Source organism: Rhopalosiphum maidis, chromosome 2 (assembly GCF_003676215.2).
Source record: "Rhopalosiphum maidis isolate BTI-1 chromosome 2, ASM367621v3, whole genome shotgun sequence".
Taxonomy (NCBI): domain Eukaryota; kingdom Metazoa; phylum Arthropoda; class Insecta; order Hemiptera; family Aphididae; genus Rhopalosiphum; species Rhopalosiphum maidis.
Window position 1 is genome coordinate 73,667,457 of NC_040878.1, and position 72,089 is coordinate 73,739,545.

The 72,089-nt window shown below is 27.1% G+C and overlaps 4 protein-coding genes and 3 pseudogenes across 5 annotated transcripts; 6 read left to right on the forward strand and 1 right to left on the reverse strand.

The window, feature by feature from the left end:
- Positions 1–1,788, reverse strand: part of LOC113552590 — a 6,385-nt pseudogene extending 4,597 nt beyond the window's left edge.
- A 9,517-nt stretch (positions 1,789–11,305) lies between these two features.
- Positions 11,306–27,440, forward strand: LOC113553011 (organic cation transporter protein-like). Of its 2 annotated transcripts, none has more exons than XM_026956108.1 (12): positions 11,306–11,617; positions 22,969–23,243; positions 23,827–23,994; positions 24,058–24,161; positions 24,929–25,083; positions 25,149–25,317; positions 25,374–25,503; positions 26,065–26,254; positions 26,468–26,596; positions 26,668–26,852; positions 26,918–27,051; positions 27,150–27,440. In XM_026956108.1, the coding sequence occupies exons 1-12, from the start codon at positions 11,536–11,538 to the stop codon at positions 27,226–27,228; spliced, it is 1,800 nt and encodes a 599-aa protein (XP_026811909.1). In that variant the 5' UTR covers positions 11,306–11,535; the 3' UTR covers positions 27,229–27,440. The 2 variants fall into 2 exon arrangements, with proteins under 2 accessions (XP_026811909.1, XP_026811910.1); XM_026956109.1 differs by lacking the exon at positions 11,306–11,617 and adding an exon at positions 18,894–18,915.
- A 20,933-nt stretch (positions 27,441–48,373) lies between these two features.
- LOC113553151 lies at positions 48,374–52,151 on the forward strand. Its single transcript, XM_026956326.1, is given in 4 exon segments — positions 48,374–48,486; positions 50,006–50,760; positions 51,244–51,411; positions 51,413–52,151. Coding segments are annotated over 3 exon segments (1,251 nt in total). The 5' UTR covers positions 48,374–48,486; positions 50,006–50,251; the 3' UTR covers positions 51,987–52,151.
- Positions 52,152–57,760: 5,609 nt separating this feature from the next.
- Positions 57,761–60,007, forward strand: LOC113551173. Its single transcript, XM_026953257.1, is given in 3 exon segments — positions 57,761–58,240; positions 58,243–58,345; positions 58,827–60,007. Coding segments are annotated over 3 exon segments (1,293 nt in total). The 5' UTR covers positions 57,761–57,792; the 3' UTR covers positions 59,569–60,007.
- A 1,303-nt stretch (positions 60,008–61,310) lies between these two features.
- On the forward strand, positions 61,311–62,599 carry LOC113551175 (annotated as a pseudogene).
- Positions 62,600–64,999: 2,400 nt separating this feature from the next.
- LOC113551174 lies at positions 65,000–67,443 on the forward strand. Its single transcript, XM_026953258.1, has 2 exons — positions 65,000–65,530; positions 66,489–67,443. The coding sequence occupies exons 1-2, from the start codon at positions 65,049–65,051 to the stop codon at positions 67,249–67,251; spliced, it is 1,245 nt and encodes a 414-aa protein (XP_026809059.1). The 5' UTR covers positions 65,000–65,048; the 3' UTR covers positions 67,252–67,443.
- Positions 67,444–70,447: 3,004 nt separating this feature from the next.
- Positions 70,448–72,089, forward strand: part of LOC113551176 — a 2,971-nt pseudogene continuing 1,329 nt past the window's right edge.

A 72,089-nucleotide genomic window follows, 5' to 3' on the forward strand; every position in this document is an offset into this window, starting at 1 on the left:
AAAAATGTTTGTCAACTACTCTGTTTATCTAAACTTAAAATAGTAACAACATATTAAGTATTTGTTTGAAATCTACAGAAAAATATTCTGCTTTGGAATGTAAAATTGAAATTTCATGTAGTCATTAACCAAAGTGAAAATGTTTAAAATGATAACGATAAAAAAAGTAAATAATTTAACTTTTTACATAAATATTGTTTTGTAATCACTTCAATTACGTAAAAATATATTTTTGAAAACTTTAATACATTCCGAGATAATGGTTGTTAACTGTTAATAGAATCACTCAGTAGAAGTTAATCAAGACGAATAAAGACCAAGTGTATGTATTTCAATGTTTTTTTAAACATATAATTTAAAATTGTTTTATGCATAAAACATTTTTTTTTTCAAAATGTATGGGATTTATTTACTTAAATGTATACTGATTTATTTAAATGGCCTGATATTAATATAAAAGAGAAGTTCATATTCTAAATTAGCTTTTTTTCGTCATTAACTAATTGTTTTAAAATATATTATTTTTACTAAATGTCATGTAGAATGTAAAATTATAAGTACAAAATATGCGTATATTTATTTTTGTGATATGCTCGAGAGAACATTGTCTGTAATCGTGTATGAGGAAATAACGTACTTTACAAAAAATGACAACAAAGAATTTAAATAATTATACATCACCAGTTTCCGGCACCAACAATGTGTATGATTTTGCACACGGGAGCATGTTACATAAAAAAGATATAAATTATGTAGGTACTTGCCTAATTTTTTTTATTTGAGGTTTATTAATTTATAATATGTTAGTAGACTTTTAAATTATATTTCTTTATTTCAATATTGGAACTTATATGCATGCAGTAATTATGAAAATTGCACTATTGAATTTTCTAAAGTTTTTGGGGTTTAATAACGAAGAGCCTAGATGTAGCATATACCCTTCGTATTGGACCGTTCGTGCGCATTTCTATAAATGAAAGAGGGTACTTAGGGTAGGGATTGGTATAGTCTACTTGAAAACTCTGCCATTAAGTCTAAGGGAGGTTCAGCCACAATATTCCTACCCATCAAAGCCAAGGATCATAGACATTGTTTGGAGGTTTAGATTCTTAGAACTAACTTAACTGGGCCCATTTCCATCTATATTAACGTCGCGGAAGTGTAGTGAAGGATATTAATTATGCTTTAGAATATTTTGTCGCCTCTGGTCTTAGTAATAATTAAAAGACAAGCAACTTTTTAGTGCTTGTTGTATATACTATAACGTCGAATAAACTCGTGGAACCTATTTCAATTGTTATTGACTTTAAGTACATACATATAATAATATGATTAATTTATGAATACACCATAATAGATAATGTCTTTCTCTGGAACATGCATCACGGTTATTGAGTAAAAAAAAAAAATTATGTACTTTCGGTGTAAATAATGTCCTTCGTAACGATTATTAGATTGTTCATAAAAACAACACGACATGTCCATTTATTATTACTTGTGTTGTTATAATGTTATTTTTAATACATATACAATAATAATATGGGCAAGTATAGGAATATGTAGCCTATAAAAAAAAAGATCGGTTATATCTTCGCCCAGAGGTTCGCACTGTCACTTTCAACTTCCGTATCGACGAATTCTTGTGTCTAGAATACATTTGTTATGCATCCTCATCGGACAATACGGTACATTGTACGTATGCAGCGTAATTGGATTAAGAATGTAATGTCCTCGAACGTTCATTTTACTATATTGTGACGACGGCATGAAAATACCCGAAGCGGCCATCTGGTTTTTAAATCTGGCACAGCCGATGGACAAACCGCGTATATTACCCGCTGATAATATTGTTAGATTTTTTTCGTTACCTATATATAATATTTCGATCACATTTATTACCGTGGGTACTAGAATACAGTATTATGTTATTATTATATTATGATTGATCGTGCGCGGGCGGCGAACATATTTGCTCGGAGAATCCATTAATGGATACAGCCGGTGAAAGGTTCCGACTGTTATAACCGTGAACGAATGAGCGTCGATGTACATTGAAGTGTCACTAGGCCTTCGATCCGTGTTTTCGCAGTATTCCGTTACGATTTGTCAATTACACAGAAAGAAAAAAAAACGATTGAAAGGGGAAAAGTGTCCAAAAATAAATAAATTATGTTCAAAACATCTGTGGTTCATTTCCTTTTTAGATATTATCATATATTTTTATTCGATCATGAAAATAATATATAGTTAGGCAATACAAGTGCATTAAACACAGTTTTATTCTCTATAGTGAGTACGAAAATGTTAAATACATTTAATCAATTAACAAATTCAAACATTGTTGTATTAAAATTTGGTTAACTATCAAACTAGAAAGATTTACTGGTGTGTCTTTTATTTTGTTTTTGAATATGTTTTTGTAAAAACATATTAAAAAAAAACTAAAATTGAAAATCAGAATATCAAGTCTGATGAATCGTGGAGGTGAATAATAGTGATTTATAATAATTATGATATAACTATTTATCTTTATCTGGAATAAAACGGAAAACGTCAAGAATGATTGAAAGGTTATTCGGTCACAACAAGAATAAACAGATATTCATGTGCATTAGGCTTGTTGGTCATTGTAAAAGACACACGCATCAAAATGGGAAACTACGAGTATATGTAATTAGCTAATTTGTTTCCAGATTTGACTGGATTTAATTTAATTAATTTATTATCATTCGCGGCTTATACCCACGCGGGCACTACACATATAAATGCGTTTATTTATTGTAATGGTTCCATTTGTTAAACAACCCAGGACCGGATAATAAATCTCCACTTTCTATCACTGACACTGCACTATAGGTACATCATTTCCAATAACGCCATATGAGTATATGACTATGGAAAAACTAAGTCACTATACAGAAATATTAGGTTGACAATATGATATTATGTCAAAACACTATACGATAGTCTATATCAATCGCACTATTTTTTTTTTATCAATCACAAAACATTTTATGGTTTATTATCTACAGTAGGTGGTATAATAATAGGTCTCACCACGAAATAACCAATATACTTTTTTTTTATATATAAATTATATAGTAGATATTTTATAGCTATTTATCTAGATAGTTTGTGAATTAAATTAAACTAGATCTCTGCTTGATGGTCAATATAATATTTATCATAGCATATTATTATAATTTATAAACAAAAGTACGTCTAAAATAGTTTAAAAAATATATTCTATTATTAATTTATCGAAACAAAGAAGTTATTTCTTTTATAAAATTGCCACTAAACGAATATCAATATATTATTTCTCATTATCATTATTTATAGGTTTATTTAACATTAATAAATTGCCCCGGTAATAAAGAATATGTTTATTAATATTTAAATATATATATATAACTATATGAGTAAAAAAAATATACAAATTACTGACAGTTAATGGTTTTGATACATTTAAATATTAGCATGGATAAATCATTTTGTTTAAAAATAAATACTAATTTATCATATTTTATTTTTATACAATGTACAGTTTCACTGGTTTCAAGGTCACTAATCCCAAAATTATAAATTAATTTGTGTATATACGCCTCGGTATAATATCACAACGTAAATTACATTGTCTCTCGGCAATCGGTGAGATATACATATATTATATAACGTACATAATTTAATTAGTATTAAATCGTTTGATAAATGAAATAATTGAATATTTAAAAGATTCAATCGTGTAATAATATTCAATTTTTATGCTCCCAGAAATGTATGTTTTTTTTCTTTTATACGCAGTAATCATAATACCAAATTAATTTGTACTAAAAATATTTTTTATGATGCAATATGATATATTTTATAACAGTAGGTAAAACTACTTTATATTTTTTATTAGGTAATTTAAATGTATGTTGTGTATGTGTGTGTATCTATAGGTGTATAGCATTTATGTGTATACAAGAGAAAATAGTGATGCTAAAATAATGAAAATTGTGTTCGGCTGTTTAACTGAGAGAAAGTTTAACAAAATAATTGTGGGTTAAGGGATTTTTTCAATGATTTTATCACTACAGGTGTCCTGTTTGGAAACACCACTTCACCGGAACTTTTGAATGGCTTATTTTTTTCCAACATTTTTGGCATTGTAACCATAGGGGGTTAACTTTTAGTACGCCGGAAATGTTGTCGATTAGCCCCCCTGCGATTCGTCTGTAGTTCATATAAGCTCTAATGACATATTTATATTCAATACAAACGTATTAAAATTGATTATTTGTATTTTTATAAAACCATAATATAAGTAAATAATTTTGGGGATAGGATTTATTTTCTTATTTTTAATTTACTTTAAAATTTGAATAACTGTTATATTGAAAAATAGTTCAGTGATAAAAATATATTTTGAAAAATATGATAATTTATAGTTTTATGTATTTGCATTCAAGTACATACAATTATTAAGCCATGTAGATAGAAATGTAGTTTGTAATTTAGAGATGTTCCGGGTAGATAGTTTGTTATAAACCGGGTACCGAGTACTGGCCGAGTAAAATTTTTACTTTGTATATTATAACTTGCATTGTTTATGATCGGAAAGTATTTGAATAAAAACTAAAATAAGAGTTATGTACATTCAATTTTTTTTTGTATACAATTAATTACTATGAAAATATACGTTTTATATCAATTATGAGTATTAAATTTATTATTTTGATTACAATATAATGTAAATAGGTATATGAAAATAATCAAATGTACAGCAATTAGAGTGAATTTCTAAAAACTAATGACAAGATAAAAAAAAACGCGGGATTAAAAATATTGAATATGCATTTATTGGATTTCATTACAAATGTATTAATATAGATTTTAATAATGATATTCAATTGATAGTTTTTTATGTTCTATAAAAACAACTATTATAAAAAACAAAAAACAAAAAGTATATAAAATACATGTATTCCATATTGATATTAATTTCAGATAAATTCTATCAAATATATACATACACATACACAACCTATACAAATATTGTTTGATAATTTAAATAATGGTGTGTTTAATGATTAAACTAATAATAAGATCCTTGTGTCGATGCTTAAAAATGCATTGAAACGTTATTGATTAGCCACAGGCGTTTGTTTAGTGATTTAAAACCTTGGTTTCATCAAGTAGATATACTTCTAACACCTGAGTACTTAGGTGAGAAAAATCGAGGTGTCTAACACCATTTTCAGACTGAGTCTGGGACACATTTATCCGTGACCTGCTGGCAATCAAGCGCAGACACAACTGATCATATAAAAGAATAGAAAACCATAAATTATAAAACAGCCTGTCAATCCATATAAACCCAAAAGCGCTTAGGTTCTGTAATAGGGTATAGGATCGAAAAGTCCTTAACATATTATTATAATTGCTGTGTCAAAACAATGACCGATCTTTGGCCCTGATGGTCAGTATTTGTTTACGGTGGGCGACAAAAAGATAGACAAGCTGTAATACATATTTATAAAAAGTATAGGTATTTACTCGTACAATATAAGTACTAAATATTTATGTGAATAAGTTCACTTCAAAAAATGAATATTCAACATTTTGAATTTTAGGCATCTTATATTTTTTATTTCGTGTAAGCTTTTTCGACTTAAATATTGTTATCATTACCCGTAAAAATCTAAAAGTTAAAATTATTCATACAAAGTCCCATTACTGGTTATTTTTATTTTAAGTATTTAGTCTTTTTGAAATGTAGCTAATTAATTCAATTTATTTTAACTTATTTTACCATATAAATATAATTTTTGCTTATTATTTATATAAATTTATTTATGTTCACAGACCGTATGCATTTTAAATTATAAAAATTAAAATTAAAGTTATTTTTTTTTATGCGAAATTTACTTTAAAATTTCTAATGATATTATAATACTAATACATTTTAAACGATATAAAAATTTTCTACTATCTATTGTCACGGTGTATATTTATTATTTATTGTTAATTTTTTTTTTTTTGTATAATTAATAATTATATAACTGATTATAGTTTTAGATCAACAAAAATATGCTTTTACTGATAATGTGTCTAACTAACAAAGTAATTTAATTAAGGATGATATTATATAGCTTAAGAGAATGTGGATTATTTTGTAGAAAAAAATCGATCTTAATCAGTTGAAAATACAGTAATTAGATTATTTGTTAAAAGGAAAACTATTGGACAGGGTTTAATTTGAGGGTAATTTGTTTTCGACCTTTCTCGTTAACTTATCTCGTTGGGAGATCTGAGCTATGTTACGCTCCGTGGTTAGCACGTGGTAAGACAAAGCATCTATTACAGCAATCTAAGAAAGACATGTGGGATTAAGGTTTATGGAAAATTGTATGACGTGTTTAATTATAACACTCGAACTGTACAAATATAACACGTCTATTAACTATTGTCCATTAGATTGTAATTATATAATTCTCTTTTATAATTATAAATTTGCAATAAAAAATATTAATTACTAAACTACCTAGTATGTTTAACGCAACTACTCGTGTGTAAAATAATTTTGTATTAATCTTATTAAACACATGCTATTCTATAGTTTATTTCAATTAAGTTTATGTCATATTGTCAATATAATTTCATTAGTAAACGATCATAGTTTTAGTATCTAATATATTATTTATATTGGGATCTTACCTACTGCATACACATTATTCTATAGAGACTCGTTGAGTAGCAATATTTTCATAATCATTCGTTTGTGTGATTTAAAAATTATTCATATTTTGTTGTCAAAAATTACATATTGATTACATAATTAAATAATCGTTTAAATTATTGAGATAATATCAAATAAATATTAATTTGATAAAAAATTATTTCAAAATAAAGACGTTTTACAAGTACAATTGCAAGTACATTTTCGAAATCCAATTTTTTTCTTCAAAATTCATCTCATACGTCAATACAATGTACAAGCGTAACATATTATGTAATTGGTTTTAGTAAATATTATTTTTTCTTCATTTAAAACTGTTAACGAATAGAAGAAATTCAGTACAACTTTCACGCTGCGGGTGTCCAGTGTTCTTCAGTACCCATTTTCACACACTCCACGTGTGACAAAATATTTTATGATTGTCATGATTACGATAGTCTGTAATTATTGGAGAGGCTAAAATCCGGACAGCTGATTTCAAAAAAATATTAGTCAAGGCGTCATCAAGTCAAATGCCCGACAATATAATTCTATCTAAATATTAATAAATTAGAAAAACTAAAACCATTTATGTTTTCTTGGAAGCACTTTACTGATATGGTTAACAGTAAGTATAGGTTAAAGTTAAGCTATATTTTTTTTTATGTTTCGTACAATGAAGTCAAATATCGGTAAAATACTTAAGGTGCACTGCTGACCCAATGTGTTATCCAATGTACCTACCGTCAAGGCTATCATCAAATCGTTTTTTTTTCATTTCCGCATGGCTAGCTCGTTTAATGTTCGTAACAATACGACTGGTTTGGAAATTGGATTAAACTATCAATTTTCAATATGAACGTGTATTTATAATATTTTCTTATTGACCGTAAACATTTTAGTTTGAAATTCAACGAATAATGACAGCTTAAGTGATTTGTATAATTTCGATGAGATAGCGAAATTAATAATACATGTCATGATTTGATAATGCTAATAATATTAATCTATAGTAAAAACAAAATGACCCGACTCAAAAAAAGTTAACACAATGGGGTGAAGTTTAAAAATGTTATACGTATTCATACAAAGTTGTAATTTCATTAGGATTCTGTATGCCATAAAAAAATGAATGAAGTATAATATATATTATAGTTATCATTCGTTCGTACAAATATTTCATATTTTATTTTTATTCTAAGTTAAATATTGTTTTATAGTATTTTTTTGTAAATAAATAAATATCCATTCATATAGAGCTATAATGTACCCATATAGTCGATAAATAACTACATTTACTTTAAAAATACTTTTTAATTCTTAATCTATATTATCTATCGGTATAATGCTATTATAATTACACTTATATGTCAAAAAATATATTTATGTGATTATTATTGATTTTGATACTTATGAATTCGCTTATTTTTTAAAAGAAAATTAGCAAAGTTTCAAAAGTGGAATATATTAAGTATCTGTTTGAATAAACTAGCTCATTCAATTTCAGTGTAATTTAATACTAATGATGGGTCATTAGCATTGAATGTTACGAAAATATATTTCATTTAAAATTTATTAGAAGCTGATTATGTGACAGCTCGGGGAAAAAATAGTTATGGTAGCCTAGTTAACTTTTAATCGAATCATAATAATAATATAATATTATCCATGTTTAATGACTAAAGGAAAAAAACGCCCCATGAATTTAGAGCCCTATAATATCACATACAGTATAGATAGTGCAATGTACATAAATTTAAATTTGAAAGTCATGCCTCGTGGAAACGTTAATCATTCGAGTGTACGTATTGAATATTAGCTTTGTCTATACGGTTTATAATATTCATATGGTTACGGATTCTGTAAGGATATATTAAATGTAACCGGCCAAGGACAGTATTTTATGCTCCAAATGGGTCTGCCGTTTGCAATATTATTTATTTGATATTATAATAACGCGTTTTATAGATACTTGAACGGCGTCGGGCTGACTCGGTGCCAATAAATAGCCGCCTGTGGGTGTTCTGAAATCCGAATCGTTTGCATAGTATGCAGCATTTTCCGATCTTTAGCTGAAGCCAGGCAATGCTCACATTTTGGCCTATATGAAAATATATAGGTACTATACTAAAATCAAAAGAATGTAAATACTTAACCTCATTGACTTCGATTATTTTTGACTTTGTAGAAAGTACAGCTCCATTTTACTTAACGATTAAAAGTTGGGATTAAATATTTTTTTTTACAAATGTTTTATCATGCGGGTATATTGTATATATTTTAAATTGAAGAAATATTTTTATTCTTTCTTTACCGCATAAAATCATAAGCTGCTTCAGCTTACAATAAGTTAGTTTGGATTTTTTCAGTTTGATGCTACAGTGAAATGTTAATATCTTGAGAAAAATCTGATTATTTAAAATCCAAGTGAACAAATTATATCGTTTTAATAATATGGTTATATCTCAATAATAATACATTTGATAAGAAATTTATAAAAAATATAAGTAGTTCTACAACAGTCAAAGTTGTTTCATCATAATTTATGTGGATAATAATTATTTAACCTTAAAATATATGTAGATGAATTATTATTATACTGTGTTAAAATTAACAAAAAAAATTGTTTATATAACTATGAAAAATATTATACATAAAAAAATAGATATCTAATAATTGCAGTATTACACAATCAAACACTCTGAAAATATTATGTTTATATAAAATACTTTATAAAGTTATAGTTTCAAGAATTAATAAAAAATACAAGGAAAATCTATTTAAATGTGTTGGTTATTTTTCTTTGTTTGTAGTGCCATTAAATTAAAAAATTGTAGACTCATTTTTTTAAAATAAAGCTTGTGTTTTATTATTAATTTAATTTTAGTTTAAAAAGAGTTAAATATTTTTAATGTAATTAAAAATAATTGATTTTTAGGTAAAGAGTTAAATAAGAGGAATTTTAATTATTAATAAATAGATAAATAAATTATAATAAACAGTATAGTTGGAAAAAGTCTTTAATTTTCAAACGGTTAAATATAGTAAGTAGGTAATTATATGAAGCCTGATAATTTATAAATTACTTAATTAACATAATATAACTGTGATTTTTAATGTTAACATCATATATTATAATTATTTTAACATTAATTAATAATATTTTGGCGCTCGCTCAAAGTTTCTGATATGAAATAAATGTTAAATTACATATCATGAAACTTAAAAAAAAGTAACTAATGGATATGTATTTTGAAAAATATTGTATACAATGAAAAAATATTAGTATGATGTACATACACATGTTATAGAAAGTACTAATTACTAAATAAAATATTATGTATATTCTATACCTTTTATGATAAAATTTAGATATTTTATGCCACTAAAAAAAGATCACAACAATGACGGTGCGCAATTATACAGTATATATCATTAAAATACAGTTTAAATATGGCTTTATTATTTTATCATTTAAATACAACTTAAATTGTATTATTTATATAAACATTTCCAATTTTATACAATTATTAAACGTCATCGTTCAAAGTTGTACAAATAAATTAATAAAAAATTATTGCATGGGGATATCTACCTTCAAATAAATAACAAGATATATAGTTGTTGTGAGAATACTATTATTAGGCAAATCAATTTATCTAATATACAGGTCTGTTATTTAAAAATAAAAAATTACTAATAACGCTAAAAGTTTTCTTATGTGCCGTCATTGGTTTTTTTTTCAAAAAGATGATATGTAACAGAAATGTCGAATTTCAGTTATTTATAGTTAAACTTATTCTTCGTAAAGTCGTTAAACTCGGATAAAGTTTATAATTTATTTTTGGTTCAGATAAACTATATTGACGTTTCGGACCATTTGACACTTTCGCATACCTACCTATCATAACACAATAAGTCACGGGTATTTGATGATGTAAACATTTTTTATTTAAATCATGATTTTTATCCGTTTGTTATAGTCTGATATTCTTATTTCTTCATTACACAACATAATGTTCAGGCATAATGCCGTGTATAAATTAGTTTCGAATACGTGTACCGTACACAGTTAACACGGTTTTCAGTTCTTGACATAATTACATTTTACGGGGACAGAGTCAAAATATTGTCGTACCCGCCGGGATGCACGTATAATAGGTATTGTAATATTAAATTACTATCACGGGGTGGGACGTAACTTTTAAAACCGTTTCTGTTACAAAAAACGGGCCACGCCAGAGCAATACACACCAACGTGATCAGCCATCAAGGACTCGACGAGCCCAGGGATCGAAAGCCCGCAAGCACGGCTGTGTTTTTATTGTAGAACATATTATTATCATTATTATTATTATTATTATTGTTGTTATTATATTATTATTGTTCATATTGTACACGGGAACGTCGGTTATACAACGCGACATACAAAATACACGGTACACGATACTATGTGATAATAATAATAATAATAATATATTATATTTTAAACGTGTTGTTCCCCTCCACGCAGTCGGTAAAAGCACGCGGCATGTCCTCTTCTCGGCCAATAATTGGTGCACTCGCCGGCCGCTTTATTCAGTCACATTCAAACGTGTCTTAGAATATAATCTTAATCCTGCCACTCGTGAACACGCTAAAAAAAAGTTTTAATTTTTAAAAAGTTTATTGTTTTATGGTTGCATACAAATAATTATTATTTATTTTTTATGCACATACGATATACATTATACATAGTCTTATAATATAAGTACAGACATCACCTGAAGTGTATACTTAGTATATATTTCCGTTTCGCATACACCAATCGTTCGTAATATTATCGCGTCAAAATGACGGTAATACCCACGTTTGTTATCGATAAAATATTTTCGAAGATATTCAGACGACAGTCGAAGAACTATACTGTGGAACGTAAGTACATATTATGAATATTGGTAAACTTAAAAAAAATACAAAACATCACGGATTCAATATATGGTTAATATACGATTTTTCATCTTTATATCCAACGCATAAAAGTTCTCAGAATAAGTTATCACATTTTTTGTGTGTATCGCAATTTGTACTTTTATCTTGAATTAAATTTATCGTCTTTTGCTCACCGAACTAACTTGTACTGCAGATTTTAGATAAGTAAAATATACGACTAAACTTATTTATTTTAACGAAATATCATTAGTGTCCATCATATTATCTAAATAACATAGTATCGTTATGATTAATTACTGTAATTAGAAGGAAATTAGAAGTTCATTATGAAGATATTTATAAGTTTTATTGATCAACGTTATATATGTACTCGGCGAGTTGAAGAAAAATAATGAAGTTAATATTATAATATTAAATACGTTTTTGAAATATCTACACGCGAATCACAATTTAGAAAACAATCGATTTAAACATTAAGCCAAAAATATTATTAAAAAGTTATGTTCCTAAAGTTTGCCTCATCTAGTCCTTTATAACCTATGATGGTGCAGTGCTCGAGAGCGACTTAGTTCATACGATTAACATAATAATATGTAATTTGTGTATTAGATAATATGATTATGATTATAAGATACAGTTTAAATACAAACAACTTTCAATGCTTAAAAATATTTATCCCACGTTGTTAAAATATACTGTTGGAGTAAAAATAAAAAAATGAAAAAGCAAATAATAATAATAATAATCTATACAAACTTGCGTAATTAACACATGAAATAAGCATGCAACCGCTAACCCACTTGCCTTCTTTCTTAGTACTTATTATTACGCTAGCAATGAGATTTCACTTTTCCACCACATCCAATTGCAATGGACATCAATAAAAACGATAGTTAAAATTTATTGTGAAACAATAGTAAAGATTTTTTTTACCATACCAAAATTGCATGATTATTTTATGGATTAAAATATAAACTTAAACGAGTTATCTTATTCTCTTATTTTTTTTAAAATATTTTTAAAATTTTAACTGTAATTCCATATTTGGTACTAATAAAGTTAATTTTAGTAACTGTTCTTATATTATTATCTACACATAAATAATTATAATTGAAATTTGGAAATACTTTATATTTTTGAAATAATATTGGTACTAGACTAATTCGGCATGATTTCATAATCAGTATTATTATGTAGGTTGGTGGTGTACATATATTTTGTGTATCATATATATTTTTGAAAAAGTTTTTTTACACTTAGGAGACCAGTACAGATAATAATTTATGGATACGTTTCTGTGAATATTATTTAAGTAATATATGTTTATAAATTATCGAATCTAAGTGTTGGTATACAAATAAAATATCCAATTTGTTTGTGGATATATAAAATAACAAATAAACATAATTTTTAGATTACATATTACAAAAAAAATATATATATAGACTTGGATAAACCGTAGTTGAAAGATGTTAATATTATTAATATTTAAAAATTGTTAAGTTATACTACTTTTTAATCGATTATTTAGTTGACTACCAAACATACTGAGTGCACTTGAACGATTTGAGTTGAACTTGATGCTTGAATGATTTTTAACTCACATGGACAAATATTATCAAACATAATATTATATTGTAAACGTGAATTCAGTAGTACTTATCAACGAATGCCACAAACTATTAAAAATTAATCTTTAACAACAAATTTTATCTAATTTATCAGTATATGGTATTAAATATATACAATATAAATATTTAGACGGCAATAAAATATATATAATACAATTATTATAATAGTCTAACCGGTTTTTATGAAAATGCATATGGTTATATTATTTGTAAGTTAAATAATAATATTGTATGTTAAAAATGATATTAGAACATTTATAGTGATGTATTTTTAATCAAATTTAAAATTAAAATAATATTCAAAACAAACTAATATGTCTATACTTGTCGACCGCAATGAGTATAAAAATACGGAACACGGATGCTTGTCGAAATAATTAAAAACCATTATAATAGTTATTAATTGTTGTCAATTAGACACTATACTGTTTGACAATTAAAAACGTATTAAATGACGTTGACGAATACAATGGAATTGGTAAAAAGGCAATGCGCTGTGCAAATGTTGAAAATAGAAGGAATTGCTTATTCAATTTTTAAATAATAATGTTATTGTAGTTATTAAATAATCCGTAACCAGTTCTCTAGATATTGTGTCGTAAGCAATAATTTCGATGCGAGGAAAGTGAATTTATATCACGGTATAATTATACTGTACTGCGTGTCATCACGTAGTAGATTTATTGTATACGACTATACTTTTTGCTTTCGGAGCAGCTGTAAAATATACGTTAGGCGCCTTTATAACACATAGTATTATACTAGACACACGTTTATCAGACACGATATTTTCCAAATCTGCAATACACCACGTACCATAACTGCCGTCGCGATTTATTATATCGTACACCCTCGACCAACTTTTGTTCCTTATTTTGTTTTTTTTTTTGTCCCTCGAATCCGATGCCGTACACATGACAGTTGTGTCGAAGTCGTGTTCTATATTATGTGTCTCCGTTCATAAGGTGGCAAAAGTCGAAGGACGTGACTAATTTTTTTTCCCTACACACGCACATATGTGCGTACCCGCGCTATCCGGTCGTGTGTTATTTAGCGTGGAATCGTGTTTCAAGTCTGCAGAAAATACATTCAACGCGATTTTGTATAAATTTGATATAATAAATAATAATAATACATCCAATAGTTTTACGCTAAACGTGCATTATATTAATTCATCGGTTGTGACTGGTTCTCAGCGATTTACTCGTATCACGCAATGAGTTCAATATTTTTCTTTATTTTCAAATGTATAATATAATATAGTCCTTAACGATGAACATTGGATGATGTTATTAATGAAACTGGAGGATTTAATTTTTATATTTTAAATAAAAAAAAATGTCTTTATGGAGATTAATAAAATATTGAAATTAATTTAAAAATGTTAATTATTGATAATTTTGGGTAGTATTCACTTTATAACCATTTTATTTATAGCCAAAAATACGAATTGACTTATCTCGAAGTAAACACATTGTTTAATTCGGCTTAGTTTCTTGTGATAATTATTATATATAAATTTATTTTTAGAGATAATTTCTTTTTCACTCAAATAGTTTGTGCTTATTACTGATTTATTAGTAAGCAACTAACAAACATAAATATCTCAGTTAGTTTTTGTGGCTTTGAATTCAAATTTCACTGAAATTATTATTGCCTTGACAATATAATTAAAATATATTCTAATGACGACTATGTTATGATTTAAACGGAATTTTCATTAAAAAGGGGTAGTCATGTTATTGCTAATTGGAAACATTTGTTTACGCATAGTGTGGCCTTACATTACGGACTTCAAATAATTGTTGAAAAAAATGTTAAAACGTGTCCGGTAAAAAACCCAAAATATATGAGTGTACGAAATTTGCGATGCATAGTTACAAAATATATGTGGCTTATAATAGCGATTGCAATTTATAACTCAACAATATCATTTAATAATGCAAAATACCTATAGGCTCTAACGTTTACCAAGTATATGATATTATGATGTACAAGTGTCTTATCATGCGACCCGATCATATTCTACCGCAATAATTGTGTATTGTTACTCTGACTATGAAGGCGTATTGTTGATTTACATCTAGACAACTAGTTATAGATTATCGTTAACGAAATGTCTTTCAGTTTAGTTTCACGCGGATAAAACTATCACTTCGTTAGTTTAAAGGGGAGAATCATAATTTCTACAAATATAATATCTATTGTATTTATTTCTTCTACGAGATTACATCCTATTGCGATTCTATAATGTATTAGGAGGGTATCAGTGTTAAATTCGATATTGTAAACCGACACTAATTATAATTAAGTTTTTGGATTATGAAATCATCAGATATTGTGTTAACAATGGGAAATGCTTAATTTAATGTTTATGTTAAGAGATGTTGTCACTGAGTAGGCAAACTATTTATAACATAAATGATTACTTTTCTCAATACTATAGGTTTATAGATATAATTTTCCCTTTTGCGTATACGATATTCCTTATTTGGATATTTTACAAATTACTATTGTAACGTTACAGGAAATTAATTTAGCGAGATTTCTTGTATATTATTAAAGATGTATAATATATGATTATGATTTTTCAATTACAATTTATTACAATTTTTTTAACTGCATTTATTATAAATTTATATCTATGCAATGCATGTGGATCAATTCTTTAGTGAAGGTAAGGTTGAACTACATGTATTGAAGTATTGAATTTACCATTAAATACCACCATTTTAGAAGTTAATTATTTAAAATATTTGGGAAATAATTTTCAATTAATTCTTTTAAATAATTTATGGGTGAAAATATAATTCATTTAATTATCATACAATTATAAATAACTATGTAATGTTACATATTTGCGAAAGTATTATTTATATTTAACCATAATTATTAAGTCGGATCAAAGTTATCATTATACTATTTAACTCTAAAAAGTTACTTCAATATTAAAATAAAATAATATAAATTAAAATCACTAAGTTCATCAAATTTAATTAAAAAAATAAATAAAACAAATTATTTAGATGAGTTACTATAATCCTAGTATTACAGTTTAAAATGTTCAGTAAATATATGTAGGTATAACGTATAGTGCATTATAGTGAAACCTCTATTAATGGACACTATTATGTACGTGGTTTTGGGTATATATTTTACAGAGGGACAATTAGGTATGGTCAAATATCATTAGTCATTATAAAATTTACATTTACGTGATAATTATTTTTAATGATTTAAAATTCAAATTCGTTAACAGAAAATCTCTAAAATAAGTTTCATCGCTTGATTGTATTATATTAGTTTTTCATTATAATTTAACTTATCTTAACTTCTCATCAACAATTTAATTTATGAACAACTTTATATTACACAATATTTAAAATATTCATCGTTATATATTTGACATAAAAAAACCAAGCATGATATTAGATTTTTTTTTAAATGTAATACAGTTTATTAAATACATTCTCTCATAGTTAGGTAAATACGTAGGTAGGTGTATATAGGTAATCTATACTAGTTGGTTTTAGAGTTTTTGTCAATGACATATTTTTTTAAAATTTCATACTGTTTATTATTGTATGTTTTCTATACCCAGTATACCCACCTACTAAAAAAATATATACATTTACTATTTTTGTAATTATTTACACAGTACGCATCTTCATTGACGTACACATAGGTACGTGCTTAATATGGGTACACTCATGCAGTCATGCTATATTATTGTTCACGAATAATCTAACAGTAACTAAATGTATTATTTCATTGTTAATATTCTAGTCTTATAATTTTAAATTATATAAACAATTTGATATATTCAAAGATTAATTAAAATACTTGATTGAAAAAAAATAAAAATATTTTTTCATGTTTCAGAAATATATGAGTATATAATATGTATTAAAATAAATGTTATTATTTAAGATTAGTTTATAAATTGTATATTATTTTCACAGTTATATTTAAATATACATTTTAATTTCTATAATTTCCCTGACAAATTATAAGTTATATATATATATATTTTGTAAAATATTTATTTTCAATCGTAAGTAGGTATTATTTTATTTATTTTTTTATTTAAAAATTCAAAAACTTAATCTCGCGCATAAAAAATAATTATCTTGGAGCTGCAAGTCACAACTAGTATTACGATGCGACTTAATAATAAATAATTGCGATCGATTTATTTGATAATTTAGCTTTATTGTTTATGTTCACATGTTAGTTTATGAACTTTGGTTAAATTTTATTTAGATATCTTTTTTTCAGCATAACCTTAAATCTAATGATGTATTTTAGCTATTACTCACGCAAGTCACATACGTTAATCTTAGTTTAGTGAATGTAATACATTCAGTAATAAATATGCCGTATAGTTTACCTATTGTTAATCATTTATAATATAAGAATGTTACATTCTAACATTTGTTATTAACATACATTTATTATATTATAATTTATAGCTATTATTTATAAAAAATATTTACGTATATATTTTTTATTGATGAAGATATATATTTACGATATTTAGTACTTTGATTGATTGCAAAATATAATTATATGTTTAGTAAAGATTGATTTACACGTGCCATATATTTATAATTTATAATACACTATTTTTATTCTTTAGTTAATAGACACATCATGAAGTTTAAAATCTGAAACCTCATAAATTAAATTTTCAGGTATTGATTATTGTTTTGTATTATAACACCCATGTTTCATTCTTTAACATCGGGTGACAAGATGCTTAAGTCGATAATAAGTTATTGTTTCCTTTAAAACTAAAAGTAAGAGAAAACATATATTAAAAATTATTCTAATTTTTCTCAGACATAAGTATATTTAGGTATAAAAAGAAATACAATCAAAATTCTATAAATATCACCTTTGTAGTGAAAATTAGTCTCCCAATTTAATTTTTCCCGTTGACATTGAAATATGTTTAAACACAATACTTACTACAATAGAAAGTATTAATTTTGCTTAATGAACGGATCGTGGGTTTTGTTTCAATGGGTTGACAGCCTCGGTGTATTGTTTGCACGACGAAGACGGTCTCTGCTCTGTATTGTCCAAACGTTCGTCCCGCATGGTTTAACGTTTAATATAAATACATAATATATTGTATATTACATTATGAACGCCGTACATATATATATTTATATATATATGTATATATGAATATATTTTAATCTCTACTGCCAATTGAAATTCGGAGTAGTTCATTCAGGTTTCGTCGTTTAACGTCTTTTAAACTACGGATATAACAGTTAACGTCAATATAGGACAATAACGAAACAGTGTCCTCCTGGACTTTTTTTTCACTACTTCCATGTGACAATTTAACAGTTTCGTATTAGCATTAGTAAATCGAAAAACAACCCGTGTTATCGTACATTAAACGTTTACGGACGATACGATAATAGAATCTGTGTATATGGTGTATGCGTGCCAAACTTATAAAACGTCGAAACTATGAACAGTTAGGGTTATACTGCAGTCGAAAACAACTTAAACAGATAATATTATAGCTGCTAGTTGACAACGTACAATTAAGGACGTGCCGGAAAGTTGTGCTGACAATTTGGCATAATACACAGGAAGTGCATTCAAACGGTATCAAAAGCTCTTATATGAGTAGGTATTCTTATGAATTTATTTTTGTGGTAAGCCTTGTTGATAAGATGCATTTTTTTGTCGTTGCACTACAAACGAAAGTAAAACTCTGAACAAATTCAAAAAGACGTCACCGTCGATTCCTAACTTCAATTTTATATTCATTGAAATTTTGTTGAAAATGTCTATTTAATTTGTTTACTTATGTTTAAAATGTTTTTATTTTATACATCGTATTTTAAACTAAACTAAAAGGACGTTTTCAATTATATGTTTTGCAAAAATATTACCAGTTTGTATATTTGTTTTAAAATTATGTTAATTTTACTTTGTATAGATAGCTAGGTAGCTACAAACATAAAAAACATCTTAAACAATTAAAACTTTGGATACATATATCAAAACATTGTAATATTTAGTAAGTATTAAAAAACTTGTTATTTAATTAAACAATTCATTGTCGAATAAGGTATTTTGTTAGGATATAATAAACTTAAACATTAAAATCGTGAAGCATTAATAGATGAACAATAATTGCTCTTTAGGGAATTTATATTAATTTAAAACTAAATTTTAATCTTAAATTTTTTTCTTGTTAAATAAAAGATTTAACGCAGACACAACAAGATACATAGATAACATAATAATTTTCCACTTCAATCTATTCATAACTGTTGGCAAATAACATATTAAGTCACAATTTATGTATTTTAACTGATAATTAAGTTTAATTATATCTTTGAAGAGACATATATTTATCAAATTGTATTAATTATAGTCCGAAAATTATGAATTATATAATAATTACCATAGGTATTTAAATTACATATGAGTAATAATGATATTTAAATTGTTAAAAAAATTGTACAATAAGCACGGCAACGGCAAAGAACAAAGAATATTCTTAATTTAAATATTTTCGAGCGTGATGTGTTTATTTAATAATATTAATTTGCATTTTCTTCTAAAATTATAGGAATTAAATTATATAAATTATATATTCAAAACTGTTGAAAAGAGACGATGGAGGGTCAAGGTTAACTACTGATATAATATGATTATTAATATTTGGTTAAGTTAATATAGGTTGGATTTTTATTTTTATTGAAATTATTTGTTTACACGTAATTTGATTATCGAATATTATGGTAATTTAGAATTTTTGAGTTATGGATAACAAATATCATACTTCCTTATAGATGTCATGGTATATGTATGTACCTATACTAAAATGAACGGCCATGACTCTGAACAGTTTTTACAACGGAATTTTCAATTATTTTTAGGAATACAGTTATGGATGATTGTCCACGCCATAATTAAAGTGACGAAATTGTATGATATGTAATTTGATAAAAATTGTAGGTGCATTTAATATCATGATATACTTATTATATATAATTATATCTTTTTTATTTTTCATGGTATATTTTATTTTAGAATTTATTGTGCTTGGGTAGTTTTAGCAATTATGTGATGTTTTTACAATTTTTAACAGGTATACGCTTCAGCGATAACTTTATAGCTTATATAGGGGGCCCCAAGTGGTAACATTTTTTAATGACTTTAATAGGTTGAAAAATAAACTACATTTAATTGTTTAAAAAATGTACTATTGTACATAGTATTATAAGTAGGTACGTAAAATTATATTTAAAAAAAAAATTACATGATAATTTACTGGGAAATTGTAGAGTTAACTTACCTGATAATATGTTAAATAGATTACTTGGTAGGTACACGTATCTGTTACTATTAGATACTTACTACAATTCTTACTACGCAGTAACACGAAAAATCACCAAGCTGGTGATATGGTTTACGCCGATTATACATTAAAAATTCACTCATTACATTATAGATAAGACGTTATCTGTAGTTTTGCTAAATATAACGTATAAATATACGTTGGCATATTTTTAGTATTACCAAAAATTATTTATAAACTACGTGTCTTTATCTTATATTTGATATTTGTGACACAAAATTTATAGTTGACTTAAGATTGGATTAATTTGTTTTTACATTTTCTCGAAATCGGGGTAGACCTACATGGTATATATAAGCTTGAGCACCCAAATACCATTTGGAGCACGTCCCATATTACAGGTATTACTGTATTACTTACTTCTTAATTTAAACTCACACTGACATATTAAATGTTCCTTCAACGTATAGCTTTAGTGTATAAGTAAAAATAAATAGATAATCGACATTTGGTAATTTATACAATACTATTAAACATTAATGGTATTTGAATTAAATTACAAAATAACTGAAACGACGGATGTTCGAATAAAATATAAACAAAAACAATGGTTACGTTTAGGTACATAATGATCAATGTTAAACATTTTTCTCGTTTTTACATTTTGCAAATAATCCACTACGTCGATATTATAATATATTATTAAGGATACCTACGCGACCACCGCAATGAACACCAAATCAATAGGCCACCACTATTGTGTACGAGAACTCTGTCTGTCGGTATATTATTATCATCAGTATAACATAATAATAATAAATAGTACTAACCGGGACACGTGCATGATAATTTTTTTATTAACATTCGAGTCTGGGTACCACTAGCGCATAAATATTATGTACCTGTATACCTTACCTGTGCGCGGGAACCACAACGCAGACGGATCGTCGTGGCCTGCATCTATTTAGCGATGTACGCGTCGGTAAACGGATTTGTTTGATAGGTTTAGCATTCGAACGCAATACATGGAGGTCGTCAGAGATGTAATCAATTTATAATAATATTACGTATGCAGCATGCGCGATATATACCCGCGTACTTCGATAGATCCGACGTATAGGTATATAACACTCGCTATAGTATACCTATGGATCGTTGGCCAATATCCTTGGCGTGGCGATAATAGTGTGCTGCACAACTATTATAATATGTGTATTATATTGTATAAACATAATACTATTACGATTTACGACGAACAATCGCCGCCGCCGCCGCCGCCGCGTCTATGAGCCTTTCTCCGTTGAATCGTTTATCCGTTCATGACTTTTATAAACAATGACATGCAGAGTGTCCGATAATCGCCGCAGTTCAAGCCTATCACCTCCGTCAACGGGTAGACCGACGAATAATATAATGGGCTTATCATTATTCCACGGTGGACATGATTTATACCGTTCAGTCAAATTATAATATTGTTATGTCATTAGTGGAGACTCCTGCAGCAGTTGTGACGTGTTTTATTTTCATACTTGCGCACCTACGGACGACAGATTTCGATTTTGCATAAAATTTTATGACTACAGTGTTTGGCCAGTGGCCGCTGAGTGCACAACGAGTGCGATGAGTGGAAACGGGACCTAACTATTAACCGAATACCATATTGTCGGCGGAAGTAAATTCTCAATACGTTCCGTATCCTCTGGCTATGCATTCGCAGAAGGCCTCCCCTCCCCCGCTTTTCGATGTATAACAATTTTCCACACACATACACTCGGTAGTAATTCCATACCGTTCAAGGACCATTAATAATGATATAGTTTCCGGTTGTTAATTATTAAATGTGGTTTGAAATGCGATTGAAGCAACGAAAAAAAACATTTATGATATATCTTATTATATTATATTCCGGATCGTTTGTCATTCGACGTGGCAAGTTACACTAATATTATTATTGATTTTTTTTTTTTTTGCTAATAAAACGTAGATACGGTTCTATAGTTTATTATTTGAATGAATAATCACATTCAAAGTCGATTGAAAATGTACTAGTTTTAAGTCAGAAATTATTCAACTATCAACTTTGATATTTTACATCGAATATTATTCATAACATTATATTATTAATTTTAAACTCTAATTAAAAAATAATAAAATTTGAACATTTTTTTCGGACCCCACTTCTTTTATGTCTTAGTATAAGTATATAATTGTACTTGGAATTTGAATATCATATAAGTTACAACCGAGAAAAATGTTGATTGAAAACATTAAAATACAGTTTAAGAAAAATAAAATACAATGTCACTTCATATTATTTCTATCGTGCATTTTTAAATTATCAATCGGTATTTATTTGTTATTTTTAGGTAATGTCGGAGTTTTCAAAGATGATAAACGAACGGAGAAGACACATGAAGATCCAGTTTCTATGGCCATCGGCGAATTCGGCCGATGGCAAGCTATGCTTACATTAATTTTGTCCTTGTTAAATTTGCCTTGTACATGGCACATATTCGTATTAACGTTCCAGGGGGCAGATACGGACTTCTGGTGTACACCGCCGCCGGGCGTACTGAACCGGATATCCGTGGATGAATGGAAAATTTTAAGTGGTGTAATCTCAGAATCACCAACAACCAATGTAAGTTATAAAGAATTCTAAAATCAACAATAAGTTATGATATTGTAAAACAATCAATTATTAAATTTAACTCAATTTTTTATTTATTTGTCCAATAATAACATAATATACCGTGAATAAATAATAAGATGTTAACAAAAAAAATGTATTATTTTAAATTTAAAGCAAGAAATATTTTTTTGATAATATTATACATTTAGTTAGTTTTTGAACAACTAATTTGAGCTTTAGTTGATACTATTTTATTTTAGTGAAAAAGTTAAAACAGTGATGTTTATAGTTTTAAGATCCTTGACTGTGATGTGACTGTGTGTCATGGAAATAAAACCATAAAATACTTAAAGTGATTAAAATATACAATTCCATACAAGGTGTCAATATTATGTCAAATGAATATTTATTATTTTATTTGTCAATATTTTTTTCAGTTATTAGATAATTTAAATTTATATTTTAATTGTAAATTATATACGCTGTCTAAGATAATATTATATCTAAAGGTGAATCTCGATAAAATGTTTTTATTAAATTTATTGTTTTTATTAGTTTATAGATTTTATAAATATTTTTATTTCATACATAGGTATCAGTATACGATCCTTGTCATTATCGTAACATAAACTATGACAGTTTACTTCGTAACTATACTTACGGAGAATTACTTCAAAGAAAAACAGAACAATATGAGTTGAAAACTTGTTCTTCATGGCAATTCAATACTACTGAATTCGGTGATACAATCACTTCTGAAGTAATTTTTTATAATTAAAAAATAAATGATAATTTTTCATTTATTTAATATTCCGATTTACAGTGGAACCTAGTTTGTGACCGAAAAGAATTAAAAAACTTTGCTGAGATGATGTTCTTGATGGGTGTTGCTTTTGGAGGTTTCTTCTCCGGACTCGTGTCTGACAGGTAAGTCAAATTTTGACAGCTTTAAAACATTAACAAGCGAACAAATATTCATAATATGATAATCTTTTTACAAAAAGATATAAACTTTTAAACAGATTACGAAAATTATTTGACGAACAGTAAAATCTTATTATTAAACACTGGTAATGAAATTTGTTAAAATATGTTTATAGTACATACCTATACTGTTTGTATAAAGCTTGAATATGCGAAATCTGAAGTGTCATTATATTTTGTTTTATTTTATTCATTTAAAGTGATATTAGTTTATACTGTTGTAATATTATTATTATTTAATACAGAGTAAAATATAAAGCGCTATTGTAGATATTAACAGTTTACTAGCGTATACCTACCTACATAAATAACGCTAGAAAAAATAGAAATGACCAACATAATAAAGAAAGTTCAAAATGTTATATCATTTTCTCTATTTTTTTTTTAATTTCCTTTTCTTTTCAACCATTATATAATTTAATATCTTTATTATCTGTTCCGGGGTTTGTAAAATTCGTTTAAACATCACGTATACCCGAGTACGTAGGAATTATTGTTAATACTCGTAATTGTTGAAAATATAAATTAGATTTCCGGTAAATGCATTATATATATGTTTATTTCCTTTCTTTAAAGATTTAATGGGGATCATTAATTGGAAGAACATTGTGATACATTGATAAATTGGTTTAAAATACCTAAATTAAATTTAAAAAAAATTGCTTGATTTATTTGGATAATAATTAATTAATATTATTTTATGCTTATAGGTTTGGTAGAAAGAAGACATTGATGGCTTCTTTAGTTATGCAGTTGGCTCTTGGTATTTTAGTAGCTATTTGTCCTTGGTTTGAATTTTATTTGGTATTGAGATTTATTTTGGGATTTGTTTGTGTGAGCATCGTCTTCAGTGGTTTTGTCTTGTGTAAGTATTCCATATATAATATTGTTTAATGGCATTAACTTGATGATAGTTTTTGTTAATTACAGGTATGGAACTGGTTGGTGGCAAATGGTTGACAATTGCTGGAGTTCTTTATTTGCTCCCAGTACCGATGAGCTATATTATAATTTCCGGAATTGCATACATATGTAGAGGATGGAGGTTACTACAGTGGTGTGTTACGTTGCCCGCTGTATTTTTCTTGGTTTTGCATTGGTAAGACATTAGATAGAGATATTTTGAAAACATTTTTTATTCGTATGGATTATTAGGTTTGTTCCCGAATCCCCGAGATGGTTATTAGCTATGGGGAGAGTGGAAGAGACAATGGAAGTTTTGCAAAAGGCCTCTAAAATCAATAAGCATTCTTTACCAGTGAATATGGACAAAATTCTTAAACAAGTAAGTAAAAAATTAAAATTACATTATAACTTCCGTTTCTTTTTTTCGGCATGGAATTTATAAACTACATATTTTAATTTCATGAATATCGTATATCGTATACTGTTTATTATGTTAAGTGCTTATGTAAAATGTATACGCCGTAATTAATGTTAGTTAGGTTATTAGTACTTGTCTTAGTCACAGTAAAATTGTTCAAATTATGAGTAACACTCGTATTTTTGTTATCTTGAAACAAGTCGTCTTAATAGTATAGATTTTATATCTATAACTTCGTAGAATTATAAAAGAATTGGTGTGTAACTTGGAGGCCAAACTCAACTTCTTTTAATCATATCTTAGTATTTATAATTAATTAATTTGAAATAATAATAATATAATATAATAAATATACTGTATATAAAATTTAAAATATATAAGTATATAAATAAATAATAATATATAATATAGGTACAAAAATTACTAATTTTAAATTTTAAAATTGTTCATAAATTATAATCATAGTCAGTTTATACTTATTGAATATATTGTTTTAATAATAAACTGTTCTTTTTGTTTCAGAGTATAAACAAATTTGAAATTAATGGCAAACCCAAAGTACGAGTTTCAGATTTATTTCGTACTAAAAATATTAGAAAAATTTCACTTGTTTTATACATACTTTGGTTCAGTCTTTACTTAGTATACTACGGTCTTGTACTTAATCTGTCCAACATTGGAGGAAATATATACATAAATACTATAATATCAGGTAATTTTTATGTTAAATTAATAATATTTTTTTTTCAATTAGAAAATAATAAATTATTTATCTATATTTATGAATTATAATTAATATAAGCAACTCCGTTAGGAAAGTGTACACTTATTTAAATTTTCGATAACGAATTAAATCGATTCAAGAATAAAATAATTAAGTTTAAAACACTCTAAACATTTTATTCAATGTTGAATTTGAAATTAGGTTTAGTCGAAGTTCCATCAATATTGATTAGTGTGGTAATATTGCTCAAAATGGGTCGAAGAATTCCACTATGTCTTACCATGGTAGCTGGAGGAATTGCGTGTTTGCTAACTACAATTCTACCACCAGGTATTTATATTTATTTTTTTTTAATTTTATTTGATACAAATTTTTTAAAAATATTTTATTATAATAATTAGATACGGATGAGTGGATATCACTATCATTGGTGATGGCTGGCAAATTTTCCGTGTCATCGTCAAACGTTATTATGCCTCTCTACACAGCTGAATTGTTCCCAACTGTTATAAGAAATTTAGGTGTGGGAACTTCAAATATACCAGCAGGAATTGCTCTTATTATGGTGCCATACCTTTGGAATTTAGTGAGTCTAATGAATATTTCTTTTAATGTAAATCGTATACTTATATGACTTACCGTTTATTACAGTCTTCATATAGCAAAGTGTTACCATTGTTGGTATTGGGAACAGTCAGCGTTATTGGTGGATTGTCTGTACTTATGTTACCAGAAACAGGCAGTCATCTTTCTGATACATTAGAAGAAGTAGAGGATTGTATTAGGTAAGTAAAAAAAAAAAATATATATATATTTTTATAAGTAGTATTTTTGAAGTTTTGTGGAATTTTTAACATAATTACGTATTCATGTTTTATTTTAGCACATCAAATAGTTCACAGAAAAAATATATTGATACAATAAGTAGTAATGTACAAAATTCACCATCCGAGAAAGAATAATTCCTTCATAGTACATTAGACGGTTAATTATTGTTTATTCATTTGTCTTCCTAAAGTTTTTATTACGTTTTATAAGTATTTTAAAAACATATTTTTATTCATTCTACATATTTCTGTGATAATTATCTAAAATTATTGTTGATCAATAAGTCAGCGAAAGTACTACATTGATAAATTATATTATGTTAATATACGTAGCTTTTAAAAAAAATAAATTGAATTAAGTGAGTTTTTGTGAATAACTGAACTTACTTTGTCAATTTTTTTTTTTTATAAATTATTACCTATGGATAATATAACATATATTGTTAAACATACATGTTATTTAAATTTAGTATTATCCTTATTTTATTAAATAATATAAAATGTATATATTTAAATGATTAATATTATATATGTATTATGTATAATGTATATGTATATTTTATATTGATAGGAAAAAATATTAACTTTAATCATAATGTTTAAGATAAATAACATATTTGTTATTATGTTTTTGTTAACCTTAAAGTAGTAAAAAGTATTATATTATTAGATTCTATTGATTTATAAAAAATTGTATTATATAAACTTAAAATATGATATTGGAATAATTGACCAAGACTTAATATAAATATATTTAAATACTGCTAATTATATTTTAATTTCTCGTAATTTCCCATACATGAGCTATGTACTGCGTTTTAATTTCAGCGTTAGAACATACGTAGGTATTAGATTTTATTTTTAGATGTTTACACAAAATTTTACCAAGTACTTACTACAACAAACAAACGTAAATATAAAAGACACTACATCATTGTAGAAAACTGGGTCATAATTATTAATTGTATAAATAATAGTTTAATATGTCGATTCTTGATATTTGAGTATATTTAATTTTGACCTTCGAGACTTGAGTATGTATAAATATTATCAGTGAAATAATATTTATTTAAACTCGATAATTTGATGAATACAAAATCAAATCTTATTGAAAGTTGTTCGGATGATTTAAAGAATATAAAACAACGAATCTAAACACGTTTTCAAAATTTTTATTGCGTATTTTGATTGATCAATATGTTGAAATGAAAATAGATCTTTTTAACAAGAAAAATAGTTTGTTTCAAATCCATTTAGGTGTCTCTTTGTGTATTTACAATTTTTATTGTTTGAAAACAAGTAATCTATTAAATTGCTTTCAATTTTATTTAATTAATTTCTAATGTATTATTTTATTTAGGAAAAGCCTCGGTAACAATGGTCATTGATTGTCATAAAAATATATAATTTTTAAAACATTATATTATATAAATTCTATTTTAACACTTTTTGATTAACATTTTAAATTTGTTTTAATTAGTTTATAGATTTGTGTGTTTTGGCCAGTAGGTTTTCTGGTCCGGACATAAAAACTCCAAAAGTATTGGATAAATGTTAAATATGATTCCAGCTTCTTGCTTCCTGAGTCCTAGTATACACTAAAGTTTGCCTATCTGTTGTATTAATTAGTTTTTTAGTGTACCTATGGGTCTATTAAAATACTAACATACACTTAATTATTATACTTTTGTTAATTTATTAAAACAATCTCTCGAATTCAGGTTTTAATAAAATATGATTTTTTCAACGGTGTATTAACAAGAGAAATATAGAGATGTATAGAGAATATATAAACACCTGAGTAGTGCACATAAGAGGTACTCAAAATGCAATTTTGGACTCACTAGTAATAATCACTATTTATCCGTTATTATTTGGCGTGTTCTATAAACATCATTTAATCTTAAAAACAAAAAGTCAAAGTTATTACCCTAGTGTAAACTTAAGTGGCTATTAAGAATACGATATATAGGACATTTTTATTTTGGTTTTATGGCCTTTTATAGTGAAGCTCTTTAAGAGGGTCTGTTGTCAAATTGCCGAGAATACCGTATTATTTACTGCTGCTGGGACAGAAAGGAAAATAAAACCGACTCCCTCCTCCTTCCACGTCACAGTCTGACAAGCCTAAATAAAAAAGTGCTCTCACTGGACTTGCAGAAACGTGTGATTAAAAAAAACATTTCATTCTCATACAAATCAAATTTATATCAACCATAAGCCAAGTTTAAATATCAAAATTATAAAATGAAATTCTGTATGTTATTTTAGGAGTTAAATTCAGTTTAGGTCTTTTATAATTGATTTAGTATTTTATGTGTACACCTGATTAATTAATTAATTATGAAAGTTTATAGATATCTTTTAATCAGTGTTTTACTTTAATAATTTATAATTTATTTCTATAGTAATTATATGTTATGCAATGCATTTAATTTTTTATAGATTTTCATGATATGTATAAAACCAAGTTTTGATATTCTTAGAGTTTTTACAAAATAATATATTTTTAAATATATATCAAACGTATAATTAAAATAATTATTTATATATACTTATAACATTTAAAATTTAGCTATAATCTTGCATTCTAAGCGAGTACAGGCGTACTATGTATAGCCTTTATACGCTTAAATGAATTTTTTATTATCATTGCTAATATTTCTACACATTTTTATATGGACTTATAATTTTAATATCTATTAAATACTCAAAGTTCAACCTCAAATATATTAAGAATAAGTAAATTACATATATTGTCAATATTTAGTTATATTTAAAAATATGATTAAGTAAATTAGTGTATAAATTATTAGGCTCATTAATTGAACTACATTATGTGCTGAGTACAACACACAATCAAAATTCTAACGAAATAAGGGACCGAGCGTCTTTATCTTGTTTCATTTCGCTTAGCATAAGACTGTATAGGGATGTATTTTATTTTATATTTTTATGTTAAACACAGTGATGAATAATCACATCTAAAAGCGTTTTGAATGGAGACTGTTTTACTATAATAGCGTAAGCATATAATAGAATGCTTTCAAACTTAATGTTTCTTATACAATTTAACTTGAAAACATATTGTTATTTCTTTATTACTTTAAATTTATTTCTGTTAAATAAACAATAATTATTTGAACTTTAATACATTAGGATTGTTATATTTTTAATTTCTGAAAATTGATCAGTTTTATTTTATGAGGGTTTCTTGTTCCACTCAAAATAATTTTGTAAATACTTATCGTATACGATTTAAAACAGGTTCATACTAGTCTGTATTCAACACAATCATCTTCTATATTTAATGGCTAATAATTAAATATCTTAATCGATAAATAAAAACACATCTACCACCAGTAGTCCACTTAAATGTATATCACTTTTTTTTAGATCGGATATAATTTAGGTTTTAAAAATAAAAATAAAATGCCCTTATATGATTTAAGCGATTAATAACGATCAGTAGAATAATGTTTACAAGTACATTTAAATTAGCCCAATTGTACATCTATAATTTAACTAAAACATTCACATTTATTAAATTAATTTCAATATCGATTATTATTAATTAAAGTTAGCCAATGGTAAAATTAAAGTGTTGGTATATGTATATTTATTTATTAATAAGTATTCGATAATATAAGACTGTGATTAAATGTTTATTTGGTTGAATTTCTCAAGTAAATATTGTCTAGAAATATGCTTTTTCAGACCTTATCTTGACTAGAAAAATAAATTGCTTCTCGTGTATATAAGCAATGCACTACCTCAATGAACAAGTGGGATACAGTGAAGTGAGTACCCATCTCATGTTGCTAAATTATGCAATGAAACGTGGATTGGAAAATCCGTGGTAAAACACTGTCAAAACTGTTTTGAATATTTTATGCGATTTCTATTTTATTTTTTCACCCTACCGCTTTTCTTTCTAGCAACTGAAAGAGAAGTGTGTCGAGGAGCCGTTCATTTTTGTTATTTCATGAAGGGCGACAACACGTGCTCGAAAACGACGAGTTTACAAAAAAGTACCTACTACTCGGGGGGTGAATGTTTAATGTGGAGAAATGTACCACGTCGCAATGCCAAACCTTCTACCAGAACTACCATTTCTTCTCTTTTACCCTCCCCTTTATCGTTCACACAAAAACGTCCTTGGCTAAACCTACATCAAAACTTCCAACCATACACGTGCGTAAACTCGACAGCCAAAGTTTCTCATGGCGTGATAAAAAAAAATGTTTTCTACTATATTGTCTGCACTAAAAGTCATAGACTTAACTTACGAAGAATTTAAAATTTGATGAGCTCTATTTGAAAATAAACTAAATTTATTGAATTCAGTAGATACATCAATAATTGTATTCTAATAACAGTAATTTATTATTTTTACATAAAATTTATTGATCTTTTAATTGATATTCAAGTGTTAAACATAAAATTGATTATTATTTAAATTTAAAATTAAACAGTAAATTATAGTAGTTAGTAAATTTATAATTTATTCAAAAAAATAATTGCCCAATACTTTTACGAAAAAAGTGAATATACAGTGGTAGAGAAACATTTTATCCTGGTGAAAGTCTTTTTGATTATATTCTACTCTTCAAAATATAAATATAAAGATTATGTAATCAATTATTTTTGAAATATAAGATTATCGGGATGAAGTATCTTTAAAATGTATATATATATATACATATTGTAGTTTTTCAGTTTTATGTTTGAAAATGTTAATGGAGATGAATTGAAAATCAATGATTGCTTTTAAGTACGACGATGAAAAGAATAACTAATTTGTTAGGTTTATTATAAAATAATTAATATTATTTATATCAAAAATTAATGCTTTTAAACATTAGTTCTAAGAAAATAAATTTAAAAGTATGTATTATAGCATAAGACTAACTTACTTGTTTAGTATGTTGTCTTAATTTTACTTACAAAATTAACTGTAATCAATCAAATAGTAATATAACTTTGTAAGTTTCGTTTAATTTGGTTTATCTTCTATAATGTTCAGTTGTAATATAATCAATGGCAGCCTAGTTGGAGGTACAGCGTAAGTTAGTGAATGATCAACTTCCAAGTTTGTGAACTGTTGATAATCCAACTTTTAATTGTTATGATCGAAAAGTCATGTTCGCAAGTTTACAAATCATAATAATCAATTATATTAATGCTCCCTAAAATATTTAATGGTAAAGAGTTAATTAACTTAATGATATTATATTAAAATTTAAACATAACTTACATATGTATACTTATAGCTTAATTTTCTTATCAAAATTATAATATAATGAATATAGATTTTATGTACCATATACTATTTGGTGATATTGTGGGATCACGGAAGGCTTCACAAAGACTTTTTGATGTTTAACGAAACGAGAGAGCTTATAGTTATTTTTTCTTACTTTAGAGATAGAAAATCTTGTTATAAAAAGACTGTTATTTAAGATTATTATTGGTCCCTTGGAAGTCTTTTAAAATAGCGTCATAAGTCGAGAAGTTAATGGAAGAAATGAATCCACAGAAATAATCAAATAAACTAGGTAAACATTTTTTTTTTTTTATAATTCAATTAATTTAATAGTACATTTCAGGTTTACTTATAGACTCCAGTAGTCGTTAGAAAAATATAATACATAATAATTGATAATGTTCATTATTATTACTTCTCCATAGATAAAAAATATAATTTTATGTAAATACGTACTAGTATAATGTGATTAGATATAGGCCATTTCTTTCGACTTTTTAAATTTATCGAATATATAATCTCTAAAGTTCTATTTTTCACATTTTTAATTTTAATAAATTTCAAAAATTGATTCAGATAAAAACCAAATCGTGCGAATAACCAATCTCTTAAACACAGAATAATAAATTTAAAATATAATTATATTATCTCTAGCTTAAATAGCACAATTATTAAAAAATATAAATTTTGGTTTTAAAAAAAATAATTTTATATTTCATACACTTGTGCGTATAAAATAACATTTGTATGTGTATATTGGTAATGTATGCATCAGGTATCATATAGGTTAACATACGGCGGAACGGCGCAATTTTAATATATTAGTTTATCATAGTATATTGAAACCTTAAATGTTTGTTGGTATTTAGCCTGTTAATAATTATTGTTTTATAGTTAGTTTAATAATATATAATTATAACTTAAATAAAGTTGAATAAACTTAGGATATGAAAATCAAAAATATTTGAATTTGTGTCGGAAACAGTGATTGTATTAAAAAAATATAATAATTATAGATAATATATTACACAAAACAAGAAATATGGCATGTGAATATTTTCATGTAAATAAGTAATATACTGTAAAAATGTCATCGTTAACTTAATTAGGTAATTAAATTTATAATATACAGAGAAATGTTAGATTATTGGAAAATACTAAATACCATAAAAATCATTATCAAATTAAAAAAAAAGGGCCACGTTTAAAGATTGATATTTGAGATACTTTCGGTAACACCAGAGTTCAATACGAGTTTTATTGGTCGTTGTCAACCATCAATAAAGATAGAAGATCAGCTATAATACACTGTATGTTGTATGTTGTACACAAATGGTATAAGGTTGTTGAAGCCTATAATCCAATTACAAATGTCGATTCCAATTTGTGCGGAGTTCTCTGTATGTGCCGATGGATCAATGTACCGACTCCTTGGTGTCCCCTATGCGAATGATCAAGATTGTTTGGTTTTCAAGTTTCAGTACCTTCTGAATTATCTAAAAAATACTTAACTCGTTTAATAATATTATCGATATCCAAGGGCAACACACAATAACTACCTGTGTTGGAAATTTATTAGTTTTACTCTCATTTGCTTATCACATACACGGTGTAACAATGAAATATCAACCCAGGGTATGATGTGCTCAGCGTTTCCATTAATTCTCAAATGTACATTGATCATTATCTCCCACAATAGTTGTGGCCAAATGGACTTGTATCATAATATGTATTACAATATGTACATTTCGTGACCATTCAAAATATAATTGTTCTGTTTTATATTTTTATTGTACAATTAATTTTTACTAAAACTCAAAATTATGTTTAAATTAAAAAAATTTAAATAGTATAAATGTCTAATTATTATTATTAAATATAAATAATAATACTTTTCAGTGTCTCGATATTTTTGTAATTATAAATAAATAGTTATCGGTTACACATACAATCAAGTTTCTTGGTAGGAACTAATTAGAAACAGTAATAAATAAATTTATCTTTGCTGTGTTATATGGATACAAATTTTCTCGTGATTAAAAAAACTGTATATATTATAAATTTTGTTCGAGATTCAAATAAATTTTATTTGAAGTAATAAATTCAAGGTTAACACTTAAATATCGTATAGAATAAAATAATAAAATAATTTAAAAATATATTTGTAATTTAATAAGTTTATATTATAATTTTTAACTAAAATTCGTTTAGTAGTTATAGTATTTTATTTGTAATTTAACAACACGATAATAATGAGGTAAGTTGTATAAAAGTTATGTTGTAATACAGAATTGACATTTTTATCTAAAATCAATATATATTGTAATATTTTAAAAATAAATCAGTAATTTGTTCCTTTTTGAAAAATTCTTCTTGAAAATACATAATTGTTTTTTATTTACATGTATTTGTTTTAGTATCCCATTATATACCCCAAGTATTTATTTTGTTGTCAAGCTAATCTCCATAAATACATTTATTTGAACCACGTTTATAACTATATAACCGAAAACGTCTCTCAGATTTCATTCATTAAACCAAATGCATTCTTTTAACAGCGTAGGTACTAAGTAATTTTATTGCTTAATTTAAAGTTTATTTGATCATTGGTGGGTAGAAATTAGTATTTTAAAAATGTATATTAATAAGTAAATTAAGGAATATTTTTCCTATTTTTTAAATTAATTAGATGTATACAGTTTTATAATTAAAAATTAAAATATTTAAAGCTAAAATTAGTGTTATATAAATATTTAAATTAACAAAAAAATATATATATTAATTTATTATTTTATTATGAGAAATACTAAAAAGTATTTAGTTAAATAGAAAATGATATAGTTTCACATACATATGTAGATTGCCTACTGAAGATATGTTATATTATCATTTAATATAGAATTTCTTAAGACATTAGGATATCGTATATAGGTTTAATGTTAAAATTATTACGTCTGTTGTATTAACAATAGATTGACATGTTAATAATAAAATATTGACATATCCATATAAAGAAACGATAACTAAGAAAAAAAACCTTTACCTAACTGGGCTATCGGCTATATTGGATTTATCTAAACCCTATGCGGTCACCGTGAAAGTTTCTTGATGTCTGAAATTGAAGTGATATTACCCGAGGATGGTGCGAGGGGCCAAGAAATGGTTTGCATCAGTTAAACGACCCGAGAGGGAAATTTCATGGTCGAACTAACTTGCTTCCACTTGTCCACTCGTCTTGGGAGATACGCAGTTAAAAGATAACGGTGATCAATAAATTGAAACACAGGAAAAAGAAAAAAATAAGACGAATAAACAGAACAAAAAAGTCATCTACTCAAATGTAAAGTGCTTTTTCTTTCATTACGACTGAATGAGATTATCTAATTTATACTCAACAACGTTATCAAAACCAAACCACTCGAATCTTATTATGCCTGTTCTTCTCAATATACCTGTTAATTTCATTTTGACAAAAGTTTAGGGTATTTCAATACGATGTACTCGTCGCAGTATCCAAATAATTATCGTTTGACGTTCTTAACAGTTCTAAAATTATTCGGTGTATAAAGAAATGAATTATTCAAATCAAAGTCAATCAAATAAAAAGCCATAGAATGTCGTGAGATTATTTATAGAAAAATTATTTTTCAGAAAAATTGCCAGTTACTGATGTCTGATTGAATTTTTTTTTGTAAAACGGTTTATAATAAAATAAAAATATTCAAATACATTTTTTTTTTTACTTTTTAATGTTGAACGCATATATTAATAATATTATAAAAACGGAGTGTGTGAGCGGAATATTTGTGTCACAACGTCGTTAGTTTAAATCTGGCCGTGGTTTGTTCATATCACACAAACTGTCCAGAGAAATGAAAATGTTCTCATCCCCACCTTAGCGGAGAAGATAATGGAAAACTACCCACTGTATAGTATGAAATATCTAGTAAAAATTAGTATATATATTGTTAAGAAACATTATAATTAGACTGTTGTAAAACAGTGGTTAAAACCAAAAATAAAGGTTTTAAAATTAAAAATTTGAAATAATACCTATTTTAAAATTATAATGTATTGTTTTAGGCAGGTACTATTATTTTAACAAATAAAGTTTACATAAAAAAAATAATTTAATAAAAAAAGTTAATGCGTACATTTGAACAAATTATTTACATAGATAACAAACAATTACACGTATGTATTTGCGTTTTAAAAAATCATAATCATTTTTTTTTACACAACAATGTACAGTAGGTAAATTTCGACGTATCAATTTTCGCCTATCCAAAGCGAAAATTCACAACAATCGTTTATTAAAATCATGGTAACCATTATAATCTAAACGTAAATCTGCGCAGCGCAAAAACAACGACTAATCGTTACAATTATTGCAGGGTACCTGAGCAATCCCCGTACGAGGTCGGGAATGACGTTGTAACCTTTGCGGAGACAATAATATCCACTTTCCCGTCGTTCAGAGGTCTTGGTCGGCGGCGTAATGTGGACGATACCGACGCGTGACGTACTTACGCGTATTATATTATATATTATCACTGCGAGCGGCGGCGGCAGAGTATCGTCGGCCATCGGTCAACGTTGTTCGCGGTCAACCGGACCCATTTGATATCCGGCCCGGAACTTTCGACCGCGTCAAGTTGTTTCCGGGTCTGCGAGGGAGCGGTCGGGGTGACAACTGTAAGCCTCACCGACCATCCCCGAATTTCTCCGCACAACCGTATCGCCACCTAAAAGCGCCAAAATCGTCAGCGTGGCGACGGGCGACGGGGTCTGCTCCGCATACCTATATACATACACACACATATATATATATATATATAGGTGTGTATTTATTATGTATATATAACTTTATACCGGTATGTATATACATATTATATCATATTGCCACAGCAGTATAACACACGGCATTTTGACAGACGCCCCGCTAACCGGATCTGGGGCGTAATTAACGTAATGGATCCCGGTGTTCGGCGCAAAGTGCATAAATGTCGCGCAGACCTCGGTCGAAGGGTCTGCATATACATAATATTATATCGTCAGCGCAGGGGAGGGTAGACGGCTGACAGCTCGCGGTAAAACACCGTTGCCGCGTCGGCATGACATTATATGTGCAATAATATAATAATAATAATATATAATATGCATTTCTGTGCTCGCGTTATATTATTATCTGACGTACGATACGCGTAAAACGACGACGATGACGGTAACAAATCACGCGTATAACGCGGTACCGCGAAAACGAACCGGCCGCTGTGCGATATAAATCGTAATAATATATGCCTAAATTACAACACTATACGACTTTATTGACGACGCGGATACTCCACCCCCAGCGCCGTGGCGACGGCGGATGGGGTAGGTATATATGCACCATAAGTATTATTATGTTAATTATCGCTGCACAGTTTAAGTGCAGTTCAATAGACGATATACTTTGTGTGGTAGGTCACGACCTAACATATAAGTAATCGTATAACCGTGAGCGCGAATATCCCGGTTTGTTTAGAGGGCTCGAGTTATCAATAATTTGCTTTAAACGAAACGCGGCATACAAGTGAACAACATCAACTATCAATTACATCATTTCAATTCAATATCGATTACGTATCCAGACAAAGTAAAATACACCAATAAAAACACATATTATATCCGTAGTAAAATAATATAAAATAAATGATATTCATATAATATAGTATATTACTATATATGTAGATTGTAGAGGTACATTACAGTACTGAAGTAATAATATAATCTGATGTAAAACCGTAAACTAGAAAAGAATCTAATTCTATAAATGTTTATGTGATTAAAAAAAAAAAAACTATTATGATTTATGGGTACAACGCATTGAAAATATTCTCTAACAACAATATGTGATTTAATTTTTACGATTTATCGAATTTCGTGTAATTTTAATTCGATTGTTTACTATTCATACGGTTAAATTTAGTTACAAATTATTATTTTCAGGTGAATTTGCACAACATTTACGAATTATTACTTTATAAGAATGTTATTTAATTATTACGTATTATCTTATTATGTTCATGCTATATTTGAATATATTTTATATAATACGTATGTAATAATTGTTTTTATATTTTAATTTTTTAATCTATGTTTAATAGTACGGAAGAAATCTATATCTCAATGGCGGAAAATTCATTAAACCATTCTTTAATTTATCTTCTGTCATATTATATAGTTTGGATACATTAGAGTATTAAGTATTCTTATAATATAGCATAGACTTATGTGTAGCCAATATAATATAATATTCATTGTGCATATTAAGTTTTATATGTATAAAAATTATTTATTGTAATATTAATTTTTAACGACAATAATTTTATTAGATATGTTATTTTTGAAATCGGTAAATGTATGTGTTCTTTATCAATGATTTAGGTCACGTGACCACTTTAATCTTTAGACATCGAAAAGTCGGTGAATTATTACAGAATTTGGGAAGAAAGGTTATTGATCTTATTAGAGACTAGGGAGTGTCCTATATTTGCCTTATGATTTCTGGGAAACAAACACATTAAAAATCTGGTGCACAGGTGTCTCCATGCAAGGATACCCGGGTGAAAGCTTGTTAATCCGATTAAGTTTTATATAAACACGAGGAAATTTTGGCCGGGTAAAAACGTTTGAGAATGTATAAAATGTACAAAGTATAAAATGCGACAAGTAAACATGAGTGATTTATACTTGTGTGCAGAACACTAGTACGTAATACCTAAATAATCAAGAAATTTAGCTACATAAAATATATATTATTTTTACTTTTATTTTATCGAGTAAAACCTTTTTGAAAAAAACACATTTTTATTCATATAATATTAGTAGAATACATATTTTGTTTGTGGTACTATATTGTATCATAAAGCTTAAACTCTCCAAACTATAGTTGAAACTTACAAATCAATATATTGTTTTTTAATACTATTATTGAATAACTATAATAAGTTTAATACTTAAAATACAAACTATTTTTATTTATTTAATGGAATCAAACATTTAATACTCAGTTATGTATTTACCCTAGTAGGTAGTCATTTATAATGATTTAAGTGTAATACCTAGTTATCCGTATTATTTTTATTAACTTTTTAAACATTTGATTAATTATGAAAATATTTGTACATTAATGTTTTTTTTTTTTTAATATTGTATAAATAATTACGCGTAAAGAAAGTTAGTTTAATGTTTAAATAAGAAAATCATCTATATTCTATATTATAATGAGTAAAGAGTTAGTTATAAATGCACTTTTAAATTGAATTAAAGAAAGTGAACAATATTAATTATGTTATACTATAACAAATAACTGTATAAACTATAATTTAAGGCCATCAAAATAAATCTGTTTTATTTTATACATAAAAAAAGAAAAAAAACTCAATTATTTTCATGCTAAAGATAATAAAAACTGAAACTGTTTGAAAGTAGAATGGTATAATTATTGGAGTTTTCATTTGTTTTGTTATGTATACTGTTTTTTAAATACTTATTTTGTTTTATACTGACATCTCACATTTGAACACATTTTAAAGCCTGAGGGCTAAACAAAGTTTGAACATAAAATTATAACTAATTGACCGTACTCGATATTATTATCAAGTAGGAAGTCTTCTGTTATACTCAACATTTTTTTAAGACAACAGTTAACAACTAAAAGGTATCAGTATCAAAATTATCATTACCTTTGCAACTTAAAAACTTTCAGATGTTGTAATAAAATCTCAAGGCTTTTTTCGTAATAATCTTGGACTGGTACTTTAAAATCAACCATAAATTAATTTGGCGAAGCTCTTGAATATTAAGTATAATAATATGTATTGTCATTTATAATTTTACGAATAGAGTTAAAAAAATAATTTTTTTTTAAATAACTAAGAATATATATATATTATTAAAAAAAAAATAATAATATTTAAAAATTATTAACTTTACATCTTTTGTTCGTACCTAGTATAAAATACCGGTACCATATTGTTTATTTCCATGTACATAGTACATATTTTATGGCAAGGTCAACATCGTAGGATAACCATTACCTATTGAATTTTGTACAGTTGCCTAATTTTATTTTAATTTTATATTTAAGACAGAATACATAATATCGATTGTAAGTTGTTTGTCAATTAATAGCTTAAATGTACCTAGTTTGGTTTTTCTCAAAAAAAGTGTTGTGTCTTAAAGTTTTAGTAATAAGTGGTTGCCTAAGCTCGATAATAAATGTATCAGAGAAGTAAATATATAATTATAATAAACAAAAAAACGATTGCCAAGAAAATATTATTAATTAACGACATGCTGAATTCGCGGATTACTAGACGATTTTGCGTCTAATTGTTTAGATTATTAGAGTAATTAGTGGCAATCGCTAAATTCATAATTATTTAATCTGAAATCCGATTAATTTAAAACTTTCATAAGCTTTAGTGTCAAATTCAGGTATTTCTTAATTGAACATAACATAATATGTTATATACGTTTTATGTGTTATTTAAGTACTAATGTTTTAGTAATGAACGTTAAGTTAATTTAATTTATAAATATATGTTTTACATTTCGATAGAACAAAAAATACTTATTAATTACCATTGATTAATATTAATACTGTAAATAGTAAATAATTTTTCTCTGAAAGTTTAATTTAAAGTAAAAATAATATTTTACATATCAAATGTGTAGGTCTTCAAATGAAATAAGTACTTAACACGTCTGTTTCAATTTATACAATGCTATTTTATAATACAATACAAATAAATGTAAAGTTTGAATACTCGTATAGTATAATTTACAGATTTATTACGTAGTTGTTTCGTATGTAACATTAATGTGAAATAATATTAAATTTAAATTGTTATTTCCACCGAAAAGCAATTTGTCCAGCAGTATAAGAAATAAAAACATAATTGAAAATAAAAACATTTATAATATATTAATTTTCCAAATTACCATATTTTAATAGAATTTTAAACTATTTATCATTATAATTTTATTTATTTATTTAATTCTAGTATAGAAATATATAATACACATATTTTACAGATAGATGTTATAACTAGAGCGTAAAACTATAACGCGTAGTGTAAATAAATATTTAGCATATTTTGAACACACTATAATTATCTATAATAATTGGACATATGGTATTTTTATCATATATGTTTTCATTATATAATTATAATTATAGTATTTATTGCTTGTTATTATACGTTTTACAAATTTAAACTTTTTTATTTTTCATCAATACTTATTTCTAATAAAATATTTAAAATGTATTGCTTGGGTTCAATATAGTTCATTTAAAAAAAAGTGATTTATCTGAACAATAGACATATAATTTATTTAAAAATAAATTTTAATGTTCACTATAGGGAGACGCTATATATAATTGGTTATACATTGGTATATATTAAAATATTAATTTATTATTTATTATATATATAAAATATGTATGTAGTAAAAATTGGGTATAAAAATGTTTTATGTTTATGTACAATTAAAAAAATCTGTAATCTTTTTCTGCTCTTCGCAATGAATTTGTAAATTAGCTACCATTGATAATGCGATCTCATCGTCTTACCGAACACATAACCGAACCATTTATCACTTTACGAATAGGAAAACCATTAAGATTATATAAAATATGAGTGAAATGTATAAATGATAAGTATAGTATTTTTATTACTTAAATATTTTTGATATGTACATGAATTGTGTCCATTATTAAGAGGTTATAATTCCCATTATGTGCATATATTTTTGCCGGAGAATTAAAAGTGTCCACTATTGAAATGTGTCCATTTATAGAGGTTTCACTGTATTATTAATTGTATTTAATATATTTTTATATAATAACTATAGTTAATTTTTTTTGATTATTTAATATGGATTTTAAAGTTTATTTATTAAGTAGTAAAGATTGGTATTTAATCAATTTTATACTGGTAACTAAAGGGTATAATGAGTACATAAAAATTGAAAATTTATATCAACTAATTGAAAAATTGTTCGTATAAAAAAATGTATTTCAGCTAATTTTATACATTAGTATATATATTTTTTATTTTGTATATTTTTTTGTTTATAACTGAAGAAATAGTTGAATAATGTTGATTAATGAAAAAATTATGAAATTCATATACATAATATAGTTTTGATGATAATTTGTTAAATGATTTTTTTTTAAGATTATTAAATATACATATTTAATTTAATTTTCTATACTCAATTTAGAAATCGGTTGTCAACCGAAAAACTCCTTCTCATTTCTAGGAAAACCGAATTTGAAAAATATATGTTAAGCACAGATTATTATAAATTTATTTTTTATTTTATTTCTTTTATATATCCATGTAAATAGTATGCGAAAATCGTATGTCCCTTGTTGTTAAAGCTTAAGATTATTAAAAAATAAATAAATAAATACAATGTATTATGATATTTATTATTTTCATAAATATTATTAAGCTTTCAGTATTTTGAACTTGATTAATTGCCGAGATTTAAACTTAATGACATTGTATATGTGTTCCCATTATTTCATTTAAGACCATAAAATCCCTTAAATCTATTCTTCTCTGTTATCCTTTTCTTGGATTAACTTTATATAATGAACAACTTAACACGTAAGACACAATAACAGAACGCTATTACAGCGATAACTATTTGAATTCAAAAAAAAAAAAAAAATAAATAATGAGATACGCGACACTAGAAAAATTGTGAACGTTATTACACTGGTTATTTATACTCGAATTAAAATTTAATTAAACTTTTTTTATTTTTGCTATCTTTGAAATAAATTATTTTACGTTTTATAATAAATAAAAGTAGGTATACTTATTTTTATAAAGAGAAAACTTCATATGGAGGTCATCATAGATAATTTATTAAAATCCATCAATTAAATGTTCAAATATCTACTTTACAGAATGTACGAGTATGTTGCATAGTTGCATCTAGTATCTTGTATAATATATTATAGTAATTTATTATCTTCACGATTTATTCGGTATCTTGTCATTTTGCACCTATTTACAATTTTTAAAGTATTTTGATAGTTAATCACTTAATTTGCGTGAAACAATCAAAACAAAATTAATATTTATAGATCATATTATATTTCCTATGTAATTAATAAATAAAATAAAACTGAATGTTAGTTTAATATATATATATATTTGTATAAATTTTAATTTTAATATAAATAGTTATATGATGAGCGAGGTATAATGAATGTAATTGACTCAAGTATATTTATGTATGGACATATTAAAAAATATAATAATAAGCGTATAAAATATCAATATTGATTTATATATTACATATACATTATATGTGACGAAGTTTTTATTGTTGATTACTTTCATCGACCGCTTCTTTTACTTATCAGATTTTTTGATTTGGGTTTACGCCCACTTAATGGAGTTTTATTATTATTATGTTATTTTAATTTTAATAATTTATCGAATAAAAATAGGTTTAAGTTAGTTTTGTGTAAGTAACAATATATATTTATGTATGTTACATTTTACAGATGCTGTGATCTCATATAGAATACTTCAAAAATTTAAAATTATATAAGTAAATATTTACAGCATATTTTGAACGGAAATAGTTTCATAGCCTTAAATATTGATGAATACATCGCTCATAAATATTCAGTTTATTTGCGTATGAATAGTAAAAAACGTAAAGAATTTATACTTCGGTTTGCAATATTTTTATTTTCATCCATGACGTAAATCATAAAATTGAAAATTCTATAAAATATTTGTAAAAAAGTAAATAAAGGTTATGTGACAAAAAAAAAAAAGAAGCTAACTCACATAGTCATCACATACATGAAATTTTTAAAATTGTATGTTTAATAACTGTCTTGAACAGGAAATATGTTTCATCTTAATATGTAAAAGCGAATATAATGTATGACATATTTGATTGGGACCTTGTATGGAGTATAACTACTAACTGATTTAATTAACAACATTTAATCAGACTTTAAAAATTAATAAAATTAAAAAACATCCTGAATTTTATCAATAATATGCATTCATTGGTTTGGAAAATTATATGAAAAAAATTTTATAATTAATATAATACAGAAGGAAAATTAAATGAATATTCAATTATTATATTATAATCAGAAATTACCTTCAGTTTATAAAATTTTAAAAATTAAAAGTAATTTATTTACTATTTAGGTTTAATATAATAAAAGCTTACAAATTTTGAAAAATTATATCTGTGATAAGAATGGTTCAATACATTATAGTTGAATATGTAAAGTCGCACATTTATATTTTACCTAAGTTTATGTTTGATAGAACATATTTAATTAATTTGAAGAAATGTGAGCGGGTGAACAGTTTAAAATGTCAACTAGACATATAAATTATTTTACGAGGTTATTTATAATATTATTTTATACAAATTATTATCAAGTGTAAGAATTATTGTTTTATTTAATAGGTTCTCATATACTATAAAACATAAGCTTTTAAGGTATAATGATGCAATACGTTATGTGTTGTTGTATATCTAATGTTTTACTGCTGTAGTTTTTTTTACGAATTCTTTTAAACCATAAAAGTTTTTTATTAATTAATTCTATGACATGAACCCAATGAATTTTGCTGATTTATTTAATTTATACTAAATTACCTATCTTGTAAAAAAACCGTATTTCAAACGACTTGAAAAAAATACCATTTTCCATAGTATATATGTGTTAGGTAAATTAAAGTTCTTACTCGTAAATTTTCTGGGTGCAATTACACAGAAAAATGAAAACCATTTACAACGTGCGATGAATTTTCGTTAAGTTTCTGTGTTGTGTAAAAAATAAAAATAAAAATTTCGGAAGGAAATATTTCGTATAATGTATTAATGTTTTATAAAAATCTAGACGAAATGCCAAATAGAAATAATTATTTAACCTAGGTCCGTCACACCGTAGACCAGAGTCAAAGCTCGAAGTTAATGACCCGTGTAATTTATACGCTTGTGTATGGAATTGAATGCTTTGGATCGCATCAGTAAGTTTCCATCTCGCATATATGCGCCAGAGAAACGCACAAGATGCTCAACCACGTGATCGCTACACATATTAAACACACTTGACCAGTACAACGTTTATACGATTTAATTTACAATTTAACTTAGTGTTGGATCTTCAACAACGCGGCAAATAAACGAGTAGAAATGTTTTATTATAACAGTTACTTTTGACTGAAATTTTATTTTATTTCTCTACTCTTTTCTAGTATTGAAATTTGTATGTATTATTGTATAATTATAATTACCGTCAATAATAAATTATCTAACTGTTCACAGTTTTTAGGAACAGATTAAATAAATCAACCATACGCCATAATACCGACAAGTCATAATTCATATTATTTGTTGCTGCATTTTAATTAATAAATTCTCTAATAAAGGATTTAAAATAAACGAAATCGTTATTAATCTTTGATATTAAAATATGATGATTAATAATTGTATATAAATTCCCTTAGTTCAACGTAAGAGTTCGTTCACGAGTGGCTTAGTTTTGAAATAGATTAATATTAATTATAACTTTAAAATTAAGTTCATTGTATTAATATACATTTTATGTGCTCGTAGGTTTTGAGAAGTTTGTTGATATAATGATGGCTATGGTTGGTGACTGGTGTCAAGGAAACGCATTAGGTCGCCCATTGTTCAAAGTTGGTGAACCGAAAAGACTGCTCATTGGATAGGCACAACCACCACAAGCTAAGGGATCTTGACCCTCTAAATATATTTATTTTTAATATATAAATATAATTATAAAATTATGTTTATCTACTAATACTAATTATTAGTTAAGTGTAAAGAATATTGTTTTGTGGCTGGTAAGACAGAGCAGCCACGATATTGCAATAAAATACCTATAATGGGTGAACTGTGACGTTATTTATTAAGTATTTCAGCGATTTTATATTTTATTTAGGTATCGTAAGCACATTAGTCATACCATTAATTTTCTGAAGTCTGTGTACTGCAATGTTAATAATTCTATATTTTTAGTAATATTTCGTAAAATAAGCGTTATTTTTCATTTTTTAGTTAGGTATATATGGTAAACACCAATAAGTACTTGAAAATTAAACGCTTATCGAGTTGTGTGATTTTTAATTGGCGATTAAGTCTGAAGCAACACTTCGGTGACATAATTACTGAAATCTAAATAAACAATTTTGCATATGTATTAATTTATATTTACACTTCAAAGTACTTATTGATAATAATATTAATGTGTAAATTTTCTGTTAAATTTCTTATAAAAATTAAGTGATTTTCATTTATATATTTTTATTATCAGTGTTGAAATTTAGATGTATTAAAATAACTTACGCATCATTTAGGCTGTAGACATGAAACTATTTGAAATATCTATAAGTCCAAAAATTAAAATTAAAATTCAACAATATTTTTGTAATTTATTATAAAAATAGCAATCATGTTAAAAATTGTGTTGACGTAAATGCACATTATAACCAATATCAGCTCGAAACGAATGTTGATATAAACTTTAATTTGTTCGTATATTTTAAATCTACCTACTTATCAATAATAAGGATAAATACAAGTACATACCTATACTTGTTACTTATACTTTATACTTGTTTGAGAATTAAAAAAGTGAAATTATTATTTATTTATTTTTTTAAAACACATTATAGGAACAAATTAAAGCTATAGTTATAAAGAAGAAAAAAATAGTTATAATCTGAAATTTAATATACAAGTATGTTATTAAATAACATGGCTATTATAAATGATAAAATTGAATTGCAGAGTTTTAAAATTTTAAAATTTATAAGACTATATAAAGGTACTGATAATCTATAATAATATATTATACGTTGATATCATCTATAATTTCTAAGTATTAAATTATTAGATTTGTTAAAGTCAACAAAATATTTTAAATTGGGCCATTTAATATGATTTATTGATTTTTTATTAACGATACACTGTACGAGTCAAGTATATTTTTTCGTAGAGGTTTACCATAATCTCATATTATACGTGTACCTATAATAATTAATGTAGATATTTAAGTATAATATGATACGGTACAAATCTTAATCGATATTGATCCGTAATTTATCAAAATTGGTGTTATTTAATATACAAGTTAATCAGTAAACATCTGGAAAGAATGTGGGGTTCGGCTAATGGGGGCCAAAAAAAAAAAAAAAAATACTTATAATAATAAATAAATATTTTCAAACAATAAAATATTTATCTGATAATCATTTGATTCAGTTTTGGGGAAAAACACTTATAGATTTTTAATATTTACACTTTTTATAAAATATACAAGCATGTTTTAGTTAAAAATGATTTCGATTATCTTTAACCATTAATAATTTATTTAAAAATGTAAATATTAAAAATCATTCCAGCCAACGCACAGGAATGGTGGCCTCTTAAAAATAATATTATTAATATAAACATAAGTAAAATTAATAATTATAGATTTTTTTAATTTAATTTAAGAAGCAATGTATGGATTAAAAATTAAAATACAACATTTTGCGTATAAAATAGTGATTTTAATTTTAAAATTATATTGTTAAAATTTAACAAGGTGTGCTTATCTATTACTTTTGTTATGTCTGGGCGATTAGCACTATATATGTGTATATAGTGGAACGACAATTATTATCTGTACTAATTGAAATCGAGAGCAGACTGTTAGACGAAAGGATTTGGATAATCAAACAATGATTAAAAAAATACAGTGAACATTAATTTAATTATTTTATATAATTGAAAAAACTAATGTAGTGTATCACGTAGGCTTTTATTGATATTTTAATTTTAAACTAAATTATAGCTATGTAAAATATTAAAACTTTAAAAATCATAACTCACTTTAAAATAAAAATATCAATAAAAGCCTAAGTGATCTCCTAGATGTTATTCTTACCTTTATGTATGGCTATAAGTCAATTGACACTAATATTAAAGCTAACAGCACAAAATGGATTCTGCTGACTGAAAATTTGCTATATTGTACGTTAGTAACGTGGAAATAAATAATACGTCATGTGAGTACGACTTTTACTTAAATAAACAATAAATTTCGAAAATTAATAGTCACAATATTATTTTAAAAGATATTATCTATGTATATTATGAATCTATTTTTACTGTTTTATGGTATTTATGAAAAATCTTACGGGTACGACGTTCTCTTAATTGGGAAATAAACCATTTGTTAAGAATTTTGTGTGAGATTTTTATTCATTTTTATCCATATTGAATTTTTTTTTTATAAATTAAAAAAAAAATTAAAACATTTATAGAAAATGATAATATAAACACTTGATTTCATTTTAAAGTTTCGGCAGTTATTTATTTTTGATTCAAAATAAAGAAGTAAGTACATGTTTTAAAAAACTGGTTTAACATAAAAATGTTCGTTTTCTTTAATTTTTTTTGTTACTTTTTTTGATTTTTAAGTAAGTTACTAATAATTTTTTACTAAAAACCGCTTCAAAAGGTGATAACAATCAGAAAAAAAATAAAGACCATATTTATAATAAAAAAAGGAAAATAAGTTAAATATAATTAAAACTATTTAGGTAATAAGTACTAAATTAAATTTGGGTGAATACAGAACATTTGAAATATAATGACTAAGTATAATTATATTTTGAAAAAGTTTTCTGAATAAAATCAGTAAGGTATTGATATTTTTTTTCAAATTTATGTAATGTATTTTTAACATGGGTCTTGGTATCAGATTTATTATTTTTCTTTCTTAGGAACAGATATTTTTTGTAAATGAAAAAATATTTTTTATCATAGATATTATATTATATTATAATATATAGTGTTGGCTCTGTATAGAATTGGCGCTTAATTATTAAGTTGAATTTGTTGTAAAACGTAGTACAGTGAATGGTGGCAAAAATTACAATTGGATTAAAATTGGTTTAATTTTTCAACATTGAAACATTCCCACAATTTTTTTTGTTAAATATCTAAAATTTCCATTATTATTGCAGCTTTAATAACAATGATTCGACATATTTTTTTATAGTTTAACATAGTCGGTTTTTATAGGTTGAATGTTAAATACAAAAAATACTGTGAATTAACACATTACTTAAAAACAAATTTATAATACGATAGAAACAATTATAACAAAATACGTCTACATAGTTAATATTTAAAATATAATAGCAGGGAATTATGTGTCGGTTGACAATTATTATATATAATAATTATATGGACAATTCGATTGTTAACTAAAAAGTGTCGCATAAACGAACACTTGTGCTGGGAAACCAAGACTAAACTCTTACTCCCCGTCCTTAGTTAAAAACAAATTTGATAAGTCGGAAAGTTTTAATCGTCTTTAGTAATTAACCTTATTCCCGCGGTATTATTAAGCCTATTATAGCTCGTCGACCGCCATCCATGTATTCACAATAAATTAATATAATGATTAATGCATCTGTGTTTGGGTTTGATAACCTGCCTGAATGTCGGTGCAGGTATATCAGTATTATACTTGAGCTGATAATTTCACATGATTTATTGTTTGAGTATGATTCTCAGGCACGTGTAGCTCAAATTTAGCTCGACTTTCAATTTGCTATGAAAAAACAGTACCACCACCAGTAGACCGGTTCTCGGCAGATACATTACTGTTATCTCTTCGGTGGTTTTGGCTCAGTCTCAGTCAGATTGCAGTGCGGTGACATCAACCCGACCAAGTCAAACTTGGTCCACGCTTTTCCACATACCCACATTAAAGCCATATTGTTGGGTTTCACATGCATATTGATTAAACAGGTACTGGCGATGACTAATACGACAACAGCAGCGGCAACGGTCGTTGAAATGATCAAAGCCGGAGTGTTTGGACCAGACGGTCAGTTCGTGTCGTTCGCGTTGGATGGCCAGCACAACGGGCAGAATCAGTTCGCGTCGTCCATACTGTATGGGACGGTTACGGTAGGCGATCGCGACTGTCACCAGAAAAGCCATCGACTCGTGTTCAAGTTCAAGCACACTGTGCCTGAGGTGAAAGAGTTTCTCAAAAACGACCAGCAGTTTCACAACGAAATCCTGTTCTACGAACAGATCATACCATTCTTATTGGATTGCTGCTTGCAGAAGGACGGCGGTGAGGACGCGACTCCGATGCTCTGTCATTACTATTACGGGCGCAACGATTACGGTGACTTGACGAACCGGGACATTATTGTCTTGGAAAACGAAACCATACGTGGATATCGGACCGCAGTGACCGACCATCGGTTGTGTTTGGATTTCGATCACCTAGTCGTTGCGATCAGAGTTCTAGCAAAGTGAGTAGGAAACGTATTCCCGTGCTATATTGTGGGTGAGCTATTTAACAGGTATTTTTTCAGATAGTTTCAGGGATGTAGTTTGATGTTACTTAAACTTTTATATTCTAGACTAGTTGTTAACCACAAAGTATTTTTGGATTATTAATTACATAACTTAATACATAGCAATTATTCCTAGCTTTAGAGCTTTAAAAATAAAATGTTTAATTAGAGTATCAAATTTAAAGCATAGACTTTCATTGATTTGGCTAATAATATAAACATTTTATTTTTTTTTAATTTGTGGTATCCCTGATATTTTGTATTTTGATAAGAAGCAGACATTGTAGTAGGACAATAAATTTATGATCATGTTTTATAATAATTGTGTAATTGTTCTGTAAACTATACAATGTACATAGATACGCCTCATCGGTGTCATAGTACCGGTTTTTACCAACAATAATAACATAGGCTTGATTCGTATTGTGGTGGTCACAGGTTCCACAGTTTGTCGTACAAAGCCAAGCACGTAAATCGTGACAAGTTCACGGATCTGGTGGCCAAAGTGAAGGATACTCAGTGGAATGACGACGGGCAGTGGCTTGTAATAGACAAAGGACTTGGAGGGTTACTTTCTGTGGCTGTTGACAAGATAATAGAGCAGTCGCGGAGACGATGGACGTGCGCGCCAGTTTCAGACGGAACTGTTGGCCGACGCGTCAGACACGTTGAGACGTGTGATGGAACCTGTCGAACCGCTGTCCGTCCTGTGTCACGGCGATTTCAACCGTAACAACCTGATGTTTAAGTACGACGACGATGGCCGGCCGGTGGACGCGCTGGCGTACGACATGGCCACCGTACGGTATGGATCGCCGGCGATCGACTTGTCCTTTTTCTTGTACATGAACACGGACCGTCAGACTCGGGACGATCACTGGGACGCACTGTTGGACGCGTATTGCGAGACGTTGGCCGCTGTCGCCGGTGACGTCCCTGTTCCGGACCGCGGCCGACTGGATGTCGAAATGCGCGAGCACGCGTTCTATGGGTTGGCGCACGCGTCGTTTTTCCTGCGGATCATGTTGGAAGAACAGAAACCGATCGCACCACTGGAATTCATCAATATGACCTTCGATCAGGTAAAGGATCTCTTGTTGTCGTTTGGTGGTGAACGGGCTACCGATTGGGTGGCCGACATCGTCCAACACTATTTGGACACGTTGTTCGCCGAAACGTGAACATGTTAATTATACGCATACGCGTTTCCAGTTTTCCATGATTATTATACCCTCGTTCAATCCTTATTCTATGATAATATTATGACAATTTTCTATCGCGATAATCGTCTTGCAGCAAATTATGTAGTTTTCATAATATTAAAATAAATACAAATTTTGTTTTTATTTTATGTGATATTATATCCTTCTGTACTTATACTTGTATGTGAATATTGTAATTGACTTCATGATTTTATACCATTATATAATTTTATTTTTAATCACTTATAAAGACAACGAGTATGCTTATTTCCATTGAAAGCATTTAGATGGAACCCGACCATACTTAATGATAAAGTATTATTTTATCATCTCTTGCTCTGAAAAATGTAATGGTTTTTTAAATTTTTAGCTTTATATAATATGTTTATTATCGGTTGATTTATATGTCTTAATTAAAACGTTCATTAAATATATACAAACAATTATTTACGATATAAATCGATTAGAAATAGTAATTAATTATTTATATGATAATATATAAATTATATATAATATAATTTGGATAACGTTGTTTGGCTTATCAATTCTATAATATACTGTAATTATTTATGTAATAAAAATACATTAATTATTAAATACTTTTTACTCATACCAGTTTGCAGTTTCCACGCACCTAAATTTCCTAAATTTTGTCAAAATTTATATTGTTCTTAATTTCTTATCAAGATAATATCACACATATCTTGCCACGGATCGTTTTGCATATGTAGTGATGTTTGATTTTTTTATTTTATCCACTATTTATTATCTATAGATCTTAGGTTTCCTAAATTTAGGTTGATGATAATATTTATGTCAACTGCAGTTAACAAGTTGTGCCCCGACGAAATTTCTCGTTTACGAATTGTGTCCTTATGGTAAAAATGGGGTTACATAAATTATGTACCAACTGTTGTATACATTTTTACACAACTTGGTATGCTGATAAATTCAAATCGATATTTTGTACATGAAGTACTGGACAATTTACTCGTATTATCAAAGACAATACGTGAAAAACGTTTATTTCTTAATCAACAATCAATTGAATATGAGAATAAACAAATTTCATGATTTGAATTTATAAAAACGGTATTGTTTAAGTTTTTGCTTAATATATAATATTGTTAAAATTATTTATGTAGTTATTTTTAATTTTAATTCATATTAGTTAAAGTAGTTTGACCAAAATTGTGTGTAATCCGAAAAAAACTGAGGAACATAATTCATGTAACCTGAAAAAACCTAGCGATGTAACCTGAAATACATTTCAGTATTTGGGACACAAATCGTTTGCAACCATGTCAACTAAAATAAGTCCAAGGTCGAGATGAATGGGAATTCAAATATTATGAGCAAGAGTAAACAGTTTAGAAACGACTGTGCATAATACAATATTATGCAATTATGTTAAACTCTTAGTTTCTATACGTAGTTTTGATTTAAATTAAATTAATCCTTTGATGTCACAGCTTTAACTTCTATAGTCATTACTCACTTCTAAAATAAGTGATCTCTATTTTGATATTAGAACTAAAAGCCTATGAAAGTGGCACTAATAATTGTAGAATTCAAATATAACTTAACTTATTATTGAGTATTTGATTCTATGTATATGATTGAATTTTGAGATAAATTAATGGACACACAAAAAAAAATTTTGATCGAATAACTATGAACCTTCTATTTTTAACGATATTTTACAATTATTTATATTTATAAAAATATAAAATTATAAAACGCATTTTTGAAATATTTTAATAACTGTAAGCGAAACTTATGATTTAAGAAACTAAAAAAGTTATATAACTTATATAAATAGTTAAAAAAAGACAAGATATTTTAAAAATTATTTGATATCTTTAAATTTTTTATTGGTCTCCCCTCTAAAAAAAGTACTAATTGGATAAAATTTTCTGTGGAGAAGCTACATTCAAAGAAAAAATTGATTATTTAAATTTATTTTGAAACACAAAACGATAGAGTCCAAAATAATTATTTATCTAAAATACATTTAATCGCTCTACCCAAAATCAAAAATGTATTAATGTAATAATTACATTGTGTAATTTAAAATTGTATGTCTCATGATTTATAGTATGGGTAATGTATTAAACTTAAATTGTCTATCCACCTGGCTTCTGATTTATAATTTATATTTTTCAATACTATTTAAATGAAAAAAGTTATAAAAAAAACTGTATATATCGTTATTTATTTTACTCATTGAACGTTGAATTTTATACAAATTTAAAGTTAGTCAAATGTGACTAAACGTTTACACTGATGTGTTACTAGGATAACTGTCTGCTATCGATTATGATCACTGATTGTGATTTGTTATATACATTTAAACAATACAGTGTACTCTCAATTATCCGCGGAATAGTGTGGCAGGGCATCCACGGATGAGCCAATTCTGTGGATAATCCGAAAAATTAAAATTATGAATTAAACGTAATAACAATTACCAACAAGTATTAATATATATTAAATAATCGTATTTTATTTTACGTCATTATCGATTAATTGGCTATCACATCCCAATTAAACCAATAATTATGTATAATGTAAAGATATATATATTTTTTGTATAAATAAATATATATATATATAAGTAGGTGATTCCGCGAAAGACAACGGATAATCGAGAGTACACTGTATTAATATGCTGTGTAAATATATAATTATACTGTTAAACGTATATGTTTATAGAATATTTATAAGTTTTATAATATACTAAGGTAATTCACCAAGCACCTATTTCTGACTAATTTAGCAATTAATAATACATTCATTTAAATTCTTTTTTTGGTATCTTTATTATTTTTATTATATACCATATTTTCAATTACTTATTTTTTATACCATTTGAGTGTCCCACAGCGATACAAGTTTTCTTTTATTTATTAAACGTTAATTTTCAAGTAGATGATTTAAGAATGTATATATCTATGTACTTATAATCAGGGAATTTGTTCCTGTTGTGTTTAAATTATGAAAATTAAGAATTTTAGAAGGTTAGAAAGTTTTATGACAAATTCAAATATATTTAAGAATTTTTATTAGGTACCTAACCTATATGATGTAAAACGATTGATATTTTTGACACAAAAATAATTAATAGTTGTGTAATGCATTATTGACATATGAATACACGTATGGGAGCGCTCCACTATTTCTTTATACACAGTCTAATATTATACACATTAATAATTACGTACTATTTTTGCATACATTTATACGACCCGTATAGAGTATTTAGATAGTTGCCTATACTAAGCTCCTTAAAAACGGTCGGTATTGAATCCCCGAACAACTCATGCATTTAAAAGAAAAACAATGTATTTCTATATAAGCATACAGTTATTGTTTACTTACATTTTCAATAAAATAAAAAATCTATAATATAATTCAAAAATTGCATATCGTATTTACACTGATGATTTTAATAATTTCAAAACGATATTAATAATAATAAAAAAAAAATTAATAATTATTATTATACATAGTTTTATGTGTAGTAGGTAACTCAGATTTAGTTTACTATATTTTTTGGCTTACCTTTATTCTGCCTAGGAATATTAAATTAAAAATCTATGCCATCTTTTAAAAACAGTATTTATTTTCATCAATTTAACTGATATAAAAATAGTGAAATACTTGTAATGATTTAAAATTATATAAAAAAAAAATTATTTCAAAAAACCTATCTTTTTTAAAAAAAAATAGTGTTTATCTTTCTAAATAATCATTTATCATACAATAAACTCTTTAATGCATGTTTCGAATTTGTTCGGTTTGAATATCAGCTCAGTGTATCACACTAAATTATGGACCCTGGCCACTTTTTTATAGACAAACTGAAATGTTATACCTTATACATAGTTTTAAACTTTTATAAATAATACGATTATTGCGATCTATATTAATTTATTTTTTACAAATTAAATGTTAAAAAAATGTATAAACAGATTGCATTATAACAATTAATGTGGGATATGTTAAAATCGTAAAATAAACAAAACAAATTTAATCTAACAATCTAAAAAAATATGTACGTAGATGTATTATATGTGGTTAAAAAGTAGCATATTAGTAGATAAACATTTATAATTACCAGGCCAATTATGTATGAATATAATTGAATAATTCAACGGATAACTAAAAAATTTATGCAAATAAATGCATTCGTTATGAAACTAAGAGATAGCCCCACCCCCTTTCTTTACCTATCTGCCAACAGACTTACAGAACTTGAATTTACCATAGAACATAGAATAATTACGTTTTATGTAAATATTTTGTAAAATATTATGGTATGTGGATAAATATTTAATCGAATGATAATTTATTTCTATAACAAGTTAGTAATGCCAAATGTATTGAAAAGTGTGGCATTTTGCAAAATGTTCTAACATACGAGTAATATAGAATTTGTGAATTTCATCCACTCGTGTATGTCACGTTAGCTTAATTATTATAGTATTGTTTAATATAATTTATATTATATAGTACATAAATTTAAAAATAAAACATATTACACAGTAAATGACAGTTGATAATCTTTTATCCTAATATTGGTAAGCAATACTTGTGTCCAGATTACAAAGTCTATTAATTAATTAACAATTGTTATTTTTATTTAATTATCTAATATCTAGAAATACGATCATAAATTATATCATAACACACTGAGTATACATAACGTTATCGACATCGTTATAAAATCGTTGTATGTTAAAATATTCGTAAAATCTTGGGTTCATTTTCTTTAAATTGTACTATTAATACAATTCAATATGGATGAACTTGAAATAGAAAACAAATTTTACAATATCATGTGATAAAATTAATAAAAGTGTATTTAGCGATGATAATTTATTTTTAACTATAAGACGAAGTGTAAAATGAAAAAAATGCACCTGTCAATTGGTTGGGAAATTATGCAATTCGAAATGTAATAGTTTATATAAATAAAAAAAAAATTAACATAATGTACTAATATTGTTTGAAATTAACGCAAATCTTTGGTAATTAACGTTATAAACCTACCAAAATATTCATTATTATACATATATATATATATTAATGTATATTGATGGTTAATAACGTTAATATAAATTTAATGTCTTTTAATATAACGTAAATATTAAATGCTTAATTATATTTACTTAGTGAAAAGATAATTTACTTTAGAATATGTTGTCATGTATTTTAGTTACATAGTACTCATTATTACTGTACCTTATCAAAGATTGTGTTGTTAATTTAATAATTCATTGACTTAGAATATAGTCATAGTATAAACGATGATAGGTATACCACAATATACAACCATAAAATATTATTTAGTTATTGACAGTTTTTAAAAGTTCACTCATGTTTAACTATTTAGTCAAATTGCAAGAGTTTAGAAAGTACTATTTTATTTTTATCAGGGAAATTTTGATGATAAATGGAAAATTTTGGATTTTAACATTTGACTTTTATGATCATTGCAGATATAATATCAGTAAACTACACAAGCTGATGATTTGACATGGTACATTGGTCGCATGTAACTTTTGTTCCCGCCCAATGTTGGGCTTTAAAAACCAGTTTTAGATGTGAGTAACTTATAAAATAGTTATAGCCAGAGTGATTTCATAATAAAAATATTTATTCGTGAACCACATAATTGTCGACACATTTCAGTGGGGGTACGACTGCAGACTAAACACTTACTCAACAAAACCAAAATCAGTAGGCACATTCCACGTATCCGCATCACCAGTTCTGTTGGATGTTACATGTGTCTATTTTAATAACCCACCGACGAGAGTCGAAAACGATGGCGACGACGGCGAGTGTGTCTGCGGTAGCAAAAATGATCGAAGCTGGAGCGTTCGGACCGGACGGTCGTTTCGTTTCGTTCGCACTCGACGAACAGAACGCCAAAAATGCTCATTTCGCATCGATGATACTGTATGGGACTGTCATGATTGACCGCGATGGCCGCCGCCAAAACCATCAGCTCGTGTTCAAGCTCAAGCATTCATCTCCCGATTTGCGGGCGTTTTTCAAGAACGATCTACAGTTCCACAACGAGAAATTATTCTATGAACGGATCGCACCGTTCCTGTTGATGTGCTGCCCGTCAAATAACGACGACACGCATGCAACAACTCCGCCGATTTGTCGTTACTTTTACGGGCGTAACGATTGTGGTGAATTATGGCACCGGGACGTGGTAGTCTTGGAAACGAGACCGTTTACGGATACCAGTTAGCAGTCACCAATCATCGGTTGTGTTTGGATTTCGATCACCTGGTCGTTGCGATCAGAGTTCTAGCAAAGTAAGTGGGATATATATTCCCGAGCTATATTCGGGGTGAGCTATTTAACAGGTATTTTTCAGATAGTTTCAGGGATGTAGTTTGATGTTACTTAAACTTTTATATTATAGACTAGTTGTTAACCACAAAGTATTTTTGGATTATTAATTACATAACTTAATACATAGCAATTATCCCTAGCTTTAGAGCTTTAAAAATAAAATGTTTAATTAGAGTATCAAATTTAAAGCATAGACTTTCATTGATTTGGCTAATAATATAAACATTTTATTTTTTTTTAATTTGTGGTATCCCTGATATTTTGTTTTTTGATAAGAAGCAGACATTGTAGTAGGACAATAAATTTATGATCATGTTTTATAATAATTGTGTAATTGTTCTGTAAACTATACAATGTACATAGATACGCCTCATCGGTGTCATAGACCGGTTTTTACCAACAATAATAACATAGGCTTGATTCGTATTGTGGTGGTCACAGGTTCCACAGTTTGTCGTACAAAGCCAAGCACGTAAATCGTGACAAGTTCACGGATCTGGTGGCCAAAGTGAAGGATACTCAGTGGAATGACGACGGGCAGTGGCTTGTAATAGACAAAGGACTTGGAGGGTTACTTTCTGTGGCTGTTGACAAGATAATAGAGCGTCGCGGAGACGATGGACGTGCGCGCCAGTTTCAGACGGAACTGTTGGCCGACGCGTCAGACACGTTGAGACGTGTGATGGAACCTGTCGAACCGCTGTCCGTCCTGTGTCACGGCGATTTCAACCGTAACAACCTGATGTTTAAGTACGACGACGATGGCCGGCCGGTGGACGCGCTGGCGTACGACATGGCCACCGTACGGTATGGGTCGCCGGCGATCGACTTGTCCTTTTTCTTGTACATGAACACGGACCGTCAGACTCGGGACGATCACTGGGACGCACTGTTGGACGCGTATTGCGAGACGTTGGCCGCTGTCGCCGGTGACGTCCCTGTTCCGGACCGCGGCCGACTGGATGTCGAAATGCGCGAGCACGCGTTCTATGGGTTGGCGCACGCGTCGTTTTTCCTGCGGATCATGTTGGAAGAACAGAAACCGATCGCACCACTGGAATTCATCAATATGACCTTCGATCAGGTAAAGGATCTCTTGTTGTCGTTTGGTGGTGAACGGGCTACCGATTGGGTGGCCGACATCGTCCAACACTATTTGGACACGTTGTTCGCCGAAACGTGAACATGTTAATTATACGCATACGCGTTTCCAGTTTTCCATGATTATTATACCCTCGTTCAATCCTTATTCTATGATAATATTATGACAATTCTCTATCGCGATAATCGTCTTGCAGCAAATTATGTAGTTTTCATAATATTAAAATAAATACAAATTTTGTTTTTATTTTATGTGATATTATATCCTTCTGTACTTATACTTGTATGTGAATATTGTAATTGACTTCATGATTTTATACCATTATATAATTTTATTTTTAATCACTTATAAAGACAACGAGTATGCTTATTTCCATTGAAAGCATTTAGATGGAACCCGACCATACTTAATGATAAAGTATTATTTTATCATCTCTTGCTCTGAAAAATGTAATGGTTTTTTAAATTTTTAGCTTTATATAATATGTTTATTATCGGTTGATTTATATGTCTTAATTAAAACGTTCATTAAATATATATAAAAAATTATTTACGATATAAATCGATTAGAAATAGTAATTAATTATTTATATGATAATATATAAATTATATATAATATAATTCGGATAACGTTGTTTGGCTTATCAATTCTATAATATACTGTAATTATTTATGTAATAAAAATACATTAATTATTAAATACTTTTTACTCATACCAGTTTGCAGTTTCCACGCACCTAAATTTCCTAAATTTTGTCAAAATTTATATTGTTCTTAATTTCTTATCTAGATAATATCACACATATCTTGCCACGGATCGTTTTGCATATGTAGTGATGTTTGATTTTTTTATTTTATCCACTATTTTATTATCTATAGATCTTATATTAGATTTTCAAGCTTTTAGAATAAGAAAACAAATTATTATTTAAAGTGAAACAATAACTTAATAATAATTAAATTTAAATTAAGAAAATTGAATTATTTTTGATGTTCTGAAAAATGGTAACAGATTGGACATATTATATAAAATTTTCGATACAAAAATAAATAAATAATAAAAACATACATTATCTTTCCCAATACTCGTCACTCAATTCCATTAATAATAACTCATTTTGATTTATTTACATTTTTATAAATATGTTTCCGATGTTACATATTAGTTTTCTGTAAGAATTTAATGAATACCTTAATCCTGCAGATTACGCCGTTTTTTCTTTATGTATGTTTACTGTCTTATCGATTAACTGTTGTTATCATTATACAAAATGATAAAACAGCATACACTGCTACGTTATTGTGGTTTCCTAAATTTAGGTTGATGATAATATTTATGTCAACTGCAGTTAACAAGTTGTGCCCCGACGAAATTTCTCGTTTACGAATTGTGTCCTTATGGTAAAAATAGGGTCACATAAATTATGTACCAACTGTTGTATAAATTTTTACACAACTTGGTATGCTGATAAATTCAAATCGATATTTTGTACATGAAGTACTGGACAATTTACTCGTATTATCAAAGACAATACGTGAAAAACGTTTATTTCTTAATCAACAATCAAATGAATATGAGAATAAACAAATTTCATGATTTGAATTTATAAAAACGGTATCGTTTAAGTTTTTGCTTAATATATAATATTGTTAAAATTATTTATGTAGTTATTTTTAATTTTAATTCATATTAGTTAAAGTAGTTTGACCAAAATTGTGTGTAATCCGAAAAAAACTGAGGAACATAATTCATGTAACCTGAAAAAACCTAACGATGTAACCTGAAATACATTTCAGTATTTGGGACACAAATCGTTTGCAACCATGTCAACTAAAATAAGTCCAAGGTCGAGATGAATGGGAATTCAAATATTATGAGCAAGAGTAAACAGTTTAGAAACGACTGTGCATAATACAATATTATGCAATTATGTTAAACTCTTAGTTTCTATACGTAGTTTTATGGGAATTTTTTCAAATAGTTCCTTCAAAAAGAAGATCCGTTAAACATAGATCATTTTCAGTGTACACAACAACCTAATACTTGACAGTGACCTTTCGCCGTGCCTTTAAATATAAAAAGTTTGATACGTTTATCGCTCCAAATTTAAAATGTAGATTTTCATTAATCCGAGGTAATAGTATAAAAACATATTTCTTTTTAAATTTACGCGATCTTAATTTATAATTTTGTGGTAGGATAAACATATTTGTAACATAGAGAAATATATTTGATCAAATTACAATAGTCGTGTGCATTTTCCCTGTAGACTATTAATAAACATGCTTCACTGAAGTTATATTATATCAATTAATCAGCTTTATCGTTATCAATACAGTGGTTATTATAATATTTTTGTTGTGGTTATAGGTTTCATAGTTTGTCGTACAGAGCCAAAAACGTAGATCGTGACAAGTTTACAGATCTGATGGCAAAGGTGAAGGATACGCAGTGGGACGACGAAGGCCGTTGGTTTATAGGAAGACTCGGAGGATTAATTTCTGTTGCTCTAGACAAACTAACGGTACGTCGCGGCGACGACCGACGTGCGCACCAGTTTCAGACGGAACTGTTGGCCGACGCGTCAGACACGTTGAGACGTGTGATGGAACCTGTCGAACCGCTGTCCGTCCTGTGTCACGGTGATTTCAACCGTAACAACCTGATGTTTAAGTACGACGACGATGGCCGGCCGGTGGACGCGCTGGCGTACGACATGGCCACCGTACGGTATGGGTCGCCGGCGATCGACTTGTCCTTTTTCTTGTACATGATCACGGACCGTCAGACTCGGGACGATCACTGGGACGCACTGTTGGACGCGAATTGCGAGACGTTGGCCGCTGTCACCGGTGACGTCCCTGTTCCGGACCGCGGCCGACTAGATGTCGAAATGCGCGAGCACGCGTTCTATGGATTGGCGCACGCGTCGTTTTTCCTGCGGATCATGTTGGAAGAACAGAAACCGATCGAACCATTGAAGATCATCGGAATGAACGACGATGAAGTGTTGGAGTGCTTGCTATCGTATGGTAGTGAACGAGCTACCGATTGGGTGGCTGATATCGTCTAACACTATTTGGACACGATGTACTCCGAAATGTCACCCTGATGTGCGTATTATTTATTACAACATGCTTACGACTCGTTTTTAAAATATAATTCTGTACTTTTCTAAGCTATATCTACGTCTTTGCCAAATATTTGTCGAATAAAAATGTTGTGAAATTCTTGCATCATAGTGATAATAATGTATGAGTATAATTATGAAATATGAATAATTCGAGTATCGTTTCTGCGCGATGACTAATTTAAAAAAAAAATTTTATTTTTATTATTTCTATATTAGATATGAAATATAACCGTCTATTAGTTCGGTCAGTAAGCGATGAAGTAATATTCCACTTAAATCACATAGTACATAATTAATTATTGGACATAATGTTTTAATTAATCTTGCATATAACTAATTAATAGTAAGTCACCTAAAGTTAATCAGCTGAAGAAAAATGAAATCATATAAATCTGAGTTTGTTTTGTAAATCAAATGCGTCCTTGAATTTTAATTTATTCCAATCAAATGAATTAATTGAATAAAATACAATCATAATACTCACCTAGCTATATATAGCTTATACATATCATTATATCAATGTATAAAAGTGACGTCAATTCGACAGCAGTATATTCGAATTTTTAAATTAGTAAATTTACATTAGTTATGACAACGCACTTTTATATCAAAACTAATAAAATGAAATGTATACTGTTGAACATCTATTTATTTTCATGTACTTATTACAATTTACAAGTTGGAAACATACGAGGGAGTGGCATATTCTTAGCAGGTTATTATTTTTTTTATTCTCGTTATTTACAAAATGTTTGCTCACTAGACTGCTATATAATAAGTGTATAGTAGTAGGTGTTGAGTATGTTTGGACAATGAATATGTTGAACTTTAATTAAATGATAAATAAATATACCTAACATAGGTACCTATAAATGCATATTATGACGAAAACTATTCAGGGCGAAGGCATTCATCCTGATCTCTAAAAATGTTTAATTTTGTATCTATATTGTTACTCGTATTATTTTTCAGTTATAATTACGGTAGATTTTTCATTATGTAAAAAAAAAAAATGGATGTAATACTATTTAATATTACTAGATATCATTAAATTGTAAGTCAATATCAACACATCGACGATAAGATTTGTAGTATAAATGAGTGATTTAAATGAATTAAAAATTATTAAAATTTCATTATGTATTATAGTAAGTTATACTATATGGAATTACAAAAAGTTTCAAGTCTTTATACATTATATTTTTGAATTAACACAATATAATTAAAATTATTATTTTACATTAAAATGTACAACTAAGTAATTATTCGGTCTGTAAATATTTATAAAATATTTTTTGTATAGGTATTCTGAATTTTCAATATTTTCATTTTTTTTTCTATTTTATTTTTTTACTTTTTAGTTGCTATATGAAACCTATGATCACATTATTATACTACCTATTTATTGTTATTCTGATTATGTTGTTACAATTTATATTTAATGGTACAATATTGTGTATCAATCATATTTATAGTTAAGATGTAAGAAAATATAAGATGTTATGATGTGTATTATACTATTATTTAATATGTAATTGAGTATTTTCGTTTTACGTTTATAACTATTTTATGACAGATATTTGTAAGTTTTAGAATTTATGTTCAACGTCATCATCGATAGTTGTTAAGCGTTAGGCATTGATTAAAATTTTATTGCTCGATAAATGTAAAAATTATAGAGAATTTTAGTAGATTAATTAAAGTCATGGACTTTAAGACCCCAATTTTTAAGTGAGTTATGAGTATGAAAATAAAAATATTTGAAAATGCTCATAATTCGTTTAAAAATTAAAATATCGATAAAACCATCGAGAGAACATAGATAATGTTCTTACTTAAAAGTTTGATAATAAGTCAATTCACTTTAATATCAAACTGGTGAAACTGGTGAACGAAAATTTATTGTGTCGTATGTGTATAAGACGGCGACAACACATGCGAGTGCGACGCCCTCTTAATACATTTGAAACTTAACCAAAAAGAATATATATCAATTGTAATGAAATAAATCAATAGTTTATAGTTTTATATTCCTAAACGATAGATATTTTTAAAAAAAAATATTGAGAACAAAATAAATATAAAATAATATTATTCTAAAATATACAAATATCATAATGGAATATTCTCAGTACTTTTCAATACTTCTCAATATAATATATTTATTACGTGATATGATGTGTTGTTTGGATGTGTTGAGAATTGTATAAGTGTCAATTTTGTTTATTTAATTCGATAAGATTAACGTATATACGTATTGTATTAGACTGATTGATAACATAAAACATAAATAATAATTGGTGGATTTGATTTACGAGTGGGATAGTGAGATAATATATTTTATTACACTGAAAATCATTAGTATGATTAATACCACACTTAAAAAGACGTATAACACTATTAAATAGTGTATTAAAAATTAAAAGTTATGGAACAATTTATTAAAACAGAAATAAAGGCCATTGTGGCCGAAGGTGCGTTCGGTAAAAATTGTAACTTAGTGTCGTTCAACGTGTATAATGATATAATTGAAAAAAAAGAGTGGAAGTATAATGCTATATTTGGGGACATTGTCACATCAGACAATATCTATTACTCCGTTTTGATCAAGTTAAAAAATCGAGATCAAATGATACGCGTAAGTTCTGAATGCGATATGCTATTCCATAATGAGTTATACTTTTATGAAAAGATCATCCCATTCTTAATGGAGTGTCGTGGCCCTTTAGTAAATGATGTAAATGCTTTATCATTACCACGGTTTTTTTATGGCCGTAACAAAGGTGGTGAATTAGCGGAAAAGGATTTAATTATTTTCGAAAATGTAAATACCTTAGGCTATCGTTATAGCAAAGACCAGCTGTTCATAGATAAGGATCATTTAATCGTCGCACTTCAGGCTATCGCAAAGTAAGTTGACTTGATTTTAAACAAAATATAAATATGATAATAAAATAAATTAGATAATAGATTATAAAATTTAAGTCTATAATTTGCAATAATATAATTAAAATTATATAAAAAAAAATATATGAATGTACCTATTATGTATAGGTACAATTTATTTTTATAAGTTATAACTATGAAGGTTCTAATTAAAGATGATTTATTTCTGTTCGATAATTTCAAAATATATATTATATTATTTTAATAATATAACAATAGTATGCAAAATTGTTAGGTATCTACCCTACGAACAAACAAACAGTTATTTGATTTTATAGTATCGCACAATTAGTTATTTCTGGTATTTAACACATGGACAACATTGTTATTTTAGTCGTATAATATACTTATTCAATTTTTAAGACGTTAAAATGATTGAGAAGACTATTATGTTTGCTCTCTGCTCTCTTATCGCACACTGTATTACACTATAACAACGTTATAGTTTTAAGTAATAAACACTTTTTATCTACTACTATACGTCACTTAGAATTTTTTCGATTTAGCTGATAACGAATTGTGTATTTTGTTCATACGTCACGGATACTGATAGTAAAATAAATGATAATACGGACATTACCTACATTGTAAATATTAACAACGAGCAGACGCAGCGTAATTCCGTCAGCCGTCACACGGGGCAATCGGGGCAAACAAACGGTTGTTGAATCGAAAAAATATATACCATACAATGGAATAATATCTATTTTATTTTCTCGATCACTTTCGTAATATTCCAGTTATCTATATTATAATACGTCCAAAACGTGCGAAAAGTCAAAACAGGTTCATAGATTTACGTCGTTTCGTCGTATCGTGATCCTATAGTCTATACTGTAACGTATTCTGATCGATTGCCGCGATCTACCGCGGAAAATATTAATATATCAAATATTTTTGATAACCCGAGCTTTTGTCACAGGTTTCACGGGCTTTCTTACATAGCCAAACACAAGAATGCCGACAGATTTCGGGACTTCGTCGCCGACGTTCAGGACACGCAGTCCGACGCCAACGGGCACTGGATAGCCCAGAACGACCTGTTGAAGAGAATAGGAAAACGCGGAGTGGACCGACTGCTGAAGCGGAGTGGGGAACGGTACCGGGACAACGCTCAGTTGCGCCGGCTGAACAGGCTGTTCGACGACGCGGCGGGCACGCTGCGGACCGGGTCGGATGGCCGCGAACCGCTGTCCGTCCTGTGCCACGGCGACTATTGCCGCGCATCCATGATGTTCCAGTACGACGAGAGCGGACTTCCGTTCGACGCGCTCATCATGGACTTCTTCGATGTGCATTACGGGTCGCCCGCGCTGGATCTGTCGCTGTTCCTGTACACGGCCGCTTCGCAGCGAACGCGCCGGACGTGCTTGGACGAACTGTTGGACGCGTACTGTGCCGCGCTCGCCGCCGCCGTCCCGCCCGCCGTCCGCGTCCCGGATCGCGCCGAACTGGACGCCGAGATGGCCACGTGCGCTATCGTTGGATTCGCGAGAGCGTCGTTCATTTTGTGCTACAGGCTGCGGGATAACAGCGATCCGTCGCTGGACTCAGTGGCGACCAGCGACGACCCGGTGGACTACTTTTTGGCGTTGGGCGGCGATGCAGGCACCGACTGTATAGCCGACTTGGTACAACATTTGATCGACATGGCGTATACGCAGCCTTGTAATGCCCTCGGGTAAAAACTATTCAAATCGTTTTTAAAGACCTAAATAATATGTATACGTAAACAGTTTCAAAGAAAGTGCCTATCTATTATTTGAACGCGGTATTTTAAATATATTCCCAAAGTCTTAGAAATGAATTAATGAATTAATGAAATACTGATTTTTAAATTATTCCTTCTAATTATATAATATGTTATTTTTTAATTTAATATAACATAAAAAAATTCAAAGCAAAGATGTGCGTAAATCATAAATAAAATATGCAAATAGGTATATACAAAAATAGAAACATTGTTAGAGGCTTTATATTATTTGCTATTACTGTATATAACTAAATATGAGTATTTTGAGTATTAATTCTTAAATTTTTAATAATGTATTTTTATTTATGATAAATATTAAAAAACGCGGAAATTGATATAACCTTCGATTGATATCATCCACCAGTGCTAAGACAGTAACAGAATTTCAAATGTGTCAATATCGACTATCAACAATCAGAAATATATAACTTCTAAAATTGATCAAAATAAATATAAATGCAGTTTTTAGATTAGATAGTGGAGGAATGATGAATGTATTATTTTTACAACGATGTACGTGTTTTAAAAAAGTTTCAAAATTAAAAAATAAATAAATATTATTTTGTTAATAATATTTATTTTTGTGTCCACCATCAACTGTAAGAAAAGTATGAAAACTTCAAATTTCAACTTTTAGGGTAGTTTTATTATAAATAATTTTTCAGTATTTTACAAAATTAGTGATAAATGATAATTATTAAGAATTATATGTCATACATATATCTATGTTAAATCTTTTTTTCGAGGGTTAAAAAGTTTGAAAATACATAACAAGATTTTTCGTAAATTGTACTAATAGAAGCCCTAATTTATTAAAAATATAAGTACACATTATTTTGTTTTTAGATACTTAAAATTAAATTTTAACAAAAGTTTACGTAGAGAAATGATACTAATTATTTAGTTGTAATTCAAAAAATATCATACATAGAGACTTGAAAATTTAAATACTGCTAACAATAAATTACTTGCTATAAAATATCTTTAAAAATATGGGCTATAATAAACTGCTTCCATTCAGAATCGTTTTTCGTATACAACATTTTAGGATTTTTACGTTCGGTTACATTATTAATATACAAATATTTACATTTCGGAGTCCTGCGGTTTGTTTACAAATTGGTTGAATCATTGCCCAAAGCTATTTTATATTTATATTTTGTGTCGGATATGTACCATAATTTTATGAGCAAAAACACAGTGATAGTATTTTTTAACCAAAATTATTGACTTTAAAAATAAATTAGATGCGCTAAGATAATATATGTTAATGTTTATTTATTTTATTTATATTTAGTTTTTAAGATGCACTTGTGTACGGAAACAAATTAATAATTATTACATTTAATTTTTATACAACATAGACGTAACTAGATATATTTTATTATTTTTACTACTTCGATATATTATAACATTAAATTAGTCAATAAATATTTATAATTTGTAAGTAATAAATTAAAATTTGTATAAACTATTATATATTAAAATTATTAACATTATATTATATGTATTTTATACCTATTATTTATAAAAGTTTTTAAGGAATTTTATGAATTTAATTTATTATTGCTTATTTTAATAGTTTTTATAATTATCGTTTACTGGTTATCATAATTATTCCAAATTAAATGATAATATACCATATATATATATTTTTTTTTTTGTTTACTATAGGGTAATAAACAACGGCTATAACCTCTACTTATTTCCTCATATAGATATTAATTATTTTGATAAATTAATAAAATTCAATATTATTAGTTTGCTTGTTAGTGTATAATTTTGTATTTAATTTATTTTAAAATATATTTTATTTTAATATATGACTGTGAAATGTTCTATTTTATGATGTTTTTATTTTATTTTGTTTATGTTAGTATCTGCTGAGTTTAATAAAATATTAAATATTTAATTAGACTAAAATATATAAACATATTTTTTTAATATAAATATTATTAAGTATATTATCTTTATTCAATATTTCAAATCTATGTATTAATACACAACATTTTTTTTTTTACAAAAATAACTTCACTCATATGGATATTAGGTAAAAAATCGATATGTCAATAAAAAAGTAGTGAAGACTTAAGCAAAAAAAATTGTACGCAATATGCTGATGTTAAATCTGTAGATAAAATATGAATACAACAATATACCAATATCATCACATGTCCAATAACATACATTTAAAATATAATTTCAATGTGGGAAGTCAAGTATTATAAAACTACAATATATAAAAACCATTACCTTAACCAATTTGTAAAATTAATGAAAATAATAGTTAATTATTGTTTGTCATTCAATATAAATTAAAAGGCAATGCTCAAATGTTTGTAAGTCATAGAATTAAAAACAAAAATACGAAATATTGGTTTTTTTTCGTATAAAACGTTTTTACAAATAAAAAAAGTATAAATGCTAATAGCAAACTGTGAATGCTATAAGAAATGTAATATTTCAGAACATGTTTATTTTACAGTTAAAACGAATGTTATATTAGTATGGTTGAATTTCGAACAATGCACGATATTAGTTAATATGCATTTTCAAGGTATATATTATCATAAAATTTGTAATGTTTAAAATGAGAATCCATTAAAATTTATAAATTATCTTTAAAGGTGTGAAACAGTAGGAAATATAATAAAATATTTAGAGATATAACTTCTTAAACGATAAATAAATCAATTAAGTAATTTTTATTCTTACGGTATGTTCAGTTAGTTTTTTTTTAAATAAAATATTTTAAATCTAATTGGTATATATAATAAATACAATTTAAAACATGTTGTGATTTATAAAATTATTTTTAAAAACAATAGAAATATAATATCATCATAATATAGTATAAATATACATGACTTCACTTATTTATCGATAAACAATATCATAAACAGTAAATACAAACAAAATAAAGACACAATAAACTAATATTATTGATAACTTCTATTACACCACAGATTAACATATTAAGTGAGGCGATAAGTGTTTTTGAAGATGGGATTTCGAAATAATAATATATTGTTGTGACATTATTATTCGATAGTCAATTATTGTACATGAATAATTAGTATTCAATTAAATAACATACAAATATGTCGTATTAAATTGCAACCCACCATACGAATATTAGTTATGAAATGTTTGAATGAAGGTGCGTTTGGTAAAAAATGTAACTTAGTTTCGTTCAAATTATATAACTGTATGACTGGTGCAGATGAATTGTGGTATCAAAGAATATTTTGTAGTCTTATAATTTCGGATGGATCAAATTATAACATAATGATCAAGTTAAAAATTCAAGATTTGGTACTGCGTGGATTTTTTGGATGTGATATTTTGTTTAATAATGAATTAATATTTTACAAAAAGGTCATACCGTTCCTACTAGAGTGCCGGGACCAACATTTAATGATTCAAATACTTTATTTTTACCACGTTTTTTTATGGTCGTAATGATTGTAGTGAATTGATGGCAAATGACTTAATTGTAATCGAAAATATTAATACTTTAGGATATTGTTTAAATAATGAGAAAGTATTTCTGGACAATGACTATTTAACAATCGCACTTCAGGCATTAGCAAGTAGTGAGTTTAACAGAAATATTTTTAAATTGTATTATTCAGCTCATAAAATTATTATTATTATTTTTTGATTTAAGAAAAAATTAAAAATAAAATAAGATAAAACATAAGGACATTTAATGTTGATATAATATCCAACAATAAAGACAATCACTATTTCAATAATAATGTAATATATCCATAAGTTTTATAATGTTATATCATAATTAATAGTTAGAATTACTTCACAAATCTGGCAAAAAGTAATGTTTTTAAAATTAAAAAATAAACTAAATATTAATTACAATTTAATATACAGTTTAACCATTGTTAGGTAGCTCGAAATTTTATTATGTAAACATATTTGAATGTATTAAGCTAATTTATAGTATAATTCATTAACTTACAATGAAAATTATTAAAACTTATACCTATTTTTAAATTTAATAAACATTTTGATGCAAAAAATTGAATTCGCATAACAATTAATTTATGTATAATTCTTAAAATTAATATATTTGATTTATATGATATTATAAAACATTTTACACTGTGTTCAAAACATACATTTAAATGATATTGTAATTGTTCAATATTTAAGATTAAAATTACGCAATTTTGTGTTACTATGAACGTTTTATCAAGCTCCCACCATAAGTTATCAGATAATCGGAGAGTTTCAAATATTACAAATTATTAGTTATATCTTTATTTTTGTTTCATTTGTACGATATATTGTAAGTTATGTTGTCCAAGTACTACACATAATCATTCGAAAAATCTATATAATAAAATTATTAAAAAAATGAAAAGAAATTCAACTTTACTCTTTAACTTATTATAATATAAGTATAAAGCGAAATAGGCAAAAGTGGGAAAATTAATAAATATAATTCACTCAAAAATCAAGTTAAGTGAATACAAGATCATTAAGTTAGAAGTACCGACTTTTTTAATTATTAGATACGAGGATCCTATTTCGTACTTAATTATATTATAATATAGTTTTATTTTATCAATAACCAATATTGATAATATCAGATACTAAACTATTATTACTAATATTTTAATATTGGATTATTTGTATTTAAAATTAAGTGTACAGTAATTAATAAATAACACCATTAAAACCGAAAATTTCATAACAATTTAATTTAAAATTGATGAACTATTTTTGAATCAATTGAAAAAAAACTAA

Excerpts from the sequence above, each read along its gene's own strand:
- LOC113553011 (XM_026956108.1), top strand. The coding sequence starts at position 11,536 with ATGACGGTAATACCCACGTTTGTTATCGATAAAATATTTTCGAAGATA. Across the intron at positions 25,084-25,148 it reads CTTCAGTGGTTTTGTCTTGT|GTATGGAACTGGTTGGTGGC; the intron begins GTAAGTATTCCA and ends TGTTAATTACAG. Across the intron at positions 25,504-26,064 it reads TGGACAAAATTCTTAAACAA|AGTATAAACAAATTTGAAAT; the intron begins GTAAGTAAAAAA and ends TTTTTGTTTCAG.
- LOC113551174 (XM_026953258.1), top strand. The coding sequence starts at position 65,049 with ATGGAACAATTTATTAAAACAGAAATAAAGGCCATTGTGGCCGAAGGT. Across the intron at positions 65,531-66,488 it reads GCACTTCAGGCTATCGCAAA|GTTTCACGGGCTTTCTTACA; the intron begins GTAAGTTGACTT and ends CTTTTGTCACAG.